The following is a 72,089-nucleotide window of genomic DNA, read 5'->3' on the forward strand; positions in this document are numbered from 1 at the left end:
TAATAAGGAGTGAACTGGTACAATTTTGATTAAGCCTTTGTAATTTTGAGATTTATTCGATGTTGAAAATTTAGGTTAGAGAGTTTCTTAAAGTGAAAAAGGGGTTTTTTAACATCTCTATAATTTTTTTAGAATTAAATGTATCAAAAAAAGTGCATATAGCCTAGTACACATAGCAGAAGAGAAACTTTTAAGGCAGACAAAGAAAGAGGGAGAGACCCGAGAGAGAATGAGAGAGAGAAAGAGTATACATATATCTAAATAAATTCTCCACATTTGCAGAGAATACAAATTGACAAAATTTACAAAAAACGGACAAGGATCGACATAAACCGTGGCAACAACGCGCACTGCTCCGAGCGTTTGTCACCCGCACAAACGCAGCGATGCCAGGACCGCAACAACGGCACAAATTACCGCAAGGCAATACCAATAAATCCGGAATGGATAGCTTTATAGTATGCATAGCTTTATAGTATAGCGCCAAAAAGTAGGCACGAAAAAAAACACGCCAAAAAAATTGGGACCAAAAAACGCCCCAAACAGTAAGCACCAAGGAAATATAACGCCAAGAAGTAGGCACCAAAAATATATTTCGTACAAGTTTGCACCAACAAACAAGCGCCAATTTCTCACTAGAAATTAGCAAATAGAAGGAAAAACTCAGGAAAAATAGCTTAAAGTGTATCTAAGATATATATAAGGTATAGCTCTCTCTCTCTCTCTCTCCTTTCCCTCTACGTTACATCTTTTTTCTCTCTCGCGAAACGAAAATGCCCAAAACGTTGCATGGCCTTGAAAGTTTATTCTCCATTCTCGCTCGTTCATCGACGCCTGAGAAGTTTCACTTCAAAAATTTTTTTGACTTTTCTTGAAAATTTTTAGAAAGAAATTTATTTTTGTCATTTGTGAAAGACAGCCTCACTAAATTTTTTTTTTAATTCTTGTCATTAATAGCTGAGACTATGCTCAATAGTCATTGAAAGTTTCATGGTGGGATTCCCATATCTTCTCGATAAAATAAGAAAAAAATATGTTTTTCAAAAGTACTAACAAAAAAAAATGTACCAAAAATGTTTAATAAAAATAAAAAACTAATTAAAAAAAACTAAATTTTTTGTTCAGAAATCATGGGAAAAACTAAAAAAGTATACCAAAAAGTATAGCAATGGAATCGTTGTAACCGCAGATTTGGAGTTGCATTCGATAAAGTATTGACTCTATAAACAGCACATTTTTAGACGCCTGCTCTTGATGTTTCATCTTGGTCGTAGTGGTACTGAAAAATGTATCGAATTTTCTCTTTTTCACCTCCATTTTGGTGGCAACACTCTAATGCACAAATGGCTGCATCAAACAAAAATACAATCGCCATATAAACCGATACAATCTATGTATATATCGTGAGCTATGTCTCACTCAAACAACTTCTTACAGAAGGCGCCCACACATACGAACATCGCATACGTACTTGGTTTATCAATATAATAAAACTGCTTTTTCCATAACATCGAAATGATTTTCTGTCATTGGCGAAAAGTTTACATTCGTTTGTTATTTATTATCATGAGCCCAAACTGTCTTGCTTCGTAAAGGACATCTTGAATATCAAAGAAGCTGAATTATTTCCTTTCACTAGAAACATTCACTACTGGAATACAAAGCGCTTAGTCTATTTTTAGTTCTATTGTTGTGTTGATTAACTTACGTAGGTATAAATATCTCGTTTTCTATGAGCTTCATTAGTATTTGCAAAGGGTAACCAAAGAAGAATGATAGAAAAAAATTAAATAAAATAAAATAGCAAGGGTTGAGATACGAATTTGGAGACTGCAATGATGTCATTATGTATGGTATAGGACCTCCTGCAAATTATCATCGCTGCTCCATATGCAGTACTGCATTCGCAATATTTTAAACATTGACGTAATAATAGTGGCATTAGCTGCTGGCAATAGTTTCTCGAATGTTCGCCTCGAGCTCATCTAAAGCGAATATCCCGTTGGGTCTAAATCAATCACTTCTTGCCTTGGCCCTAAAGAAAGTTTTTAAAAGCGGCCAAGTATTTTGACCGCGGCAGCCAATTGACAAAAACGCTTTGCGGGATGTTACAGTAGAAAAAGTTCTCCTTCAGCAAGTTCATTCCAGCCAATAATTGACAAAGGAGTTCAAATTTCAATAATATTGTATTTTTGTGGATTTATTTTTAATGATTTCTAAACTTTGGGAAAGCGCGAAACAAAGCATATCCGAAGCAATAACTGTGGCAAGTAATTAGAGCAATAAAGATGATCATTGTTGTGGGAAATATTCGGCAATACTCAAAGCAAAGTTTCTATAAAATTCGTAATGCCAATGTGAGAAAAATTATATAAATTTAATTTTATAAATTATCCTTTTTTGTATTTCCTTTGTTGAATTTCTTTAATTTTTTTTATTACCAGATTAATAAAAGACACTTTGCTTTACTATCACAAACTTTTGGTTTTGCCTCTCCTACTAACTTGTGAATTTTGTCGACAAAACAAATAAATTACAGCTATGCTTTTTAATTCTTCCTTGTAGTCAGCGATGAAGTAAATTTTCGTCACTGGTATAGGTATTACAAATCACTTTTCTAACGAACAAGAACACAGTATTATTAAGATGGGTTCTTGGTCATGAGGGCTATGAGGGAAATAAAATGGCTGATCGTCTAGCTATGGACATTTCAAGAGCCCAAAGGAAAATTCTGGAGGCGAATGCAAACACAAATAAAGCAAGAGGAAGACTAAGATCGAAGTGGATAGATTAAGTGAAAGAAGATCTAGAACAGCTTAATCGAAGGAACTGGAAGGAAGCGACATCGGACAGAGCAGCATGGAGGTGTACAGTTCAGCAGGCCAAAGCTCACTAGAAGCTATAGCTGCAAACGATGATAATGATGATGATCGTCTAGCTAAAATAGGGCCAAACATGCCTTTAATCGGTCTTGAGCCTTTCTGTGGACTTATAAAAGCCAGCATTAACGAATTTCTCAGAAAGTGTAAGCAGAAGAAATTCATTGAACACTGGCGGAATTATATCGATTAGCGACAAGCGAAACCACTCCTAACGCCGGACAGAGGGGTTTTCGAATAGCTGGTTTCGCTCTACAGAGTAGACTTAAGACTTTTAACTGGTTTCTTTACGATATCACTTAAACAAAATTGGTCTCTCTGAGGCCATCCTCTGTCGATTCTGTGAAATGGATACTGAAAATTCAGAACACTTTCTTTGTAAATGCATACCACTAGGCAGTAAAAGACTTCAAAAGGTTTGGTGCGATTGCCGAGCATCCAAATAAATTATGGGACAATAAATAACAGAAAATGCTAAAATTTTTAAAAAGCCTTAAAATATAGGGTACCTCAGTAGGTTTTACACAATAGATCTCTTTTGGTCGCCTTATACTAATAACAATAATATTTCATAAATAATAAACTTGTATTTGAGTTTTGAGTGTTCCACTTTTCGGATGGCGGCCTTGCATTTACGCATTCATTCGTTCTAATCCGCTATTTCGACTTATCAGCGAACTAAAAAATTTAGTTTTTAATCATTTTTCTTAGACATAAACACTCATAAGGCTCTAAAATGTCAACATCAATTTCCAATTCTGAGGGCTCACGCACAGTTTTAAGCTGCATGAAAAATTATCTATTTTGAGCTCTGGCCTTATTAGATTCTTTTTTGTCGGGACAGACTAGCAAATGCAGCTCTCAGACACAATTAAATCCATTGTACTGCACTCGGATTCCCTTTTTAATTTTCTTTAAATCTACTCAACCTCCGAAGAAATCTCAAATTTGAGTAGATCTTGTGGTGCCAAGGAGGTAAGGAGGTCCCTTTTTAACACAACAGTGCCAAACACCTCAAGCCTACTTCGAGCGAAGGCGGGGTAGACGCACATGCTGGGCAGAGTTCACTGTCTGAGATGTCCACCTTTTCCATGTGCTTTACGCATAGGAAGTGGTCCGTCATCAGTCCAACCAGCCTCCTACAGTCCTCTCTGCTTAGTGACAGAAGGAACTGCGACACTCGGTCGGACATGACAGGTAACATCAGTTTTGTTCATCTCCAGCCTCTCTCAGCCTGCCAAATCGCTTGTGGTTTAGAGTAACCCGTTTGTTACGAAGTAATCTTCAAAAAACCCCTCCATAAGCTGCAATTTGCTTACCAGAAAGGGAAATCCACCGTCACAGCACTGCACACACTCGTTGTCAATATAGAAAAGGCTCTAAATCAAAAAGAAATAGCCCTCTGTTCCTTTATGGACATAGAGGGAGTCTTCGACAACGCAAATTACAAATCCATGGAAACAGGACTCGACAAAAGAGGTGCAAACCCTGTATTAACACATTGGATAAGGCCAAGCTGAACTTAATGTAACAACAGTAAAGGGATGTCCGCAAGGAGGAGTTCTTTCTCCACTGCTAGTAGAGTTGGTGCAGCACCTAAACAATAAGGGATCTATAACCCTTGGTTTTGCAGATGACATATCTGTTATAATAAAAGGCAACCATGAAAGAACACTAACAGACTTAATGCAAAATGCCTTGAACGCAACATGGGAATGGTGTAAAAAGGAGGGGCTGTCGATCAACCCTAACAAAACCACAATTATCCCCTTCACAAGAAAAAGAAAGTTGGAGTTTCCTATATTGAAAATAAATGAAACAGTGATAGAACTAAAGGAAGAGGTTAAGTATCTAGGTTTAACCTTAGATAAAAAACTCACTTGGGAATCACATATAAATAATATAACAAAAAAAGCCACGAAGTCCTTGTGGACAACCAAACAATTACTAGGGAGATCCTGGGGCCTCAGTCCTAGTATGACCCTCTGGATATACACCCAAATGGTTAGACCAATCATACTGTATGGGGCACTAGTATGGTGGAGCAAATCTATCCAAAAAACAGCGATAATCAAACTGTGAAAAGTACAAAGGCTTGCTTGCCTATGCATCACAGGGACTATGAGAGCTACCCCAACAGCTGGCATGGAAGCACTCCTTAATCTCCCACCACTTCATATAGCAATCCAAGAGGAAGCAGCTACGCAAGCACTCATGCTACACATGAAAGAAAATTTCAAATTAGGCAACCTCACCGGTTACCTAAGTATCCTAAATAAAATCAAAAACACCATAAGCATGGCTCAAGTTTTAGACCACATTGACCCAACCCTCTGTTTCACAAAAAGATACACAGTTGCCTTTCCTGAGAGGATCGAGTGGAAAACAACCCCAAAATGGATGAATGACGATTCACAAAAATGGTACACTGATGGATCGAAAACACCTTATGGTGTAGGAGCAGGAGTAGTGGGGCCCAGAATCCACAAATCATTCACACTCACCGGGGACACTACCATCTTCCAAGCGGAATTATACGCAATAATGGAAGCAGCAAACATCATGCAACGTAGAAACCAGAAGAGAGTAAAGATTAGAATACTCTCGGACAGCCAATCAGTTCTAAAAGCTTTAGATAGCTATACCTACAACTCAAAAACTCTCTTAGAATGCCACAAGGCACTCAATAACGTGGCATCCAAAAACTCATTAATTTGGGACCAGGACATGAGGGATATGACGGCAACGAAAAGGCAGACTTTCAAGCCAAATGTAAATTTCATCGGATGCAGATGTAAATTTCATCGGGCCTAGTCCCTAAAACAAAAAGTAAAATACTGGGCCAAAACTCTATTAAATCAGCATTGGAACACCGTAGGGGGTCTTAGACACTCCAAAAAGTTCCTAAGTTTCAACGCTAAAAGAGCTAACATGGCCCTCACGTTAAACAAAAAGAGCATTCGAACTCTCGAAGGCGCCCTCACGGGTCACTTCACCTGCAACAAACACTTACATACATTAGGCATAACTAACACCAGCACCTGCAGATTTTGCTGCGAAGATGAGGAGTCTATAGAACATCTCATCATCGAATTTCCGGGGTTGACTCATAGAAGGAAAAGGTTTTTAAACAAGTTCATGCTTACAGATGAAGACCTTCAATCACTCCCTCAGAAGGAGCTGGTACAATTCACAAGCATACTTAACAGTCAATAGACAGCATAGGGTGCACAATAGATCAATATGGTCGCAGTGCTAAAGGCCGATACATTAACCCTTTACTACCATTAACCATTAACCCGTTTGCTAACCGTGGCTTTGATGGCTGCAGAAGGGAGTGCCAGAACGGGCCCCGGCCCAAAAAAGTTGGCCTCAGAGCCCAGAGCGCTTGAAACACTTACGCATGCATTCCAAGAGCAAAGTACAGTTTTGTCCCACTTGGATTCACTCTTTCATATATATTTATTAAATTCAAGAAAAACAGCCACATGGTCCTTTTTGCGCTAGTTTATATCGAAAGCAAAAGTATTGAAAGCATTTGCATATGTATTATAGTTCACAAATGTTGTTTGCATTAGTTTCCATTGTCCAATTCTTGTAGGGTAATGAAATGAAAGTTTTAATAGTTCGAAGCCACACGTGCGAATACAGTGGCTGATATATCGCGATGGGAAGATATTACAAAACTAATTACTCACCCCTTATATTTGCACATTATATATGTGTATATGCAATCAATAACATGGAAATGTGTCAATCACCAACGAACATTTTCCGAATGAAAAATAAATTAAGTGCAATTATGATGAAGGAGGAAAAGTCTGTACAATAAATGAGGGTCACTTCGCAGTTGCTTATTTTTTACTATTATTATTTTTTTGTTGTTGTTACGCGAGCAAAACAATAAGTGGTTTGTATTTGTTCGAACAATAAATTGCGAGTTTTCGTCGAAATGACAAATTTCAAGAGAATTAGTTGAAGTGGATGAAAGTGGAAGTAAATAATAAAACAATTCGTGTGGAAGTCAAGCTGCAATTGGTATTTCAAATAACATTCCAGTGCCTCAGATCGTCGTAAATAAAAAATACCTGCTTCTGTGGTTGATTAAATAAAATGAAATGGGGAATAAAGGAATGAGTCGAAAACAAACGCACAATATTATTGTTTATTTATAATTTAATTGCCCTACATACGAAAATATAAAATACAAAATTCCGTGAAGTACATTTCTTGAATTTCTTTAATATTTCTGGAATTTCTTTAAAATTTGAGCAAATTAATAGGTCTATTTATAAGTTCGTGCGGTTTTACAACAGATGGCGTAACTTGATTATTATTCCATCGATCCACATTTCCAAACATTCATTGGAGAGCTACTGTCGTAAGGCACAAACATCAGTATAAGTTTTTTATTTGAAGCGTAAACAACAATATTTTTACCACACTTGAAAATGTCGAATTTCGTGCCAAATAATGTGTTTTTGCGGGGAATTCTTCTTCATTATTTTAATATGAAGAAAAAAGCAGCCGAAAGTCATCGTATCTTGGTGGAAGTTTATGGTGAGCATGCTCTATCTGAGCGAACGTGCCAGAAGTGGTTTGCACGCTTTAAAAGTGGAGATTTTGGCTTGGAAGACGAAGAACGCGAGGGTGCGCCGCCAAAGTTCATGGATACCGAATTGGAGGAATTGCTCGATCAAGATCCGGCTCAAACGCAAGAAGAGGTTGCAAAAACTTTGGGAGTTGATCAATCAACCATTTCCAAACGTTTAAAAGCCATGGGAATGATCCGAAAGGTAGGCCATTGGGTGCCGTATGAATTGAAGCCAAGAGACGTTGAACGCCGTTTTATGGCATGCGAACAACTGCTTCAACGGCACAAAAGAAAGGGTTTTTTGCATCGAATTGTGACTGGCGATGAAAAGTGGGTCCATTACGACAATCCAAAACGTCGGGCAACGTATGGATACCCTGGCCATGCTTCAACATCGACGTCGGCGCAGAATATTCATGGCCTGAAGGTTATGCTGTGTATCTGGTGGGACCAGCTGGGTGTTGTGTATTATGAGCTACTGAAACCGAATGAAACGATTACGGGGGATGTCTACCGACGACAATTGATGCGTTTGAGCCGAGCACTGCGAGAAAAACGGCCGCAATACGCCGATAGACACGACAAAGTTATTTTGCAACATGACAATGCTCGGCCACATGTTGCACAAGTGGTCAAAACATACTTAGAAACGCTCAAATGGGATGTCCTACCCCACCCGCCGTATAGTCCAGACCTTGCGCCATCCGATTACTATCTCTTCCGATCGATGCAACATGGCCTGGCTGACCAGCACTTCCGTAATTACGATGAAGTCAAAAAATGGATCGATTCGTGGATTGCGGCAAAACCGACCGAATTTTTCACAAAGGGAATCCGTGAATTGCCAGAAAGATGGGAAAAAGTAGTAGTAAGCGATGGACAATATTTTGAATATTAAATTTGTAACCATTTTACGTCAATAAAGTTTCAAATTTCGGAAAAAAACCGCACGAACTTATTCATAGTCCTATTAGTTTAATTTGCTGCCGCAATAAAAAATACATTTTTAAATTCTTCACATTATACTTCCTTGAATCCGGCCAATTCCATCAGAAGTAAAACATATATAAATCCGCTGCTCTAAACAGTTGGTCAGTCAATTGTAAAAATTTAGCTCTAAAATTTTGCAGGCAGACCTTGGAAGTCTTTGCCATCCATTCGTAACAAAACTTCAACCACGTTTGTATGTATGCATGTTTGCGTATGTGGGTTTTAGAGCAAAGTTTATGTAATGGAAATTTTAATAAAATTAAACGCATTCGTATGTGAAAGTATACAGTGCACCGCTAAAAATTGGAAACAGTGAAGACTTACGAGTATATCCTCGCAATGAAAGGGAAAATATAAAGTAAAAACATCGTTGCCGGTGGTTTGAAATCTAACCTAACCGTTATGTAAATTTGTTTTGTATGACAGTCTATTTGTTCAGACTAATCTCTGGCAGAAGCGATTTTACTGAGACACTTTAACACCGACAGGTAGAAGACTCTTCAAAGCATTTTTAAGACTATTTTTATTAGCCGTTTGGTGGAGCGGATGTAGAGCTCTTTTAAGAAACCACGTGAATGGTCTGACTTATTGTATATCCAGCTGTATAGTACCTACTAGCAATTATTCAGAGTTAAATCAATTGCCAAGCAGCAACCATGGCGCTAGTGCGAACGAATGCCCGACTTTGCTTTCGGTTGCTTCAATTAAGCTTGTAATGGATACCAGGCCACAGTGGTTCTACAGGAAATTACAGCTGGCAAGGCAAAGTACCCTTCAGCTAACATCTCGGTCACCACGAGGGATACTTAAAATCAGCTTTCTGGATACCTAAAATCAGCTCACAGATGGCTCTCGTGACAACTCAGCGAAAGCTGTCCGAAAACATTGAATTGTAGCGTTTTTAACGCCTTTCGGATACAGATCGATCGAAGATGTTTGAATGGTCTTAAATCCATGGATAATAAAGCCATATCTCTCGTTAGTGGTGGAAGGCTTAACCAGATAGATTAAACTCTATTGGAAATCATGCGGCCAGACTCTACGCAATTTCGACTCTCTTTTTCGAAAGCTGTATGGAGGATGTGAAAGTGAATTCGTTACAGCATTTATTATTATTATTTCTTGCCGCACCGGCTGGGGGTGCAAAGAACGGATAGAAATAAATTCCACGGTTATCGATTTGCAGCTTTTGACTTTATCTGCGGCCAAGTCCATTTCAATATTCGTTTGCGTATTTTAATCTCAACCGACTTTTGTTCGCTTCGAGTAAGAAGTTCGTCATTAGAATGTCCAGTTATTCATACATCAGTACTGACTTCACATTCGAATTTAAAATCCTTTGCATTTATTCCGGCAACTAGCTACTAAGAATACCACAAGCTTTTAAGCATAGGGAAGGATGGTCTGGCTTTCGTTATTCTGTACTCACAGTTTTAGCACCACCGTCACGAGTGATTTGGTTACCAAAGTAGACTACTTTTTTTACATTTTCGATTAGTTGTACGTACATTGTGACTGCGCCCGGATGAGTGCCATTAATGCCCATATACTTCATCTTCCAATGTTAATACGTAACCCAACGTGATCTGCGTAGGTAGCCACATCGTCTAGTTTGAGTTGCATATGTCCTCGTTGTTGTGACAATAAAACAATGTCATCAGCATAATCGATATCATCTAGATTAGGTTCCAGAGGATGCCTCTACCAAGGGGAGCGTCAAAGGCATGGCTTAGCACATCATTGATTACGATTATAAACACGAGTGGCGACAGAATGCAGCCTTCTCTCACTCCTGCAACTGGTTCAATTGGGTTGAATAACGCACCACATTGGGTGCCACATTCGCGCTAACAATGGAACAAAAACACATTCGAATGCGACTTTCTCAGCAACTTTTAGAGCGTTTTCGAACGATTAAAGTGGTTTTTGTGCGCCTAATTCATCACTTTAGATGAAACTTGGGTCTAGCACTACGATCCTAAATAAAAATAAGATTCTAAAGACCTGCTGAAGGGAAACGCTTCGTGAAAAAATACCCAGTTTGCGAAAGAAAAAAACCCTTTTCATCAGGACAATGCAGCGTGCCACAAGAGCATTTTGACAATGGCTAAAATCCATTAATTACAGTTCGAATTGTTAGAGCATCTACCATATTCACCAGATTGGGCCCCTAATGATTTCCATCTGTTTCCAGACCTAAAAAATACATGCGTGGAAAGCACTTTTCATCAAATCATGAGGTCATAATAGCTGTGGAAGCGTACTTTGCTGCCTTTCCCGATGCTCACCTCAGGAATGGAACTCATAAATTGGAATCTCGTTGGAACAAGTGCATTGATGTTCAGGGAGACTATGCTGAATAATATATAAAGTCTATTTCAAACTATATAATTGAGTTTTTCTTATCGAACCGCAAAACTTATTGAACATTCAGTATTACATTAGACACTTTTCTTCGCAATTAGACCAATTTTTGACTTTCGTGCAAATGTGCCGTCTTTATGGGCAACTATTTCAACGTAACTAAGCTCCGTAATTTTCGAAATATGCCCACTCCTTTTTCTATAGGAGAGACATGTAAGCTAACTTTAAGTTAAAAGTTCTTCGGGTATACACAAATCAGTTTCGCCTAGACTTAGACTCCTCTACATTTACGATTTATTTTACTAATATCCTTTTTTTATAGTACTTACGACTACCTAAATAGGTTCCACAATCTGCACGTATACTCACATACATGTATTTGTGCATATACATATTTACACGTACATATGTATGTCTTTATATAAAATTATTTCTATAAGGTTTTATGCCACTTTTTTCCATATTTAGATAACTGCCATTCGCCGCTGGTGGTCAACCTATTTTTAGTTACACTCTTGAGTAAAGTTCTCGTATTATCATTCCCATTCCAGCTGATTTCGATGCGCTTGCACTTTTCTACAACTCAACGCTCAACTAAAACAAAAAACAAGTGCGCACAAACTTTAGCAGAAGCTTTACACATACCAATACAAGTATATTTTACCATACAGCTGCATGCAGTTAGATGGTCGCTGAAAATAGAATCCATGTTCCACAGAATTATAAATAATAAAATCAAATTTATGTGGCTCACATAAATTATTCTAACGAGCGCAATTCATAACCACAACAACTGGTTGGTGCTTTCACCGCATCCCTTACGACTATACAGTTGTGCTGCGCTCGCTGACTGTCTGTTCGCAATGTTGGTTGTTTGCCTGCCTCCCTGACTTTACTGGTTGACACTGGCATCTTTTCGCTCTCATCTTTATTGTCCTTGATCGACTTACAGGCAAGATTATGCCACAGCTTTAGTGCCTACTCAATTTTCCGGGATTCAATTTCTGTCCACTCCACTCTGACCTCGTCTACTCATTTGCCTGCCCACTCGTTTTTCACTCGCTAGTCAATGTTTATTATTCATATTCATGTAATTTATCCAGCTATTGCGTGTGTAATATTTTGTAACGCCAGCGTACAAAAAATCGAATTTTCTGAGTAGTACAGAGAATGGGGTGCAATTTTGCTAAAGTTTTTTGTGGGTAAAGAGTTAAACAAAATTTGGTTTGCATAGACGTATAGCTTTTTCACCTGTCACACTGCAATGACGCTTTAACTTTTTTAATTCATTGGCGTTTTTTTTAATTGATTTTAGTTCCCCACCAGGCGTTGCTATGGGCTATGAGTCTGAGTGGACAACAGCTGCAACCTAACCTAACCTAATTTATTCATTCATCAATGCCTTTGTGCCACAGCAGAATAGGTTCTTTACTATTTTCTATGAAATAAATTCAATCTAATGCTTTGGAATTGTTAAATATTTTATACACTTGGAAAGAAAAAAAGCATTTTCGCTTATTCGGTATTTTTTGTATGGAAATTTGTTCTTAATTGAAGACAATTACCGGAAAACACGAACGGATTTTATTAAGTTTCAATTCAATTTGGTTGTGCGAAGTGCACATTTTCTGCAAAGCTTATAAAAGTAAGCGCACATATCTTACCAAATGAAAAAAAAAAATTCCCAAAAATGTTTAACCAAAAAAAATATCGTTTTTCTCAAAACCTTAAACAAACAAATTAAATTGTTTTCCAAATATTAAAAAAAAGCAAAAACGCGGCCGCCGTAGCCGAGTGGGTTGGTGGGAATCTCAGAAAAACACCAAAATAAAGAAAAAATAAAATATCTTATAGCTGTCGCTCCTCGGCAGACAATGGCAAACCTCCGAGCGTATTTCTGCCACGAAAAAGCTCCCCATAAAAAATATCTGCCGTTCGGAGTCGGCTTAAAGCTGTAGGCCCCTCCATTTGTGGAACAACATCAAGACGCACATCACAAATAGGAGGAGGAGCTCGGTGTCATTTACAATCCAATTACCAACATAGCTTCTTCTTCTTCGTGAAGCTTAGCTAGTATATAAAATTAAATTATTTGCATCAAACACTCAATTATATGCTAGAATTCAATCGACGTATTTTTAATTGATTTTTCTTATTTCTTTTCAGTTCATCAGAAGTGAAGTAAAGAAGAACCACATATAACTTTTCACACCAAAAGTGTATGGGTGTAGAGGATATGTATCTGAAAACGGAGCAGCGCCTCAGCCATGCAAGAAACTTGGTCTTTTACCAGCGTCCAACTCACAAAGTAAACGACCAACCGTAAAAAGCAAAGAGCTCGCTGAGCTGTAGTAATGACTTGTCGAAAACGTCAAAGGACTCCCCGCAGAAAATTGTTTGTCGTACGAAAGACATTGAGCCAAATTGAAATTAACCGCTAGCCGTAGAACGTCAACCAGTCCAACGACAAAACTGTCAGTGAAAAGGAATGCGGCGAAATTGTCAAATAAAAATCGCCAAATTATTCTAAGTCAACAACAACAGTCAACAGTGGCAACACAAAAACAAAAAAAACAAAACAAAACAAAAAAACAAATAGCAGCCAAACAACTACAAAGTAATGCAAGAACGCCTGTAATAAAAAAATACCATTGTAGCGATACTTAGCAACAACATTAAGGAAGTCAACAAGCAATTTACATCAACGTCCGAAGCGCATAGACACACAGGCGACCTTCCTTGCCAACAACAAAAAAAGCCAACTTGTTATTCTTTGTCTGCTGCGCGCTTATCCGCTTAGAAGAGTTTTTTCTTCTCGCTCAACGCATTCCGTTAGACGGTATCTTGGTTTTTGTATTGATATTGTGTATTTTGGTGTAAAAGGTGCCATCAAGAAAACAGCAGTCGTGGATACCACCGGTGATTATCAGGAGTCAGTGCTAGTGCCGCCGCCTTGTCCACCCGCCACACCGCCCTACCAAAGGCTAACGAAAGCGCTGCAGTGCGATCCAAGATGCGGACACGAGGTAATTATTAAGCGCCATAAATGGGTGGGAATGAGCAGAAGAAATTGTTAACGGAAGTAGGATAAGTAAATTTGGGATAAATTTGAATTTGAAGTGCGCCAGTGGGTGAGGTTTTATGCTTTGTGAACCATCAGGTGTGGCAAAGCAATTTTCAATTTAAGGGGTAACACCACTGTAGAAATTTCAAAAAATTGAATTTTTTTTATAAGCTTAAAAAATTCTTTGAACCTTTTAAAATACAGAACAAAAAGTTTTATACGTTACCGAAGTTTATTTCATAAATATTTAGAGCTTTTTACCAAGCGTTAGTGACTGCTACCTAACGACTTCTCCAAATTTCCAAATTTTAAACGCGTTTTTCTCAAAACACGTTTTCTGAAATTGGCACGGAGCATAACTCAAACAATTTTTAATATTTTTAATCAGGTTTTTCACTACGTCTTAAGAGAAGAGCGTAGGGGATTTTCGATAGATTAATTTAAACGATTGTTATAATTATTTAAGTGCCGTTTTTTTAATCCAAAATAGAGTTTTTTCCTTCAAATGCTTGCTAATTCCACAAAAATAAATATTTTTTAAATCCCTTACGTGTTTCTCTAGCTATTTTTATTTAGATTAAGAGAAAAAATGTTTCTTTGTTCCAGATTAAAATTTGCACCCTCTGTGCTGCGTGCCGCGGAGCTCCTTCAAGAGAAACCACATTACAAAAATGTTTCCAATGCCACCATTTTGTAAAATTTTTCGATCAAACAAATCAACAAATTTGTATTTTAGTATATAAGTAATAACTTCCAAAATCAGAGTGATTGTTTTCCCTTTCCTTCTATACAAAAAAATTCTTTAAAAATCGTGTTTATTTTACGCGTGTACAGTGGTGTTACCCCTTAAGTCTGCATCAATCCTTGTAAATAATTTATTTCCTAAGTCAAGTGAAATTTAATTAGATTGGAATAAAAAGAGAGATGATAAACAGGCAAAGATTTGGGACGGCTACAAAGGGTAGAGCCATTAATCAGTTTTGTAGCTATTAGTCAGTTTTTTGTGGCTTAAATGTGAAATTAATGCTAGCAAAGCAATCAATTCATATTTTCCCAAATATTTCGCCTGGTCTATGGAAAGGTGGCTTAGGCATCAAAAAATCATTTTTAACTTTTTTGTCAATTCGGATGGAGTTTGAAATGCTCTTTCGCATGGTGAAAACCAGAAATTCATAATTTGTGGCAAAGTAAACTAAAAGGGAAGAATAGGAAGGAAAAGGAGAAGAATAGGAAGAAAGTGATGAAACGATTTACTTATCTGGAACACTTCATTGGGCACTCGAGCCTGGACAGACCTTTTCGACTTTGGCCGTGAATTTGACATATCTCTATTATAGCTAATGATTGGAGCTGCCAGGTAGCTTTCTCAAAATTTAATTTTCAATCGATTTATTAATATATAACCTTTTAAAAAGGATCCTCGAATAGGTTGAGAAAAAAAATTTTGAGAAGTTACATTTTCGTGTGGCACCTCGGGTCTGGCATTTATATGGGATTAAGTCGCAAATGCGCCACAATTATAATTAATTTTTAAGTATTGCAAGCATTTATTTTTAATTTCTTACCTTTTTCATTGAGCTACCTACAGAAGCAAAAATAGTCGCTGAAAATATATTGATTTGTGAAAAAAAAGGATTTTTTTGTTTTGTTCTTTACTTTGAAGAACAAAAGTTGATTACAATGAAATTTATGGTAAAATGTCGACATACTGGATTATTGCACACAATACAATAAAAAAAATAAAAATTTTACGGCGAAGTTTTTCGCCTCATTGTAGGCAAAGGCGACAATCTCTCTTCATTGTAAGTGTTTCGGCTCCGGTTGGTTGGTTGACGACAGGACAGGGTTGCCCTTATTCGACGGACCCATGTGTTTTTTTTTTTAAATAAAAAAAAAACTCAATTTTTTGATGTTGACGATAATAATCATTTTATTTGGTTCAAGTAGATTTGTTGACATTACTTTTTGAATATGATATCTCTCAAATGGCCGCCTTGAGCCTGTACGGCGTATTGTGCCCGTTTTGCAGCATTTTCCAGAGTTTTAGCTAACATTTCGGGTGGAATAGCAGCTATTTCCTCACGGATGTTGTTCTTGAGCTCTTCTATGGTCTTTGGCTTATTAATATAAACCTTTGATTTTAAATATACCCACAAGAAGAAGTCAGGTGGCGTTAAATCGGTCGAACGCGGTGGCCAGTCAAAATCACCATTTTTCGACATCAAACGACGATTAAAAGATTTCTTCAAAAAACAGATTGTGGTGCGAGCTCTGTGTGGTGGAGCGCCGTCTTGTTGAAACTAGAACTGCCTCAAACACTTTCAACGAATAATTGGCATCACAAAAGTGGTTATCATATCACGATAACGCTCCTGATTGACGGTAATAGCTTGACCATCTTCTCTCGCACTAACGCCGCACCAAACGGTCACTTTTTTGTCGTAAAGAAGTACCTCTTGAATTTCGTGAGGATTTTCAATGGCGTAAATATGGCAATTTTGCTTGTTTACCGTCCCATTCAATAAGAAATGAGCCTCATCGGGCGTGATGATTTTGTTCTTCTTCTTCTTCTTTTGACTTCTTTTGTTGAATGTAAATTTCAACAATTTGGGAGCGCTTGGGTGGCGTGTACTGTTCCATGGTAAAAATCTGCTTGGACTGACGCTTCCAACGCGGTATGTCATTAATTCATCTGACGTCTCTGTCAAAAGATACAGGGTTACCAGATGGGTCCGTCGAATATGGGCAACCCTGTATTCCCAGGGATAGTAACTGGTTTGTTGAAAAATTATTCCATAGCCAAATGAATAGTCAATTGAGAAATAATGGCTGGATTATTTGCAACGGACATGTTGTAAAAGAAATCAAAGGTCCATTCATTCTTAGGTCCCACTAGGTACACTCTAGTCAAAACGCGAAAGCTATCGACTGTTACACCACATAATCTTGCTTGCAAGATTTCAACCCGCTTCTTTATTCAAACAAGCCACTATATACTTGACGCTTGCTACCCGTGGCCAGAATGTTCTTCCTTTAGTGCATCCAACTAGAGAATTTTTCTGTGGCAAAGAGATCAAATAATTTTTTTCCCGGAATGGGATATCTGCTGTTATGAAAGTCATCATCAAATATAATAATAATAAAATAAATAATTGACGCGTACACTTCTGTTAGGTGTTTGGCCGAGTTCCTCCTCCTATTTGTGATGTGCGTCTTGGTGTTGTTCCACAAATGGAGGGACCTACAGTTTCCTGCCGACTCCGAACGGCAAATATTTTTATGAGGAGTTTTTTCATGGCAGAAATATACTCGGAGGTTTGCCATTGGCTGCCGAGAGGCGACCGCTATTAGAAAAATGTTTTTATTAATTTTCCTTTCACCGAGATTCGAACCAACGACCTCTCTGTGAATTCCGAATGGTAATCACGCACCAACCCATTCGGCTACGGCGGCCACCAAATCAAATATAATATTGTATATACTCTAAAAATAACCAAAATTCATCATAAATAGCATTTTTCGACATCGGATTGGGGTTTCCCGGAGAACCTGCGGTCTTGGGCTAGTGCGCAAACGTGCAAAGTTGCGAGATCCTTCTGGACATGGGTAGTTCGGGGGATCTCGAGACAACTTTTAAGGCTAGAAATACCGCAGATCTGGAATTTGATGGGCATCCTGACAGGTGTCTATGTGGTGAGACTTGGGATTGCTTCAGATTGATTTCTGCAGAAGATGTCTGCTCTCGTCGAGCAAAGATTAAGGCATCCCACAGAATGATTTCCAGCCTATTTCTTTCGGTTATCAATCCACTTTCCGCCAAGAAGAAAAATTTGCGAACTTAATGAATCATTTCGATCCCTATGACAACCTTTTACTTCTCATTCTGGCACATTTGATATATCGGACCCACCAGAACTAAAGTTATCCTTATGTGCACTCCACTCACGGCACATCGAAGAACGGATAAGGAAACCAGAAATTGCTCTGTGTGCCTGCAAACGTATGCTTGGAAAAAGATGTGGTATTCAATTTAAGTATATTTTATGGTTGTATAAAGCAGTTATGCGACCAATTTTATCATACGGATCGATAGTTTGGTGGAGAGCTCTTGGGAGGGATTACAAAATCAAACAGAATACAAATATCAGACTGTTCAATACCGGTCGGTGTAATTATACCGTGTTCTAGGGAGGCCCTTACTGCACTGACACATGTTTTTCCGGTAGACCTTCATATCAAGAAGATGGCAATGCACTCATGGATTTAGGTTAAATGAAGTAGGTCGCTGGAAATAAGAAACTTTTGGTCATGCCAGTCTTTTATTGCGACAAACTCAGTTCAAATCGGGGACGACTGATTACATCATCCCAACGGTGACATTCAACAGTAATTTTGCCACCTACTTTCCATCTCGGGAGGAATGGAGTAGGGGACTTTTATGATACTAAACTTCAACCCTACAGTCTATACAGATAGCTCTAAAATGGATTGTGGGGGTAGAGCAGGTATATATTTTCATACACTCATAGATTAAGATCTGGAAAATCTGTGCGTCTTCCTAATATTAGCAGTGTATTCCAGAGAAACTTGTAGCATACTAAACGCAGGCTTCTCTTTTAAAAGCAATATCGTTATCCTTACGGATAGCGAAAATGCAATCCAGGCACTGGATTAGACTACAACAACCTCTAAACTAGTGGAACAAAGCAGAAGTAGCCTTACCAACTTGCGTGAAAACCATAACTTTACTTTAAACTGAGATGCCTCGGAAATCCGAACATTGAAGTAAACGCAAAAGTGGATGAACTGGCAAGTAGTGGCTCTGCGGATAATCGATATTCACACCACTGGATGCAATCAATAATGCAATTTCCTCAAAATATCTACGAATTGCGAATTGTAAGGTCAACAGAACGTTATAGACCACCTAAAACCACAAGCAAACGTCAATATTGACAAATTTGAAACGAAGGGATGTCTGCAGACTCACGCAGTGATAACTGGCTTCCGGTCCATAGGAAAGCAGGCAACCAAAATGGGTATCCCTTGCAATATATACTGCCATAGTTGTGATCAACCTGATCAAAAGGAAACTATATTCCACTTCTTCTGCGAACTCCTTGCCCTATAGGAGGCAAGGATGCCTCCTTCAACCAACCAACCTACGAGCTAAATAGCATGTTTATAAAAATGTCATCGAAAGCGCTACTTGGCACTTTTTTGTACTTTAACCTGCCTCTCTCCCTGCCTGTAATAGATGCTTTCCATTTCAATTCAACCGGGCTATTCGGGTCATGTTCTTCGATTTCGATGTAACTTAAATATGTTGCTCTCTGGTCGAAATAATGAGACACGTATTTTTTTGTTCGCCCGAAAAAAATTTTTTTCAAGAGTTATCGGCAATTTTGTTTTTCGCCTCAAACTCGATTTTTTTTAATTATATAAGAAAAATTTTTTTTTAAATGTCCATAACTTAGTCAAAAATGAACCGATTTTAATAATTCTGGGTTCAAAATGATCGTAATTACTTACACAAGCGACTTTATGTAGAAACAATTGCAAAAAAGTAGTTGAAAATTTTTTAGAGCAACATATTTAAGTTACATCGAAATCGAAGAACATGACCCGAATAGCCCGGTTGAATTGAAATGGAAAGCATCAATAGTCTTTTCGAAATTCAGTTCATCATTCAGTGTTTAAGGGGTAACACCACTGTATACGCGTAAAATAAACACGATTTTTAAAGAATTTTTTTGTATAGAAGGAAAGGGAAAACAATCACTCTGATTTTGGACGTTATTACTTATATACTAAAATACAAAACTACAAAGTTTGATCGAAAAATTTTACAAAATGGCGGCATTGGAGACATTTTTGTACTGTGGTTTCTCTTGAAGGAGCTCCGCGACACGCAGCACAGAGGGTGCAAATTTTAATCTGGAACAAAGAAACATTTTCTTTTCTTAATCTAGATAAGAATAGCTAGAGAAACACGTAAGGGATTTAAAAAATATTTATTTTTGTGGAATTAGCAAGCATTTGAAGGAAAAAACTCTATTTTGGACTAAAAAAACGGCACTTAAATAATTATAACAATCGTTTAAATTAATCTATCGAAAATCCCCTACGCTCTTCTCTTAAGAAGGTTATTATACAGACGTAGTGAAAAACCTGATTAAAAATATTTAAAATTGTTTGAGTTATGCTCCGTGCCAATTTCAGAAAACGTGTTTTGAGAAAAACGCGTTTAAAGTTTGGAAATTTGGAGAAGTCGTTAGGTAGCAGTCACTAACGCTTGGTTAAAAGCTTAAAATATTTATGAAATAAACTTCGGTAACGTATAAAACTTTTTGTTCTGTATTTTAAAAGGTTCAAAGAATTTTTTAAGCTTATAAAAAAAAAAATCAATTTTTTGAAATTTCTACAGTGGTGTTACCCCTTAAATAGATAGGCAAAGTTTTTAAAGTTGGTTATAATATTCTACTGCATTCCCTACTCCTTTCAGAATCGTTAATTCTTTTGTATATCTAATAAACGGAAATGGCGGTCCTAAAATTTTAGTATAAGGAGTATTGGTGTTTTACCAATTTTAGGAATTTTTTTATTTTGTTTTTTAATATTTTTTTTCCTCCTTCACTTGTTGTTTAGCATTGCAAAAATAATCGCTTATACAGAGTTATCGTCGGTACATAGAAAGTTATCGTCAAGGGATATTTTATAAAATTTCCGAATATTTCCACAGAACCAATATCGTCCACCTATTCTATGTATTTATTTACATACAAGGGGACTAAAGAGATAATCTGGTAAACAACGATAATCTTGCATAAACTTATTATGAAACCACAACCACCGGTTTTTTATTTCCACACCCTTAATTCTTTCACAGCAGCGCATGCAGAAACATTTCTTGCCCGTTTGCGCAATTTCTATTGCCGCTATTACATTTTGTGGCGCCTATTCGCTTTTACCAGGGCAATAACCAAATGTGTTTACAAAGCACACACCTACATGGACCTGCGGAAAAAAGGTTTATGAACTTAATAGACGGAACTTGTGTACATAGGTAATGATCCGTAATGGCGACGGCCGCCACGAAAAGTGTTGCCGGCCTAATCGCTCACGCCCTTTGCTCGTGCATATGCAACATTGAACTTGGACTTGTAGCGTGCATACCTATGAACTTGTAGGGCTTGCTTAGTTAAAGGGTGCACTGTGTGGAAAAAATAGAAAATATTCAAGCAAATGCTTAGATTATTTATTTGTAGTACACCAAAAATCCAATTGCGGCAATCGGCGGCAAAAATAAAGCAGAAGACAAAAATATGTTATTTGAGCCAATTTGTAAAGAATTCGTGTGCATGCAAATCGACAGTGCACCTCTTATATTCTATTTATATTATTATGGTATATTGTATTTTCTTAAATGAAAACCCGAGCTGTTGTTTAGCATTAACCTAATTGCTCTTTAACTGCAAAAAATGTTTATTATATCCAAAATAGATAAACAGAAAACCCGAATAAGTCATTATTTCCACAAGCAGGTAATCAGCAAACTAAATTGATTGATCTCAATACCAAACAGCTTTCGATGTGTACTTACATGATTGAGCTTCCAAAAGCTAAATCGATCTGCTGAAAATTACACAAGGCCAAGAGGTCGTGAGCACATCGGTGTGGTTATATTGGTAATCTGCCAATTTGGTAGATGCTATGAATATTCATTGCAAAGGAACTCTAATTTACATACCACCAGAGTACAAACTAAAGCTCAAGTGTATAACCATGTACGTAGAAGCATAGACCGGTGCTCATCTGCTCATCGCTGGTTTCCCACTAGGAAATTGAAGCTTTAAGGAATAATTTTTTATGCATACTTGAACAAAAGCCCCGTGTAGGTAAAAAGGATTTTAGGTGGTTTTAATTTATTAGTACCCTATTCAGCTACCCAATGTGACAATGGAATATAAAATCATAGCAAACTTTTGATTCTTATTCTTCTTGATTGCCGCGACAAGCGATTTTCCCAAGTTTATCAAAGCTAGCCGTTACTTTCTCGTAATAACCGGCGCCAGTTGGATACACCAAGTGAAGCCAAGCCCTTCTCCACCTGATCTTTCCAACGCAAAGGAGGCCTTCCTCTTTCTCTGCTACCAGCAGCTGGTACGGCATCGATTACTTTAAGAGCCATAGCGTTTGTATCCATTCGGACATTATGTCTATGTCGTCGTAAAGCTTATACGTCGCAGTGTTCTATCACCTATGATACTCGCCGTCGCCAACGTGCAAAGGTACAAAAATCTCCCCAGAATCTTTCCCTCAAATACTGCAAAGGACGTCTCATCGGATGTTGCCGTCCAAGCTTCTGCGCCGCGCAATGAGATGATGAGAGACCTATAAATGATTTTGTTTTAATAAATAAAAATCAATTCTCGATGAAATAGTTGCTTCAGTAATATTTTTGTTCTAGCAAGCGAATCCATGTCAAGGGATTTAAATATTTTGGACATTGTCGTAAATTTTCCTAAAAATTAGTATATTTGTAGTTGTAAGTGGTCAACTTTAAAAATTGATAAAAAAAATTTGGAAACAAAACTTTATTATTTAGAGAATTATTTCTTGGATTCACAAATTTTGGTATAGAGTTTTTTGAAAAGGTTATTTTTCGGTTCCTTTTTAAATTTTCATATATTTTTTTTTTTAATTTTTCAGTACAAAATATATTTAAAAAAATTATTGGAGAAAAAATTTCATGTTTTTGGTTAATATTTTTGGGAAAGCCTTTTTTGTTATGTTTTGTATTTCTTTGTTCTTTCTTATTTTGGTCATTAGTAGCTGTCATTTTTTTTTTTTTTTTTTTTTTGTGGCCCCCTCAGATATTTTTCTTAATTTTTATTATTAATAGCTTAGAAAATATGCAGTAATCACTGCAAGTATAAATTGGATTCCCAAAACTTTTCGAGTTATATTCAAATACGTACAGGGAACCAGTGAAAAATCAATAAATGAACGAATTTTTAGAAGAATTGACGACAAAGTCTAAAGACAAAAGCTTAGATACTTTTGACATGGCATAAATTTAGTATTCAACCTCTTAAATGTGTGCCGTTACACCACCAAAAAGGTGGTAGGAGGTTAAAATCAAAATGTCAGAAACATCATCAAAGGTGCCGTCGCACCAGTGGTATGTGGGGCATGCTCCCACTAACACTATAACATTCCTCCTCGTCGGCTGATTTCCACCCTGGGACCGCTATAAACATTTCATCAAGGTGGAGACGCGTTTATGTCTATTGACACAACCAGGTACCTGCGTCCAGGTCCTTTTCTTGTGCACGTATGGAGATCTTACATCAGCGATGGTGTCCACTCCCCCCACTGTTTTCACACGTGGTTTTGGAGGAAATGGAACATCGGAAAATTTGCGATAGCGCAGTCTTTACGAACTATCGTCTTGTCTTCTGTCTGATATTATTGTGAGTGAATATCAACTGGAAACTTTCCGGCTACAACACATATTGCATCGTCTGATACCGTTCTATATGCACATGAAACCCGTAATGCACTCCGCCTGTGTGTGCGCACCACTTCACGCATGTGAATGTTCTTTGCTTCTGCCCATACCGGTGCCGCGTAGAGTATGATTGAGTACACGACTGTTGATAACAATTTCCTTCTTTCCCTTTGTGGACCACCTATATTCGGTAGTATTTTTGTGAGAGCGCCCATTACCGCCGCTGCTTTGTTATTAACTGCTGCTAGATGTTGCTTAAAGCTCAATCTCGTGTCGATCATTACACCTAGATATTTTATTGCCTCCATTGAGAGTATCTCGTGTCCACCAACTGAGAGTTTCATGGTCGGCTCTTTCTTCCGAGCACTTATCAGCACTGCCTCCATTTTTTGGGCTGCCAGCTTTAAACCTGCATTGCTGAGCCAACGCTGTACTCTCGTTGCCGCATCATTGCATTTTGCTTCCAGATGATCCAGTCGCTTGTCAACCACAACTAGCGCAATGTCGACCGCATAACCTACGATTGTTGTTTTTGCTGGAAGTTTTAATTTCAGAACCCCGTCAAACATAATATTCCAAAGAGTTGGCCCCAAACCGATCCTTGTGGAACTCCCCCTGTGACTTCAGCTTAGGTTAGCCTGGTTGGTAATAAGCCACGCATCGACCTTTTGGTCCCTAGCGATACCAGATGGAGACCGACCTCTATGAATACTGAAAGTAGACATCATGTAGGATGTCAGCGCTTTTGGCTAATCTAAGCAGAGTTGGGAGATCCGGTTTTGAGACATCCTCCAGACCTTCAATCAGTGGGGCTCCCAGGCATTTTGAGCGCGTTTTTAATAATGCCGGACAGACGCACAGAATGTGTTCTAAAGTTTCCTCAACATCCTCTCTGCATTTCCTGCATTTGCCTGTGTTAGCAATCCCTATCTTGTACGCATGTGCAGCCAATAGATTGTGACCTGTTAGCATACCTATAATAGTGCTGCAGTCCTTTCGCGAAGACGTAATTACGAATTGAGTCAGTTTTTTGTCATTAGTTCTACACATAACTTTTGCTGTTTTGCATGTGGTCTACCTAGCTTCCACTAGTTTTTTCATGTAGTCGTTCATTTCGTTGTATATGGTATTAAGCGGTTTTGGTATGTCGTTCTCTTGTTCAAATGGTAGTTTAACAATAGTTTTTGCTATCTCATCTACTATTTCGTATCCAATAGATATGCAGCCTACTGTTTGCCGCTAGGCTTTCTATGGCCTCCGCGCTTTGTTGAACATTTTTGGACTTAATAAAATATGAGCTTATTGCTTTTATTGCTGCTTGACTGTCTACGAATATATTAATTGTTGAGTTATTTCTTGCTCTTGTATAGGCTAGCTCTGCGGCTTTCCCCACAGCAAAAACTTCCACTTGGAAAATACTGCTGTGGTCTGGCAGCTTGATAGGCTGCCTTATCCCTAGTTTTAAGCAGTAAATGCCCGCTCCCACTCCGTTTAATGTTTTAGAGCCGTCTGTATAGATGTGAAAAGTTATATGGCCAGGCTTCATGCCTTTATGTCATCCCTCCTCTTCAATTGTAGTACGAAACCTTCTCTCCCAATTAAAGTACGGAGTCATGTAGTATGTGCAACCTGAACTCCATTTTCCTATTTAGCTGTGTCCGAAGGTTCTACAAGTGAATATTCCAGCAGCCACTAATCTCCTCGCGGATTTCGCTGCCAGGTTTTCCGCCATAAGATCAATAGGTGGCATGCTGAGTATCATTTCCAGCGCCGCCGTTGATGCTATTTTCATCGCTCCTGTTATGCACAGATCAGCGAGTCGCTGAATCCTTCCCACTGACAATAAGTATGTTAGTTTTCTTGTCGCAGTCCACCATACTAGGTCCCCAAACAGCAATATCGGTCTAACTACTGCCGTGTAGCACCAATGCATCAGAGAGAGTAACGCCCCGCATTCTTTTACATGTGTACTGCGCATTACTGGCCTTCTTCACCCAATTTACTGTCTAGTATTACTTCGAGCTACCTCGCATGATCTTTGAGAAGTATGATAGTTCGTTGTTGCCTAGCTTAGGCGGGACCTTGCACTTCCTGGTAACAACACAGAAAAATATAGAGTATTTTAAAATTTTCATAATAATCTTTTGTGGGATTGCTACTACTTATTAAATAGTTCAAGTGCCATTTTTGCTTTAGACAGGTGGTGGTGCCATGCAAAAATTTAAAATAGAGACTAAGTGGCAACGTTGTAATTTTTTTTGTATAATAGCTTTTGCAACTTTGTTTTAACTACAACGTATTGAACTTTTTATCAATTATGAATTTTTCAGCTAAGTTCTATTTTTCTACAAAATATTATATGGCAACGCCACTAAAAAAATTTTTTGTAAACTTGTCTTAAATATCTTTCGCCTGATACCGAAATCTTAGTATTTATTTCAAATGCAAATTTCCTAGTTTTTTTTTTTTTTTTGTAATAACAATGCTTTCGAAAATTTTTCGTTTTTTGCATTTAAGTAAATACTTTTCATTTGGTATTTATATAATAGTTTGAAAGTGAATATTATAACACATTTTTATCGTTAAAAACTAGGTGGCAACCCCCTTAAGAAAAATTGTTTTTTCAATAACGGGTTTTAAACACCTTTGTCTAGTAGTTATGTACATCTTGGTCTTAAAATCGAATGTGTGGCAAGCTCTTATTATTTCATTCAAAATTAAGTGGCAGCGCTATATAACAGCTTTGTTGAATAATTTCGTTTGCCATTCACATCTTAATACTTAAGTCGACTTCTAAGTAAATTTTTATTTTTCTATTAAATATTAGATGGCAACGATCCCCAAAAATCTGTTTTTTTCTTTAAAAACTTTTTCTCAATGCCTTTCGCTTAGTATCCAAATCTTAGTATTTATTTCAAATTCTAAGTTCTTCATTTTTTTCTTTACAATAACAATTAGGTGGCAATGCTTACGATTTTTTTTATTTAAGTGAATACCTTTCATTTGGTACCCATATAATAATTTTAAAGTGAATTTGTTAATAATTTTTTTTCGCTAAAAACTAGGTGGCAACGCCCTTCGACCTAAAAATGTTTTTTTTTACAAACTGCTTTTAAACACCTTTCGTCTGGTGAGTATCATGGTATTCATTTCTAATATGCAGTATGCACCTATTATTTCAATAAATATTAGGTGGCAACGCTATCAATTTAGTTTTTATAAAAGCTTTCTTAAATATCTTTAGTCTTTTATCAAAGTCATATTGTTTTAGGTAGATTTCTTCATTAATTTAAATTTTTCCATCAAGCCTCCATTGGACACCTTTTTCAAAACCTTCGGTTGGGCACCCGGGTCTGGTCTTTTTTCGCCCTGTCCGTTTTAAATGGTTATATCCATAAATGGGGGAAAAAAATTAGGAAGATATCTGCAAGCTCAAGTCGTTAGCTATAATACAAAATGTTAAATTCACTTCGAAGATCGAAAAAGTCAGTCTGGCCGGCTGCCCAATGGAGGGTTAAAGGTTAGATGGCAACGACTCCCGAAAGTGTCTTTTTTACACATTTTTTTTAAGCACATTTTATCTAATACTCATATTTTATTTAATACGAGTACATATTTCAAATATGTCCTAAGCTCTTGTCTTTCAAATAAAAATTGAGTGGCAATGGCTTAAAATTTTGCATTCAAGTTTTTGTAAATACTTTTTTTTGTATTCGTGTAATAGTTTTAAAGTAAATCTCGTAATAAATATCCATTTGTGCCTTAAAAATTAGGTGGCAACGCTAACAAAACACTTATTTTCTACGAAGATTTCTTGCTTATTTCTCTTTTTAATAAACTACTTTAAAAAATTCGTCTCATTGGCCTGAAGGTTGAAATATTCACCCAAAGCATGGCTTATACTTAGGTAATAACCAATAATAGAGACAAAAAAGTGTGTACGATGTCCTCCAGTATGCACAAGTCCAACTAAGCCACCTTCTAACGAATTAAAAAAAAAACTCTCCAACCATAAATAATAATACATTGCAACTTATTTTTCCTGCTGGCCGCTCCACACCAAGGCTGCCGGTGTGCGCGCACGCTTTACATCAAACACATGAATGCCCTTAACAGAGCTATAACAGCAATCAACTATTCCTGGCTTTTATACTTTAAGCCAAGGCTGTGTGCGGTGCTATAACAAAAATGTTCGGAAATTCTCCGAAACGCCAATAAAGCGGCAAGGCAAGTTGCTTGTTAATGAACGCAGAGCGCTGAAACGTAAGGACTACGAATTTTAGCTAAAGCACCTACAGCAATAAACAAACACATGCACAGGTATACGTTTATAGTAGAATACGTGCCCCTAGGAATAAAGAGAAGTAAAGATTATGTGAGTGCCATGGGAAATGGCTGTCTCAAATGTATTCATATTTTGATCATTGCGGCACTTAAAGCACTCACTCTGTGTGTATTCATTCAGGCATTCCGCTTTGCTATTTGAAAAGTTGTAGTTACTTTGAACTTACGAATTGATTGATATATGTACATATGTATATATTTCCTTATATTTTTAATTATATGTAAAACAGGCATATCAGTTATGAGTTGTTTTACCGAGCTTCGGCTGTGCATCTTGATGTTGTTCTACAAATGGAGGGACCTTCAGTTTTATGCCCATTCCAAATGGCAGATGTTTTTTATGAGAAGCTTTGCCAATGCGAAATCGTAGTCGGTGGTTTTCCATCACCTGCAATGCCCACCTACTAACGCAAATATTGTTGTATCGCCATTCGACGTACCTGGTCTCATACAGCCAACAACAGCAAATTGCATGAAAGACGAAATATTTCCAGATGACCACTTGCTTGTTTGACATAACACTCGTCTGGCACACCTGATGGTATTTCTGCTTGCAGGCACGACTTACCTTTACTGCAAGTGAAACTCAATACACGAAAAATGGCGACTAAAGCAATTAAGGCCACAGGCAACTAGTGACTACACACAGAACAAAGAAAAGCGACGTAATAGCTACAAGCAACGAATATTCCACAAAATATGGTTGAAAAGGGAATGTGGCAATAAGCAATAACAATCAAAGGAAAACAGTATGCTGAAGGTGGTAACACCTGCTTTATTGACAGCCTTCGGAAGGTAGATTGCAAGTACCAATGATTTCGAAATGCGAAATATAAATTCAGTGCACCCACAATACAACTACAATTTGTGCGCAAAAGTAGAAGTATTTAATGTAAATGTGCACTGTAATGAAAATTGGGGCAACCTCACAAAAACACCAGTCCAGTAGTGTTATTTTCAAACTGATTTTAAACTTAGTGAGGTTTTGTAAATTATGATCTTTCATTTATGTTTATATAGAAGCAAACAGGTCATAAAATCTTAAAACTAAAAAAATAATAAAATTTTCTTCTGACGCTCGGAAAATTTTAGCTGCAGCCGAACCCAATCCAAACTGAAGTTTTTCGATCCAACAAGACCGGCGGAGCCAATATCGAACTTCAGTCGATCACTAGTCTTTCGGCACATTATCTGCAAATGCGATTACTTAGCTGTCTACACCTCTTATAAAGGGTGGCCGGTGTTGATTTTGAATAAAATACAAGTTTTTAAAGAAATTATTGTCATTTTTCTTTATTATGATGATACTGGTATGGCTCAATTACGTATGAAACAAAATATCGGTCAAATAACGGTTCTATGCCGTTAATGTACTGAATTATCTCATCCTTTAGCTATTGAATTGTTGCTGGCTTATCGACGTACACCTTTTCGGTGTCGTTGACGTTTAGGTGTCGTTCACATTCAATATCGGCCCTTAGAATTTAACCACCCTCAACATTTAAAAGGGTGTCAAAAAGGCTTGAACAACCTTAAGTTTATCGGAAACTGAATCATTCAGAGAAAAAGTTCAAGCGAAATAATAAACAATATTCGAGACGTTGCCACGTGGCACAGTGGGGATTTTTTCTTTGACACATTTTGCTCAAAAATGGCAACAGAATCCAATCTTTCATCAAGCAAAAATGCTCGTAAATGATTTTGGTAGAGCTTTTTAAGGCTGAATTTCAATATATTTTAATATAATATAAAACACACACCCCTTGAATAGAGGTATCTTTATGAAAAATACAGAAAAACTAAAAAAAAACTCGAATGTAGTCAAATTCGATTTGGCATTTTTTATTGTAGTTCTAATCAATGTTAATATATTCCGGCAAGGACGCAAATTTCCAGCCACCTTTAAGAGGTAAAATCATCCCCTGGGTTAGGTTAGTCAAGTTGATTGCTTAAGACAAAACACTCGGTGGCCCTAAGGCCCATTGCGATACCTGTATTTGTTTTCCCTAACTAAGCTGCTTCAACCACTTAGATCCTTTCAAGAAGGTAACTAATCCCTCCAGTGTAACATTTTGCAATTTACCCAGGTCTTCAAAGAAATAATCGCCAATATATTTGGCATGGCTTGTTTGAAGTGCAGAACATTCACAGAGGAGGTGTTGTACCGACTCAATTTCTTCCTCATCTTCACAGCTCCTGCAAAAGACAATGTGAGGTACACCCATTCTACTGGCTAGAATGCCAATAGTGTAGTTACCCGTTATAACACCTGCGTATCTGTACTGGTAGTTGATCTGTTGAATCCAAGCAGATATTTTGAACTTTTAAGATTCGGTTTTGGCCAGAGCGCTTCGGAGGCCCTACAGTTAGTAGTCATAGTTCACCTTCTATTGGTTTCTGCGAATACGCTCAGGTCAATGACAGTGTAGAACTCGTTTAATTAACATCAAACAAATCATACCCTAACTACCTATGAGCTTGAAAGCTAATTTTTTTTAAGGAACCCCTAGAATATTCACAGGAAAAATTTCAAAAAGTTGTAATATACTCTTATGCTTTTGGGGTAGCAAAGTCTGTTAGTGGGTACAAATTCGTTTTCAATTGGTTTTTGTTTTTGTGGGGTCAAATTGAAGGTCAGTTCAAGGTCAAACACAAAATATTCACCGAAAATATAAAAAAAAGGTGATGCATATGTTTTGGAGGTTGCTGAACTAGAATTCACTGTCCGTTTGTTCCTTCGACGCCAATCCTAGCTTTATATCCGTCAGGTTTTTTCTAAGGTAATCAATAGCCTTGACAGCGGGGAAAACACTCCTGAATTAGAGTGAAACTCTTCCAAACACGTATCCTAAAGCAAGCTGAAAATTCCCGTACATGCATGGGGAATATTTATGCTACTACAACAACAACGGCAACATTCGAGATCGCAACGTTGAACTAGTATGAACTTGCATATATGTGAATTGCGTATTTTTTATAATTAATACATATTTGTACATATGTGCATATAAGCCCAAATGCAGGAAACATGAGCTCACTACTCGTGTTAACTCTTTGACACTCTGAAGCTCCCAGCAGTTGAAGATTAATGGCAATAAGATGAACGTGCGCCATTCTATCGATTTAACATGTGCCATTTGGGGTGACAGTGGTGCGTATGAGTGACATTGACATTGGCATAGATTTGCATTGTTGCATGTGTGTTAGGGATGTACATTTTCGGGATTTCCCTGACCCTGAGGTTTTCAGGATATTATTTTGTATTCTCGTGCGCTCCCGGGAGGATTTTAAGAAGATTTTAAAGTTTATTATTATACAACAAAGCTTTAGTAACTCCTATATTTTTTAAGACAGTATGTAAATCTTATTTATAAACACCAAACAAATATATAGTGGTAGAAATTTAAATCTGCAGTATTTTATAATAAAGTTTTTCTACCTCAAGCACAAATAGATTTCGTACAACAGCAGCTGCTTATATAAAAAGTAACTTAAGTCACAAGTCGATATTGATATCAACCTTTGGGCACGCATTTTTTTGATTTTTGTTGCCCATATTTTTTATTTCCGTTTATTTCCGTCAGTTGAGCAAAATCGAATACCAGATTGGAACAAAACACCAGGTTTTGTTACATTCAATATGGAAAGGCTGTAAATATACACAGCTGCTGTGCGTGTCGGTAATTTTTGGCTGTTATTTTTACGCTTTACATGCTTTTTTATAAAAAAATGGTTTCCAACTCTTAAAACTCTAGCACCGTTGCACGTAAAGGTTTTCGTTTTGTTAAAAGGGGGACTTGTGGATTGAAAATTTAACTAATTACATCTGATATTAAAAACCTATGCTCAATAATCTTGTGAATAATCCTTAAAATGGACTAGTCCCGATATTTTCGGATTCGAAAATGTTTCAAAGTCCCGGGATCGATATCCACTAAGCCATGCACATATGTGGATTTCGCTCAGTAAATGTAGATGATAATCAGTAGTTACAAACCTAAATACTATTGAAACATCAACTTACACATACACATTCACATACACACACATGCAATATATTTCCATAACAACCACTCATAAATTCTCACTTAAGCTTGAATTTCAGGCAATCTGCTGCAGCTAAAATTCAATTAGTTCAGCAAAGTTGCAGCAAAGTTACTAATTATCAAATTTTGTAGATGTGTTGATAAATGAATTAACTTAATAACTGGTAATTGGAGTTATAATGAAATTGTCCAAGCATTTGCTGGTTAAATGAGCCAACAAAGTGATTAACATGTGAGACATATGAATGTGTGTATGTACCGGTATATGTGTAAGTATATGTAAGTATTTATGTGTTTAGTTAGTCGTGCGTGAACACGATCTTACAGCGGCTATAAAAGATGACATGAAAGAATAATATAAACTCATCAGTTCCCCTGTAAAAGGTGAAAACGACAGGTTCACAACGACTAAGGAAGAACAAATTGAAATATGGAAAAGAAACTTTGAGAGAACTTTGAACATAGCGCAAGGTATCTCAGAGACAATTGAACCCAAACCAGTGAATAAACAAAACTATGTCAACAGAAGAGAAAATACTGTCTGCATTAACAACCATGAAAAATTAAGAAGCAGCAGGAAATGGGTGACTACCTGCTGAATGCTTTAACGCCGACTCGAGGAAGACGAAGAGAGAGAAAATATTTAACAAAATTATTTTAGAGAGGATATCAAGCACCTCAATTGCCGGTATGCAAGCAGTCCTCTGACCTCGACAATCTTGTGTCGACCAAATTTACACTGTGCGAAAAAGCTTTCGATGCTCTCAAGGGATGCTTAAGGAATGCCTACGAAAATCGCGAGCATTCTTATGTTAATTATGATGGAATAAAATTCCGAGTGTTACTTGTCGGCGAGCTAAGCGATAGCTTTGATTTCCATAGTGGAGTTCGCCAAAGATGTGCTTTAGCTTTTCATCACCGTTCCAGATGCAATACTCGAAGTGCTAGATGAGAACGCAATCGACTTGAATTGCAAGCTCAATCAAAAACTAGGGCATTCCAGCGATATTGTACTTCTAGCTAACAAGCATTCAGATATGCCGACCGCCATCAGCAAACTGAGTGCATAATCAAGAAAAGTCGGCTGGAACATTAATAGAGCGATGACAAAGACAATTAGAGTAAATGCTAGCAATGAAACCAGCCTGTGCATAGAGGGTAATGTTAATGTTCTAGAAGAGATAGAGAACTTTGAATATCTAGGAAGCAATGACGGCTTTGACGAAAGAACTGCAATTGATATTGAACAACGCCTCAGAAAGGCCAAAAATGTATTTGCGCAACTGGGTAAAGATGGGTGGAGGTCAAACTCAGTATTCTTAACCACAAAGTTCCAGGTTTTTAATGCTTGTGTTAAATCGATGTCGTTAATAGATGCCTCATGCATATCCTACGAATATGGTGGCCCACAAGAATCTCTAATGAAAACCGAATGGGAGCACATTCAGCATATGCCGGATGGAGATAGAAATCAAAGAAAATGCAAGAGAAAGTATGGTTGGCTGGGCCATACGTAAAGAGCACTGATGTGGTGCCACATCACGCAGAGCTGGAATGGAATTCACAAGGACAACTAAGAAAAGGACGGCCTAAGATACTTTCCCATAAATGATATTCTGTCTCCGAATGATTGCATTCTTCATTTCAGAAATGCACTCGGAAATGTCTTAATTATTAATTGCTAAAAAATGAACTTCTGTATGAATTACTGGCTGCATTGCCAATTTTTGACCAGCTGCATTGCCTGCAATACTTAAATTTTGATAGGAAATAACAAAACCTGCATATTTCTTAAACCTGCCTTCTGATATGTCTTGCTGCCTTCTCAGCGTGTGTGGCACTATTCCTTTGCCTTTAGACAAAGTACACATTTAGGCGTTAGAATTGCTTATGCACACAGCTTGACAAGCACTGTTGTTATTTAGTGCATATAAAACAATCAAATTGCGTTTGCGGTTAATAAATAAGTAGCCGCCACACTGGAAACTATGATGGCACTCAAAGTGCTCTAAATTATCAAATAGATTGGCGTGCAGCAATTAAGATACAATACCCTCATAAGCTATTATCAATTAATAAAACAATTCAGTAAACTGATTCTATCTACTGAGTAATTAGATACAATAGGTGGCTTATTAGTGACTCCTAGCTTATTAGTAACCACCAATGAATGCTGCTGGTCTGAGCTTTTTTGCTGACATTTTTAGCCCCAATTATTGTTGCAGGGAATTGTTTAACATTTTAAAGTTTAATTTTAAGTTAAAGATTAAAAAAAATAAAAAAATATTAGAAAATTAAAATTCTTTTATTGAAAACTATAGCAGGCTTATCTACACTCAATGATTACAGTATAGCGAGTAAAGACTAATGCCTACATTCCGATATTAGTATAGCGGAAATCTACAAGGGACGCAAAATTAATCATTTTTCAATTTTGTTTTTGAATAACTTTTTTACTAAATAAACAAAATGATTTTAAGTCATAGAAATCTTCGTTTTGCTGCATTGCTTATCTGTTTGTATACTGCTGCTGATAGAGTGATTAATTTTGCGCCACCTTACACGAACAAGTCCATACAGGCATTATTCTGCACTTAATATTTTACAGAGCGTATTGAACAGAGAGTAGTAGTTGAGCCGCTGAATTTATTTTTTTCTATTACAGAGAGTATGTAGAACTTAAGCATAAACATATTAACAACAACAACATATTAAACATTCTGAGCATCTGTAAAAGAGCATTAGGGGGCAGCAGCAACTGCATTTTGAATGCACTCAATATTAGCCACCCTAACTGCTAGGCATGCACATAACCACGCATAGTGAAAGCAGCTATGATTTTTTGTTCTGGTCTGAGTTGCATTGCAAAACGCATTAGTTCGCTATTGCTTTTTGTCAGACATTCGTGTATGTGTAATTTGCCTTCTGATTTGAGTCCAGCATCGCAGAATAATAGTGGCCGCTTTTTGGTTTTGCAATAATTAGCCAATGATTTGAACAATCTTGAGCGATTGGCAGAAGATGCTAATTTAATTATAACAGCAGACGCAGTGGAGTTGCTCTGCTTATGCAGTCGAAAGGCGGGGGGAATTTTTGGCGCTGGCATATTGAGAGTATGACACAGGCTACCGAAAATATTAGCAATATTCTCACCATCCATGTGCGGCAAGCCGTTGATGATGAGATCGGTGGAGACGGCTTGATTTTGGCACTCATCCAGCTGAGTCTCAAGTAGCGCGATTTCACCCTGTAGTTGACCATTCAGTTGAATTTGTGCCTCAGCTTTCCCCACACGTTATTCCATTATTTTTATGGCAGATTTGCCATCTCAACCGCTATTTCGCCAAACCGTTGCATTACTCGCTCTTCAGAAGTTTTCACTCGTTCGGTGATACTCCTTTTCTGCAACTCGAGTTGTTCCTCTATCCGCTCAAGCCAGATAGGAGGTGGCGAGCTCCCTATTTTCTCCGCCTTAGTTGGAATGCTCGCGCTGCTTTACGGAGTGGATACCGTTTGGCGTGTAATTTTTCCTCTTGCCGTCATATTTGCTTGTTATAATTCGCAAATCTTTCTACTATAGTTTGTTTTAACGCATACAGAATTATTTTCACGGCCACAGAATTTGAATACTCAATAAGTGTTCGAAGATACACGTATTCGCTAAAAACAAGTAAATAGGAAATAACTGCAGCGCCCAAAAAAACACGTCTACCCAGCTCGCATGTATAAAAAAAGTGATATCTAAATTCTCGAAATTTTTCTGAATTACTTTAAACTAAATCTTTCCTTATTGATTCTGACTTTGTAGAAGCTAAAAATGAAAACAACGTGCATTGCTTTTGCTGTTTTTGCTCTACTTTTACAATTTTACTTTTTTATGCTATAACACAGTGCAACAAAATTAAAAAATTTGAGTCCCTGGAGTCTCATAGAATTATTTTGATTTTTTGTCAAATAAGAATCAGTAATTTTTTTAATTGTAGGCCACAGTTTTGTTTTTATAGGAAATTGTGGGATATTATAGTAGAAACCACGTCTGAAATTCTCCAAAACTAGTTTAAAAATTTTTAATTAAATTTTGAATTCTTGCTTATGCCTTTACTTTCAATATATACTGTAGAAATCTGCTAAATAGTTTTTGTTATATAAGCAAAACTGTAAAAATGTGGTTATTTCTATAAATAAATTAATATTAATATATATTTTTTACGATTTTTTTCACTTTGTTGCATAGTGTTATTTATCAATATTTTTTTAATTAAATACACCAATTTTTCTGATTGTAATTTATAATAAAACTATAAAAAAACCGAAAAAATTCGGAAAACTGCTCTGGCGCAAAATTAATCATCCAATTTCGTTTTTGAATAACTTTTTTACTAAATAAAAAAAAATGATTTTGAATAATGGAAACTTTTATGTTGACCCATTGTTTGTCAGTTTTTATACCACAGCTGCCCATTTCACAAATGTCAAATATGATTGGCGTACGATGCCATTTGCAGAAATTATAAATGTTGTTGTTGTTGTAGCAGCATATTTACCATGTTTACATACGGGGAATGCTGCTAGAGTGACAGTCCTTGGCCGGATATAAATGCGGGTCGTTTCGGTAACGTAGAACCGACTGTCGTGGAAACGAAATTATAAATCTTTCAATAGGGTGTTTCATTTTGGGCTACATTGTCTATACTCAAAGGTTTTGCGCTCAGCGAAAATTTTATTCGTAAATTGTTGAAGGTATTGGATATTTAGCAATTCATTTAATCACTAAAATTACTTTTCCCTTTCTGCAAAACTTTCGTTAAAATATTTTAATCTGCTTATTTTCAGGTAACCATCGGCCGTCGCATCGGTCTTTACAGATTTTGTGGCGATATTGGACGTGGAAATTTTTCCAAAGTCAAATTAGCTGTTCACCAATTAACGCGCGGTAAGTGTTTACCTTAATATTGTGAAGAATAATACCGTGCAAGTGATAGCAATAAATAAAAAATAAAGAATTGGCGCGTATGGTTTTTTATGAGCAATGATTTTTTATGAGCAGCTTTTTCATGGCAGAAATACACTCGGAGGTTTGCTATTGTCTGCCGCGGGAAGAATCTTGTCCTCCCCACCTACTTTCTATTGTGGCATGACATTATTCCAGCTATCAAAAAGAAAATGCTTTACAGCTGAAGAAGCCTTAGAAATATCCCAGCTAGACACGAGCCAAGTAACCTACTTTTATGGCATAGAGAAAATTCGTGGCAGAATAAATACTCGTAAACTCCTAACTTTCCCGTATAGCTACAATTTATGAGGTATGGAATTTATTGGTTCCTATATCAGTTTTGAATATCACACCCGGCCCAATGCTTCCCTCTTGGGCCGATTTTAATGGTGTATATTTTCAGAAACACAACAAGTGTACGCTTTGTGCCGAAACAGGCAAAAAATGGTAAAACATTTTGAACAATAAATAGAGTCATCTCTACAGGCATCTCATCAATGCAATCTCTCAGAGAAATAATTAAAGTTCCATTCCATATTTCAATCCACACTGTAATCTTCAACAGAGTGCATGCTATAGTACTCTACCTATATCTCCATAGGAAATAACTGTACTTACTCACTTCAATGCCTTTTACTCTTAACAACAGAACACAACTCTCTGCTGGAATACAATTCAAACTATTGCTTCATACCAGGAATGATATCATACAAGATTGCCCCTTCTCCTGTGTCATAAAGTTCATACTGCAACTAAACAAGCAAAAAGTAGTGGAAGAATGAGCAAAAGTGAGTAGAAAGCAAAACGAATATAGAATAAATCGTAAACACATACATCTGCACGTGTACACAAGTGCACAAAAAGACTTGTTTTTTTTTTGCCTGTATTGACGGCACTCAATTGTCAAATTCACCAAAAATGAAGTAGCGGTTTCCTGAGGCGCCACCTTCTGTATTCTCTGCATCGTGACTTCACGCAGCTGGCGCTGTTATATACATGAAAACCTATTTGTACACACATTTATACACAGCAATCCACAGAATCGTATTTGTATTGAAGTTTCCATTAACTTCAATGGCATTCATGTGAAAGAAAAAGCCACTGCAATCAATTGTTGTTCGAGAGTCTGTAAAAAATATCCTCTTTACTAACTTTTGACTTTGTTCACAATACTTTTCGCTCTCTTATTTTCGATCACTTTCATTACCATTTCCTTTTCACAGACAAAGTGGCCATCAAAGTAGTTGACCGTGGTGGTTTGGATGCGAAGGCGCTGCGTATGCTCTCCAGTGAAATAGCGACACTCGAATGTGTGCATCATCCCAATATATTAAGGTAAGGGGCGGGTAAAAGAGGGGAAATTCAGGGAATATAAATGGCCTATGAAGAGTGGAACACAAGTGAATGTATTTACAAACATCCACACACGCACGCATGCAAACATGCATATATTCTGTGTAATAAGTTCCGGCATCAATGAACAAAGAGTGAAAGTCATCCTTTCGAATGAATGAACAGTGAGTAATTTTAATGCTTGAAGCAGATTTGAAGTTATGTAGCAGGGAAAGCTTTTCCGGACGGATTATTCGATGTAATTAATTAATAATAACTGAAAATATTCATTTCGCCTACTCAATACTGGTACTTATTTTGCATAATGTGTGTGTGTTGGAGTATTTCGATACATCCATGTGTTTAAAGCAAAAAAGGAGTACAGGGTGACCTAAATACACATGTGTTTTGGAGAAATAAGAAAAATGGCGAAAACGAAATCAAATAAATTAAACAAAAATGCATAAATTAAAATTAAAAAATAAAAACAAAAATGTGCAAAAAATTAATAAAAGTAAAAAAACGTCAAATAAACATAAAATAAAAATAAAAATAAAATAAAGAAATAAACCAGAGAAATAAACCAAAATCAAATAAAATAAGACGCAAAACCACAAAAAATCCTAAAATAATAATAATATATAATAAAGTAAAATAAATTGGAATTAGCATATATACATATATTTTCTTTATTTGATATAATTAAATGAAAACAAAACTAAATAAGATAAAATTAAATAACACAAAATAAAATAAAATGAAAGTAAAAATACATAAAGTAAAAGCCGGAATAATGTAAAATAAAATTCAAATAAAATAAGATACCTACAGTATATTCAACAAAGAAATTATATACATATATTAAATTAAATTAAGGTAAATTAAATAAATGAAATAAATAAAATTAAAGAAAATACAAATAGCAAAGCAAATTTAAACAAAAAAAAAATTAAATAAAGTAAATCCAAATAAAATAACACAAAAACATAAAATAAAAATAATAAAGCAAAATAAAATTACACAAAAAAAAAATGAAAAACTAAAATAAAATTACAAAAAAAAAAAAAAAACATTTAAAGTAAAGTATAATGAAACTTAACAAATAAATAAAGCACTACTACTTAACGTAATAGCATAAAACAAAATAAAACAATTAAGACATTTTCATTTAAATTACATTAAAAAAAATAAACTCAGAGAAAATCAAAGATTACCAAAATTAAATCAAATACAAGACAAAAACTAAAATAAAATTAAATAAAATAATTTACCTAAAATATATTCAAAGAAAAAAAAATTAAATTAAATTCACTAAATAATATTAAATGAATTAAATAAAATAAATTGAAATAAACTAAAATAAAAATGTCAACAAAATAAAATGAAATAATCCAAATTAAAAAATTAACAAAATGAAATTAAATAAAAAATTTAATTAAATGAGGGAAACAAGTGAGATTAAAAAACAGAAAATAGTAATAAAAAGTAAAGTAAAAATCATTAAGCAAAAAAACATAAAAATAAATAATATAAAAGACGATTTTGTATAAAATAAAAAAGTTAAAAACCTAAGATAAAATAAAATAAAACTAAAAAAAATTAAAAAACTAATCTACAACTAAATAAGATACGGAAAGTAAATAATTACAATATAAAACAAAACAAAATAACTCAAAAAAATTTTGTAATTTGTAAAATAAAATAAAAACTAAACTAATATAATATAAAAAAATAAATAAACAATTAAACAAAATAATATATTGATAAAATAAAATACTGAAAGAAATACACATAAAAAAGTGCGTGTAGCATAGGACACAAAACAGAAGTGAAACTTTCAAGGCAGATAAAGAAAGAGGGAGAGACCCGAGGGATAGTGAGAGATAGAGAGAGAAAGACTATATATCTATTGTAAATAAATTCACAACATTTGCAGAGAATACAAATAGACAAAATTTACAAAAAACGGAGAAGGGTCGACCGGTGTAGGTAAACGCCGGACACAAACCGTGGCAATAACGGGCACTACTCCAAGCGTTTGTCACCCGCACAAACGCAGCGATTCTAGCACCGCAGCAACGGCACAAATTACCGTAAGGCAATACCAATAAATTCGACGCCGGAATGAATATCACTTTATAGTACGCAAAAGCACTTTCCAGGAAACGGAAATAAGCGCCGAAAAGTAGACACCCAAAAAAAACGCCAAAAAAATTGGGACCAAATAACGCCCCAAACCGTAGGTACTAAGGAAATATAACGCCAAAAAGTAGGCACCAAAAATATATTTCCTGCAAGTTTGCGCCAACAAACAAGCGCCAAAAAGTAGGTAGTGTTATTTCTCACTAGAAATTAGCAACCGCAAATAAAAACTCAGGAAAAATAGCCTAAAGTGTGTCTAAGATATATATAAGGTATAGCTCTCTCTCTTCCTTTCCTCTACGTTATATATTTTTTCTATCTCGCGGTACGAAAATGCCCAAAACGTTGCATGGCCTTGAAATTTTACTCTCTATTCTCGCTCGTCCATCGACGCCTAAGAAGTTTCACTTCAAAAATTTTTTAAATTGAATTAAATAATTAAATAAAGTAAATTACTAAATATAATAATTTCCACCATACAAAATATGGGATATAACTGAAATAGGGAATATTCCCTACAGCTAAGAGCTTTCGGTGCTAAAATAAACTACGGTTTAAAAAGAGACTTTTATATGGATCACCCATTACAAATGCTTTTCATTGCATATGTGCAACGCAAAATATGCATGTGTGTGTGATTGTTTGTATACTCACATTTGTATACCATTTTCAATCCATTGCAAGCCACAGCATCAAGTACTTAAGCTAAAAAACAAAAACAAAAGAAAAAAATGGAAAATACCAAAGTAACAGCAAAGTGGCACCAAGCATAAAAGCTTGACTCTGACTTTGCCACTTTGCTGTTTCCGCCGTTTTTTGCCAATTTGATACCATATCACTTTGCTCTCAACCACTGCTGTTACATTCTTGTTGTTCATTTTTTTTTTTTTAACTTTTATTTTTACTTTACTTGTTTTCCTTTTTATGCGTCGGAGCAGACTCTTCGAAGTGGTGGAGACACTGGGACGTGTTTATCTGGTCACCGAATGGATACGCGGCGGCGAACTTTACAATCACATCACCCAGGGTGGTCCGCTGCGGGAGATACACGCCGCACCCTTGTACAAGCAGCTGTTGCTGGCCGTAAAACACATGGTAAGCAGTTGGCAATTACATTGCACTTTATGCGCAGGCTGGTTGAGCACAGACAACAGCCGCCCAGCCGGCGGCGACGACGAAAAAGGACACTCTCCGAATGCATGGCAAAGTGGCAGTGTTGTCGACTGCCGTTGTCCATTAAATTGCGATTTGTGTGTTCTGACACTGCACTTATTGTCCTGCCTACTGGCGCTTCTTTACTCACTTACACACACATGCATACCTATGAAGTACATGTTTTACTTTGTTTCCTTTTTTTCACTCCCTCTCTGTAACAGCATAACTTGGGCTTTGTACATCGCGATATTAAGGCTGAAAATGTGCTACTGCTGTCAGAGGATCGCTTGAAGCTGGCTGATTTCGGTTTTAGCACACAACTTATTAATGGTAAGTGGCAATGGTTCAACTACATGCATTTGTGTGTGCGTATGGAGACGCTTGTGTGCAAAGTTGTATAAAATATGGCGGAATGTTTAGGAGCAAATGAAGCCTTGCTAAGGGTTAAAATTTTTGAAATATTTTATAAAGTTTCGCGGTTGCGAATATTTCATTTAAAATGCAAAAATATTCAGTGGGAGGTATTAAAAAATATTGTAAATTAATTATTTTGTGCATGCACCCAAGGGCATTTTGGCAATCATTAAACGGTAGTACTTTAAGGAATTCAATAATCCAAAACCTCTTTACTTCTTTAGGTAGACCAATTTTAGGGTACACATCAATGGTGTGCAGCCTTAAGTATCAAATGGTGGACTAGCATCTGTGTGAAAGCAATTCCTGTTATTCGCTCTGTTGTCTATACAAAAACGGTTTGAGGCTTCTAAACTCGCTCATTTCGTACGCCGTTTATGCTTGACCCACTTGCTAAGTGGGTTGGTTAAGAGTCCCCCTCTACTTGTTTACTTTGCAATTAGTCGCATCAGTAAGGGGGTGATGAGTCATTTGATGTTACATTTCATTGCAAATTTCATAATAGTAGAAAGTAGTAGACGTGCTTTGTATTGCAAAGTTTTGACTATTAATTTTTCCATTTTCCATAAAAATATAGATTGTTTTGCAGAAAATTTAAACAAAAATTCATCACATTTTTAACAAACTTGCAAACTCTTTAAGCAGAATTTAAAAAAACAAAAAAAAATTTTATAGCCCATTAAAATTTGGTATAAGACAATGCAAATTTGAAGTAACTCAAAAATCGCGTTGATTTAAAAAAAGTTTTTTTTTGTTGGTGTGAATTTTCTGCATATAAAAAATATCTCGAGCATGCGTTATATGGACGAAAATGCATAACACATTTACTTAGGTGGTCCAGAGCTCGAAAATTTAGGATTTTTTTTTTTTACAATAAAAAAATGAAAAACATTATTAAAATTTTTTAGGCTTTTTATTTAACTTCTTTTTTTTAATTTTAATAATTTTAAAAATTACGCTGCAGTTGACTCTCTCCAAAAATTGTACCTGGACGGTGTGGTCCATTTTGGCTCTTCTATTTATCTGAAACACAAAAACCAAAAAAACATTATTAATCAGTATGACTATGTCTCGTACTATAATAAAAAAAAATTGACAAAGAATTGATTTAAAAAAAAAAAAACGAAATAATTGAAATAATATTATGATTCTAGTACGGGCGATAGCCATTGATGTTTTGAACAACAAATTAAAATTTCAGACGATTCGGTGAAATAGTTTTTTTTGACAACATCAGGCCGAAAAAAGTCGTTTCGAAATAAATGAGTTTAAAGTTTGAGGTACAGGAGCGCGCGAACCGCTCCCTACCCAGTTGATGGGCTGTAGAAGCTATAATATTGATAATTTTCGCATGAAAATTTTGCAGTATATTCTTAAAATACTATACTTTCGAAATATTGAAAAAGCGAAAAATCGATTTTTTGAAATTTCTAGACCAGGCCAGGTCTCCATAACTGCAAAACTGGATAATCAGAATTTTTCTGAAGATTCTAGCAAAAAACTTTCAGATTTGAGATCAAAATTTTTAGAATTTCATTTTTTAATTTTTAATTACAAAGTTTGAATCTTTCATTTAGATGGTTTTTGCTGTGTTATGAAATAAATTAAAAAAAAATTAAAAAGAAAAAAATTGGTTACAATATATAAATAGCCAAAACCTTAAGCTGATATTATTGCGAACGGAAGTGTATATACGAGGGGTGCGTTTTATATGTCGGGATTTGGCAACCCTGATGCTGCAATCTGGCAACTGACAGCTGTATCGCAAAGTTTGATATTTTTTGGCTTTTACGTACTCAGAACGTTTTCAAATACCAGCGCTATTTGTGTTGTTTACAGTAACTTAAAAGGTTCATCTCGGTCCAAAAATGGAATTAAATCGTGAACATTTTCGTGCGATTATTTTTTACAACTTTCGACGTGGATTAACTCAGCAACATTGCATGGATGAACTTAATTCATTTTTTGGCGATGAAGCTCCATCAAGGACCAGTGTTTATTGATGGTTTGGTGAATTCAATCGTGGTCGTAGTTCACTCTAAGACGAATTTCGTGAAGGTCGTCCAAAATCAGTTGTTGTTCCGAAAACCATTGATGCTGGGCGCGAACTGATATTGCAAGATCGTCATGTGACCTATCGTGAGATTGAGACAATCTTAGGCGTTAGTGAGACCATCATACATTCAATATTGCATAAACATTTGACTGTCAAAGAAATTTGTTCGCGTTGGATCCCACACAATTTGTCAATCACTCAAAAAAAGGCTCGTGTCGATTGGTCGAAGGAAATGCCCAAAAAATACGATCTCGGGGCTTCGAAACACGTCTATGATATCGTGACAGGTGATGAATCATGGATTTACGCGTATGACCCCGAAAGTAAACACCAGTCGACTGTATGGGTGTTTCAAGATGAGCCAAATCCAACAAAAGTTGTTCGCGCACGAAGCACTTCCAAGCAAATGGTCGCCTGTTTTTTCGGAAAAACTGGACATGTCCCAACCGTACCACTAGAACAACGCAGAATAGTAAATTCTGAGTGGTACACAACCATTTGTTTGCCATTTGTCTTCCAAGAAATTAGGAAAACCAATCGCCAAAGCCGGATCACTCTTCACCAGGACAATGCGAGCTCTCACACACCGGCTCAAACAACTGCATTTTTGAGCACCCAAAACATCAAATTAATGGGTCATCCGCCGAATAGTCCTGACTTGGCACCGAATGACTTCTTTTTATTCCCGTACGTAAAAAACAAACTGAGAGGTCAACGTTTTTCGATGCCTGAAGAAGCGGTTGCGGCATTCAGAATGCATGTTTTAGAGGTACCTCATTCAGAGTGGCAAAAGTGCTTCGACAATTAGTTCAAATGCATGTAAAAGTGTATAGATCTTCATGGAGAATATTTTGAAAAACAATAAAGTGATTTTCGATTATTAAATTTTGTTTTTGTTCTCTAATCCCGACATATAAAAGGCACCCCTCGTAGTACTGAAAAACCTTTCAGCAGTAACCGTGCTATTAACCCGGATACCAATTTTGTTGGAAATTTTAGAAATTTGATAAAAATTTAAAGGTGTACTCGTTTCAATTGGTCTAAAAAAATGCGAAAAATTCAATAGGGTATTCGTCGGCGGCCGCCGTAGCCGAATGGGTTGGTGCGTGGCTACCATTCGGAATTCGCAACTTCTAGGTTCGAATCTCCGTGCATGAAACAGTAAAATGATGGTGAAATGCGGTGAAAAAGCTTTTTCTAGTTGCGGTCGCCTCTCGGCAGACAGTGGTAAACCTCGGAGTGTGTTTTTGCCAGAAAAAGCTCCTCATAAAAAAATATGTCTGCCATTCGAAGTCGAGTGTAAGCGCCAATTACATATATATAAAGAGCTGAGCAGACCATAATGATCGTAGTATAGACGTATCCTACTGCACTATATCCTAGTAAGAGTTCTGTTATTAATTATTGCTTGCTTCTTTGCAGAGTACACAAATTTTATACCAGAATTGTTAAGTTTTACTTTATTGTAGTCGTCAAGTTAAAACGTATTTTATTTATAATAACGATGCACTGTGATTTGTGATCATAAACGTACAATTTAAACAAAAGTGGGCCAGGAATCATCAATATGGTAATACATCTCTCTTAGCATCGACGAAAAATTTCAGCACTAGGCTTAAAAAAAATTGCAAAACCGTGCGGTGATATGCCCACTTTTAGGTAAATGCGAGTATCTCGATGACGACTTTATTGAATTCGTCAAAATTTGGATGAAAGCCATGCCCACCTTTTATACTTATATATTAAAGCTAAATTTATTTATTTAAATATGCGTTTGTTCGAATCCAAAAATTAACAGCTAGCTCACATTAAATTTTACTAAAATGTGCGCGGGTATATGAAGTTGAGTCCAAACCAAATTTATCAAAGTTAGACTTAATTGTATTTAATAAAAGTTACTTAATATTGGAAACGCTCATTTTTTTATTTATCTCTGTTTTTAGGTGCCAATCAGAAGCTGGACACATTCTGTGGTTCCCCGCCTTATGCAGCGCCCGAACTCTTTTCGGATGATCATTACATCGGCGCGCCAGTAGATATTTGGGCGCTCGGCATATTGCTTTACTTTATGGTTGTCGGCAATATGCCATTTCGAGCGCCCACAATACCTGGATTGAAGGCGGCTATTTTGAAAGGTGACTACCTGCTGCCTGGACAATTGAGTTTGCCCTGCATAAGACTTATACGTAAGTAGTTGGGAAATTAAATACTATATTTACTAATATCTACAAGTGTATATACAGTCTATGTCAGAAAAATGGAACCGCGATTATTCATGAAGTATAAAAGATATATATTTAAAAAATTTTGACATGAAAGTATGTACAAAAGTCGCAATTACTCAATAGGCCGTGTACTCTCCATCGTTGTCGAATATAGCCTGGCATCTCCTTTATGCTTTGAACCAGCTTTTCTGCTTAGCTCGTCGACAAGGAGGACCAGATTTTGCGAACTTGACACACGAGTTGCTTTAAATCATGGACTCGCCTTCCGGCAAGATGTGTTTTTACAATTCCCAACACATTTTCAATGAGGTTGGCATATGTGGACTGGGAAGGCCAGTCCGCTACTGTGACGCCTTTTTCTTCTCTTGTTATTTCTCAATGTGTTTTTGTGAGAGCAGTGGTTTTGATGATGTGGGGCGGTAGGATATGTTCGCCTCCTTCAGTCGACGTTCAATGGTGTTGATACTCACATCTATTCCCTTTTTAACAAGAACTGATCGAGCTTCGCGTAGTCGCAAAGAAGGGTCCCGCTTAAAAAGTTGGTCGATCACTTTATCTTGCTTTTTTGGCGTCACTCGCTTCAAGCAGCGCTCGAAAAAGTTATCAACATTTTTGTACACCTTATACCACTGAATCCACATCGCAACAAACTTTTTTGATTTTTTAATTACTTTTGCAGCCGCGGCGTAAGATAATTTCGTGTGCATAAAAATATCGGCTCAAAACGCTTCGCGTACTTCTCACTCATTTTCGTTTTTTGCGTTTACGGGAAAGTTTCGAACGACACTAATCTGAGTTAGCACTGGCGTCAAAAAACCAGTTATTTTCTTGTGGCACAGACTGTAAATATCTGCGATTTGAAGATATATTAGCAATTATATAAATCGCGTGAGAGCCAAAAAAAATTAATACAGACTAGCTTTATTTATATGACTATTTTTTAGCTTTTTACTTTTCAAACCCGTCGCTCGCGCATTTTATTTAATTATATTTTTTCATTTTAGTTTTGATTTATTATATCTATTTTTTCACACTATATTTCTACTTCTCAGTACGTGGGGTATAGATTCAAGATATATATTTTTTAATTTTTCTACCATTTTTTATTCTTTCAGAACGCATTCTCATCCACATACCCGCACGTCGCCCGACCATCGATGACATGCTCAACAGTCAATTCGTTTGCTATCCGAAGCTCAGCGCCGAACTCATGCAATACGAGATCAATTTGCGTACGAAGCCCGTCAAACGTTCCGGTTTCTGGGTGCGCTCCAAATCACGACGCATGCGCAAATCGTATTCACTGCGCGAACGTTACATGGAGGTGACCAACAAGCCGCCCATCAACATGAATACCCGCAAAAGTGATGGGGTATTCGTAGATAATTTTTTACATCCAATCGAAATCAATCGTGATCTGCCCAACGAGCTCACCAAAGAGCCATCGAAGCCCAACACGCCGAAGCGTTCGTTCTTCTGTGGAACGCTGAAAAAGAAAGTCAGCCCCATGGAGTTGGAGAAGGAGCGGCAACTGGCCAATGGCCATGGTTGCGAGAATCGCCAATGGAATTTGGATGTGGCTATCGATTGTCCGCTTTTCAAAAACTACGATGTGGAGACGGGAGATTTTGTTATGCTGCCAACAGATACCGATGATTTGACATTGGTGAAACCGCTCGAGTACGAAGCACGTCAATTGCTCGACGAACTGGGCATCAACTCGGAAATGCTACGTGAAGCGCTACAAAATGGGCCACGTAGTGATATAATTGGCGCATATCGGATTATTGTGAATCGCTTGCAAAAACAGTCATGGCTGGCGCGAAAACATGTCGAGCTGGCGCTACAAGAGATGCCAAAGATAGAGAAGAAAATGGAACGCTCCTGTTGTATACTCTAAGGCGTACAACGTGGAAGCGTCCCGGCAATTCTCGCCCTTTCACTATACAAACACGCAATTCTTGCTACTCTTAACTAAACAACTTCCATGAACTCTCTGTCTCTCTCTCCATGTCTGACTTTCTGTATCTAACTCTCTACATAGTTACTACAACATATATACACACACACATACATGCATGTAACTCTGCCTATCTAAGTAGTTGTATTTATTAATGAATTGTGACAAGTGACAAATGACAAGTGACTACGTGTATTTTTGTAGGTGTAGTTACATTACAATTCTATAAAGTATCGTAGATGTGTAAGTAGTGGTTTTGATCTCTGATATTGAAGAAGCAGAAGACTACTCAAGAATTGCATTAAGCAAGAAAATGCACGAAAATGCAAGAAAGTGAAGATGTGTAATACCTTAGTCGAATTTCATAGTTGTAGTTGTAATGTAATAAATAATGAAATGATAGTCAAATTGATAAATATTTGTTAGCTGAATAAACTGTTCGCCCCATATAAACTCCAAAAGGCGAATGTTCACCCAGAGTTATGTACTCGAAAAACTAAAACAAAATAAGAAAAAACACACACACACAAATATATTTATTACAATTAGACACAAGCGAATGTGTTTAAATTTTGTTATATTTTGTAATTTTCTAATTTCTAATATTTTAGTATTAATTGACTACAAAAAAAGAAACAAAAAAAGCTGTACTATTTTAGTTATGAACTGTGACAAGTGTATCTTATAAAAAGTAAAATCCAAAAAAACAAAAAAATCGTTTAACATTGTTGGTCCATTTATACTCACAAATTCGCGCCGACGAGAAGAAATATATTAAATAACAATTTGAAAAAAAAAAAACGAAAAAGGCAGCATGAATTTTGCATATTTGAATTGTCTCCCATGGAGTCATTTACATATAAACAAACAGATAACATATGTACATGAAAGCCCTTTGTGTATTATTTGAATAAGTTTCGATTTGGTTTACTACGATGACGAATGCAATTAAATAAGTCCAATAAATAAATAGTGAAAATATTATGAATATTAGTTACGAAAACGAGTTTTATTTTCTTCGGGCAGGAAATCGTTGTGGAATATGCGGATCTGCGAGGAGCTTACTTATTTAGTAAAAATATTCTTTTGAGCCTTTTTGAAACCTAAATGTGAAACTTACTTACTTACATGACACAACAAATGCATGTCGCTTTTGGCCGAATCAAAAAATTGCGCCAGCAAGCAGCGAACCGCGAGTGCCACCAAGTTATGCCTCACTTGAACTTCCCAACGTAGATTAAGTACTCCTCGTCGTTTCGCCAGTGGGTTCCATCTCGTTTCGTCGTCCGCCAGTGGGTTCCATCTCGAAGGACTGTTGTGCCGGAGTACTTTCGTTCATTTTCAAGACATGGCCAAGCCAGCGCAGCCGCTATATTTTAATACGCGTCAGCATGTCCACATCTCGGTACAGATCATACAACTCACTATTCCATCGGCTACGGAACTCTTTCTCGCATACGCGAAGAAGACCAAAGATTTATCGCAGAGTTTTTCCCTCGAAACGCGTCCAGTGCTCTCGCATCAGTTGTCGTTATCGTCCAAGCTTCTGCGCCGTAGAACAAAAACGAGGTTGATTAGGGTTTTGTACAGTGTTGTTTTTGTTTTTCGAGAGAGGAATCTACTTCTCAATTGCTAATGAACTCAAAGTAATACCTGTTGACCAGAGTTGTCCGTCGTTTAAGCTCTAGGCTGACATCGTTCTGGCAGTTAACACTGCTTCCTAGAAAAAAAATTGCTCCACCACTTCAAATTAGCGGTTGCCAACAGTGACGGGTTGTCCAAGGCGCGAGAGCTCTTTGTATGTTGACAGCAAGTACTTCGATTTACTCTCGTTCAGGGCAAGACCCACTTTTTCTGCTTATTCCTCCAGACTGAAGTATGCTGAACCTACGGTGCGCTGGTTCAGGCTGACATTCTCAATATCGTCAGCAGACGCCAATAGCATAGCACTTTTGCAGTAGATAGTGCCAGAGAGGAGGATGGTTCCATGTGCAGAAATTCACGCAAGTGAGGAAAGTCATTGATTGCCAGTCACTTGGGAGTGGTCAGGACAATTCTTCTGCATACGGTTCAAGCAGCTCACAACTTCCGGGCTTTGCCTAAGTATCCTGTGAGTAGCTTCTGAGCATCCACTCAGAGAGAGCTGATGTGAGAAGGTGAAGCAACCTTGGATAACTGGTTGGGTGTAGGGTTTGAGACCCACCACAGACAAAAATTCCAAAATGAAATATCGAAAACTTAAATGAGAAGGCCGAATTAAAAAAAAACAAAGCACCAAAAGCAGCACGCGCAATGGAAATAAGAGTGTATTTCCCATACTATCCGAGAAGTAAATGCAAAAGTAAAATTTGACAAATCCACCATCAGATATTTCTCAATTACTTATGAGACGACCACAAGCGCTTGCTTACATACTTCAATAGTGTAATAAAAAAAATGTTTTGCAGAAAAGATATGCAGAAACAACCACAATTTCTTCATTTACTGTTCATTTATGCTGATAACCATTAACAGCATCTCATTAGATGCAAATATGGCTGTGTGCGAGCTGTAATAATAGCCGCAGTGTTAATTTTTATGAGATAGCATCAGGTTCTGTCTCATAATTGCTGCACCAATGCTAACGTGACGCATTCGATCAGCAAAATGTTGACAATCTGATAGTCATCACCAGCTAATCAAACGCAGTCAAGACACATTAAACAGTTAGCAGCAGTAGAGCAAAACTGCTTCTATGCCCTTGAATATCATAATCTAAAAAACAATTTACATTCAGAGCAACTTAGCTTAAAATTTGCCTGTTGAAAGGTCAAATAAAAAAAAAATTTAAATTGCAACCCTATCACTTCTACCGGTTTAATGTGCTCTGAGCACAGTAGAAAAGCTTGTGCTGCGTAGTAGAATTGGAAGAAGAAAGGTAAGTTTTTATTTATTTATGCTTTCAAGTTGAATGCTACTTAATTATTATTTTAGCGCAAAGCTAAGTTCAATTGAAACGAAGTTATTGATCCACATTTCCATAATTTCAATTAACACGTTCGGCGCGAAATAACTTAGGTTAGGGTCAGCATGATGTCATCAAAAAGCAGGGCCGCAATATTGCTGTAATTACTGAGTACGGCGTATACACCCTGTGTCTTAAGTTCTATTAAGGGATCCAGAGTAAATTTACAGCCGTTTTTCTTAACATTTTCGTTCTTTGGATTGTGACACTCTTGCGGTAAAGAAGCGATATGTGTTAAGAGAAAAGAACCAGCTTAAGGGGTTAGGGGTAGTCAGAGTTTTCAAAAAATTGGATTTTTTTTGCATTTTCTTGCATAAAAATATTGTGTAAAAATTTGAAGTGAATCCGACATCGAGTTATTCAACAATTAACAAAGAGCCCTCGGGCGCTCCGGAGCTCAATAGCAAAACCTTAAATTCGTTTTTCTCAGAACTATGTTTTTTGAACTCTTAATCACTGTAATTTAAAAACCGCTTGGTAGATTTCAATAAAATGTATACTGCTTTTGAAAAACATAACAAACTCGTGCCTGGACGATAGATTTTTTTCAAAAATTTCGATTTTTTTTAACAATTAACAATGGCTTCAGCTCTCTTTCACACGAACACGCGGACTATCTCGCAAACTGTTAGCGACGAGTTCACTATGTATTTTTATTTGTTCAGAGGTTAGTGAGTAACTTTAAATTTAAAACCTACTTCCACCACCGGGCACACTGTACTTCCTTAACGCACTCAATTACCTTTAAAGAGCGAATTGCCGAACAATTTGCACTGCTCATTCGTAATTCATTTTGGCAACTTTCATTCTTGTTCTTTGCTTCTTATTATTATTACTTGTTATGAGTATCGGCGATGATAAAAAAGTAAGTTAAATTTAGGGATTTTACTTTATTTTATAACGAAGATTGTATTAATTTATTCCTTACTTTGTTTTCCTACATTAAGAACAAGTGCCAGCAAATGGGAACAGGCCGCCGAAAAGGCGCTTATAGCGAAAGGCTTGAGAAGAAAAATAAGTCTCGTAGTTTCAATAGCTGCAATTGCTGCTCAAGGAGGTGGAACAGTTCCTTAGAAGACTATTTGGCGCCTTCTTCATTTTTAAGGTATTCAGCAACCTTTTCGATGCAATACTTTTTTTTAACAATTTTTTTGCTTCCTAATTAGATTACATTCGTTAAAGTCAAATATCTCCGTAAGTTTTTTCCGATTATCTTGAAATTTGGCAAAGTATTAAAGAGTTATTATGCTTTAGAAGAAAGTAAAAACCAAAATTCAGTGTTTTGAAAATACGCCAAAAAAAATCGTTCAAAGTTACCTTTGTTAGAAATTTACCTAACTAGATGACTTCGGTTAGAGTCATATATCTTAGTAAGTCTCCCTATGATTTCCTTAAAATTTCGACATAACATGAAAGAAATGTTTTACTTAGAAAATGTAAAAACAAAAATCGATTTTTTGATCAATAAAACTCATTCAAAGATTCCTTTGCTTCAAGCTTCCCTTTGCTTAAATTCAAATATCTCCGTAGGTGTAAAGGGCGCAACGAATTCAGAAAAGAAAACCCAGCAATTTATTTATTAATGGGTCTCAAATAAAACATTATTTTCTCATATTCGACACATACAGCACATAAGAAAACGAATGCACATTTTTGTTCTACAATTCCTTTACAAAATTTGTTGTTGTAGAATACAATATATTTTTATAAAAAAGTGATTAATATTAAAAACCAAAACAAAAATAGTACAAATTAATAAAATGTTGTGGTACTATAGTTTTTTTGTCCGCTGTATCTACTAAGTTAAGGGCTTACAAACGTCCGGCAGCGCCAAAAATGCGATAAAAGAAAAACTGTTTTTAGACGGGATAACAATAGAAATAAATAAAAAAAATGTGAACATTGTTTATTAGTACTTAAACTTTATAAAAAAATGCATTTTAACTTTTCTTTAGAAAAATTATATTAGTACATAAAAAATCACGTGAACCGAAGTGTAATAAAAAAAAGTTGTTCCACGGTCTGCATCACTTCTCCTTGAAATGTTGACGGATCTGTAAAAAGTAAAAAAAATGCTTGTAAAATAAAGTTGTGGTTATATTTATGATTTCGAAAAATTTCGCAATTTACGGCATTTTAAAAAAAGTATACGTTTTACGTCCAAAATGTCACTCTTTAATTATGTTTATACAATTTCTTAATTAAAATATCAAAAATCAAATCACTTTGGAATATTAAAAAAAAAAACCCATCAAAAAATATTAAAAACTGTATGTATAATCGGTTATTAAATAGTATTAATCGAACAGTCTTTCGCATATTTTTATACAAATGTGAGTTATGGCAACACAAAATCTGGAAAGTGCTCCATCAAAAGGAATGACAGCAGCAGCACTTAAGATTGCATTGTTGCATTTGTAAAGAAGTGTACTTGTGTGTGTGTGCACACAGACACTTATGCAATGCACGTGTTTACATAAGTGGAGAGCAATGAATTCAAAGCTTACCCACACCAGCTGCTGTGCCAGTGAGCACAGAAACATTTGCTAATAGTAGCAATCAAAAGATAAGCCCATCAAAGAAAAAAAAACGAAAAATTGTCAGCAAGCCGAGACAAAACACTCACAAGTCTATGGCTGGGAGGCAGGCTGTCGCAGGCAATGAAATCAAATGAAAATGACTACACGTTTACGGAAATCTGCTAAACATCATTAATTTTGAATTTGACTTCCTGTGGCCTCGTTGGCTTCGCTGCACATCGGGTCAGGTCGGTCACCTGTGCACCCAAGCTAAGCTCAGCGCGTACGGGGCATGTGTGCGATTGAATAAAGGATGCCAGTCACAGAGTGGCACTTGCGTACACTTCGACAAACGAGTACAAATGTATGTGTGTATGTATTTGTAAGTGCTTATACGGATTGCCCAGTCTCTCCATTTTCCGCTCTTTGAGCTCGTAATTTCTGCTGTTACCTGTCAACACAAACGCACAAAATGGCTGTAGGCAAATGTCAGTCACAAGGAAAATGCGAACAAACTACATCGCTGTATAGGTACGAGTATTGAACATACAAATTTATGTGTGGACATACTTATGTTTTAGAAAAATAGTGAAAAACCGTGTAGGAAAATAAACTATTCCAAAATTAAGTGCGCTGGTAATGTGGTAAGGTAACGATTAATTTTACAATAACTTCAATGAGTTTGTTATGAAGTGCACTGGTGGCCAAGCACGCATCACTCCAGCGCTATTCCCCATACATGTAAGGGGAGTGTTTATGCTGCTACAACAACAACAACAACAATAATAATAATAATTTTTGCCAATGAACTGGCTTAGTGTTTGGAATTGCAGCTAAAAATAAGGAAATTTTGGAAAATTTCTCCAACATATTCAGTATGCGGGATCTCCCAGTGCAATGCCTCCGAAACTTAGTTTTAGTTTACATAATAATTTTATTCTTATGTAGGCTTTTAATAAAATTCATTATGAAATAAAATACATTAGGGATCATTAGGAGGTGTGAAAAATGTTAGAAAACCTAAATAAAATCAAATTATTGAATTCCATGGTATCTGAATGTTTACTTAATTTTCCATAGTCGAAAGTTTTGTAAGAACTATCCAAGTTTCTTTATCCACTATTTAAGTGCTTTCAAAGAACAAAAACAATTCGCTCAAAGAATTTTTCATATTTTCAACTTACCGAAAGCCTAGATACTTTGTGAGGATTACACTTCGACCTAAAGCCTAGCATCAACTGATCTGAAATGTATGCTCAAAAGTACACAAAAAATTCTGAACAATCAAAAACTGCACTTGCAACTTCCTGCTCTACTATTTTTCTTCTTTTCTAAGGCCAAACGCATTCATTCCCTGACTTGCTTTCTATACCCAATATGTAAAAGATTGAATTTCAATAAGCACGTAAGTTCCATTTGGGAGTGTTGGGATGCATCATTATCTTTTTAATTTTTTTAGGATTTCGACCTACCTATCTAGGATTTCAAAAACACAAAACTAAAAACACTTTGCTAACAAAAAATTAAAAAAAAAAATTGTTTAAAATATTAGTAAAAACTTTTTTATTTTGAAAACAATTTTAATTTTTTTGGGGAAGATTTATTATTTTTTTAACTAATTTTTTGTTCAAAACTTTAGTTAAATTTTTTTTTTTTTCATTTTTGAAAAACATCAGATTTATTCTTAAATTTTTTGTTCAAAATTATATGTAATTTTTAATTTTTGGTCATTTTGAAATGTTTTTTTTTTTTGAGAAGCTACTGTGTTTTCCAAACTTTTGTTACACATTTTTTTCTTTGTCTTTTCGAAAAAAATCAGATTTTTTGTTCAAAATCATTGGTAAATCTTTTATTTGTCATTTTGAAAAAAAAAAATTATTTTTTGGAGAAAAAATTTTTGAATCAAAATAATATAGTTTTCTGTTCAACCCTTTTGTTAAAAAATATGTTTCTCATTTTTGAAAAACATCAGATTTCTTCTTATATTTTTTGTTCAAAATTATTGGTAAATTTCTTTGTCATTTTGAAAAAGATGTCGTTTTTGTTTGAGAAAATATTTTTTTTGAAACACACTAGTTTTTTGTTCAAAACTTTTGTTAACAATTTTTTTTTCTCATTTTTGAAAAGTGATTTTAGGTTTTCCTATATTTTTTGTTCAAAATTATTAGTAATTTTTTTTTTTGTTATTTAAACAAAATGTTACTGTTTTTTTAGAAAATATGTTCTTTTTGAAACAAACTTTTTTTTCGTAAAAGTTTTGTTAAAAACTGTTTTTTGTCATTTTTGAAAAACATAGGATTTTTTCTTATATTTTTTGTTCAAATTTTTTTTGTCATTTTGAATACTTTTTGTCATTTTGAAAAAAAAAGGTATTTTTGCAAATTCATTTCAAAATGAAAATTATTTTTGTTATTTGTTATTTAAAAAAAAATGTTACTGTGTTTTTAGAAAATATGTTTTTTTTGAAACAAACTTTTTTTCGCAAAACTTTTGTTAAAAACTGTTTTTTGTCATTTTTGAAAAACATAAGATTTTTTTTCTTCTATTTTTTGTTCAAATTTTTTTTGTCATTTTGAATACTTTTTGTCATTTTGACAAAAAATTTATTTTTTTGAAAAAGATTTTTTTTTGAAAAATATTAACTTAGATATAAGATTTGTATACGATTTTTTCTTATATTTTTTGTTCAAAATTATTGGTAAATTTATTTTGCCATTTTGAAAAAAATTTCGTTTTTTAGAGAAAGTATTTTTTTTTTTAAACAAACCAGTTTCTTGTTCAAAACTTTTGTTAAACTTTTTTTTTGTAGTTTTTGAAAAACATCACATTTTTCTTATATTTTTTGTTCAAATTTTTTTTTGTTATATTGAACACTTTTTCTCATTTTGAAAAAAAAGCCTATTTTTTAGAGATTTTTTTTTTGAAAAATATTAACTTTTCTTTCTAAGCTTTTGTTAAAAATAATTTTTTGTCATTTTTGAAAATCATCAGATTTTTTCTTATATCTTTTGTTCAAAATTATTGGTAATTTTTTTGTCAGTTTGAAAAAATATTATTAATTATTTTTGCGAAAATATATATATGTATATATTTTGAAACGAAATACTTATTTGTTCAAAACTTTTGTTAACATTTTTTTTTTTTTTGACATTTTTGAAAGCTATGGGAGCACAAGCTATGGGAGCACAACAAAATTTTATATGAAATCAAAGGCACACATATCAGAGTTGTTGATCGCAGCTTTTAGCTTTATACTATTCCCATAAACAAAAACAATAAATATAAATAAAAGTCTGCAACTAACTTGTTTGGTCCTACAGGGTTATTGCGGCATTTGAGGATAAACATAGAATTTTGCCATTTTCATTGCTTTCCTTAGTTCGGGATTACCTGCACAAACTTGAGCCAGAGTCGCGTTGGTCATCATCGTCGAAAATTCATGTGTGTTTTGTTGTTATGTGTGGTTTGTGTCCATGGCTATGTGGAACAGAACATAAAACAAACATCGGTGTATCTATGTGTACGTATGTGTACTCACTCTCCATTGGTATGCAGACTTAAATTACAGTAACCGTAAATACCACAGTGGATTGATGACCGAATTTATTCGCATCGCCATCTGCAAAATGTTAACATAGCAATGTTTATAAATAGCACAACTTTTCATCAAAGATTTTCCTGACTTCGCTTACAACTTGATTTCAATTCTTACTTTCTGGCTTTTTCTATGCGCTCATGTAAGCCTACTTACTTTCTCTCCTTAATGCTTAGCTTAATCTGAATACATAAATACTGCTGAAGTTCAATTGTGCCAAACTGCCATGTTAAGTTAGTTCCTCTTGCTCTCCTTAATTTAAGGTCAAGTATTCGTAAATGTCCAAGGATGATAGATTTATTAGGTTTGGCCAATAACAATGGTGGAAAACAAAGTTGTGAGAGGAAGATTCACAATCAGGGGTGATTCGCCAGCCGAATTCTGCACGATCATTTCACATCTACTCATACACTCGTCCAATCAGTCGTGCTTCAGATGACAAAGTAATGTTATTGGTTGATTTTTTCGTATATCACTAACACAATCATAGTTTTCTTCGTAAACAAACCGCTTCGTGGCCACAGTTACGTCAGCCCCTCAGCTGATTCTGTCAAATTCGCTGAAAGCCCCCTCAATTCTCTTCACCATAGTAATTACCAAATTTTTTTCTCTATGGTGTAGCCAGTACGATAAGTAAATTTATAAAGTTGTAATGCCCTCGAAATAAAAAACATGTCTACATTTGAGCAAACCTTCAAAGTATTCCAGCTATTTTGTTGAATTTAACCCAACTTAAGTACGATTTTCTTACCTCGAGCCAAGTGCCATTTTGCGAATCCAAATTTATGCAAAAATATTTTTTTCAGGATATCTGATAAGGAGCGATTATTATTATATTATCGTAACTTTTTCTGTAAATATCTTTATTTGTAGGATTGAGAACGATAAGAAGTAAACTGATCAAATTTATGATTTAGAAATGTTGAAAATTATTGTAATATATATAAAAATTTTCGGTCACTTTTTTAAAATAAATATAAATTTATAAAAAAATTATTTTTTGAAATTTTGGTAAATATTTTCGACAAAAAAATTTATTGTTCAAAATTATTGGTAAAAAATTTTGGTCATTTTGAAACAAAAATTAATTTATTGTTCAAAACTTTTTTTTCATCATTTTTGACAATTTTTGAGAACTTCTTTAAATTAATTTTTTGTTCAAAACTTTTGGTACACACTTTTTTGTCATTTTTGAAACACATCAGATTTTTTTCCTATATATTTTTTCTTATAATTTTTTTTTTAATTTTTTTTATTTTTTTTTCTAACATTTAAATTTTTTTTTTGAAAAACATCATTTTTTTTTTTATAATATAGTTTGGACTATACTCAGTAAGCCTTGCTAGTTTCATAATGGGGGTGCGGTCATTTTTTTTCAAACAGGAGCAGCCAAATAGGCGCGCTTAGATCGATTTGCTAACGGGCGTAATATACGAGCATAGATTCAAATGTATGCTACCGCTTCGCTAGAGCGCTAGGTAGGGTAGGCAGGTGAGATGGCAAGAGTATCCCAAGTACACTACAAGTAGCACTTGCGTGCCGTTTTGATACCATAATGTGCGAAAAAAATTGAGGGAAGAGAAAACCCTCTACAGCCATCCAGTGCTGTTGATGTAATGGAGGGGAGAAAAGGGATCTAGGTTGGAGAATTTCTTCAAGCCATCCCCAAAGGGCCAGCTAAGGAATCTCATGCGCCTAGCCGCCAGAGCCAGACATTTGCAGAGAAAGTGTTCAACAGTCTATTTCTCTGCAGGATCCCCACAGCTTCTGCAATAGGGGTTGTACGGCATTCCAAGCTTCTCCGCATGAATACCGGTCACTCAGTGGCCAGTGAACACGGCATTGAGTTTGGAAATTGAATGTCGGGGGTTTTCCGTCACCTGAAGCGTTCTGTTTATATCGTATTGAGGCCATAGTGTTTTCGAAATAGTACACGATGAGACAGACCTTCATCTGTCTTGCGCTTTTTTTAGAAAGAATTGTGTATTTGGGGAACCCCTTTAAAAACGGTCAAGGGGACACCGATGCCTGAGAAGGGGAAAACTGAAACCGGTTCTGTCGACCACTTCCTGGCAAGCTCATCGGCCATTTCATTTCCGTCTATATTCTGTGCCCAGGAATCCAGATAAGGGAAATGTTACCTGTATGTTCGAGATGTTTGAGTTCCTCCTTACAGGAGTTTAAGCGCCAATCAAGAAGAGAATAAACTTAGAAGTTAATCTTCTTCTTAATTGGCGCTATAACGGCTCATGCGATTTTGGCCGAGTTTAACAAAGCGCGCCAGTCGTTTCTTTCTCGTGTTAACCGGCGCCAAGTTAATAGAGTCCCCTTAATTAACTTAGTATTAAATATCCAAAACAAATTTTTAACAAAGAAATTCTTGTTAAGGGTATATTTTATCCAAAAACAAAACAAAAAAAATGTATAAAGTTCTTAAAGCGAAAAATTTTCGTCCTTTTTCCCCTTTTTCCTTTTCTTTAAATTTAAATTTGAACTTACGAAATTTTTTTAATTTTTAAAAAGAGCGTAATTTTTTTTTAAATTTTTAATAACATTTTTATCTAATGTGTGCTAAAACAAATTTTTAATTTTTTAAAATAAATGAAAGTTTTTAATTGTTAATGAAAAAAAATTTAATTATATTTATATTTTACTTCGAAAACTCCATAACAAAATTTTCAGCATTGCATAAATCTTGAAATTATTAATTTATTTCAAAGCTTAAAAACAAAAAAACAGCAACAATTTTTAACAAAAAAATCTTATTAAAACGTATATTTTATCCTAAAAAAATGTTGCTATGGAGATCGAAAATATTTTACTTCAAAGACTCCAAACCAAAATTTTCAGCTTTGCTTCAATCCCAAAATTATTAATTTTTTTCGAAATTTTTAAACCTGCAAATAAAGACATTTTCACAAACACACTACGACAAAATGCACGGATCACTTGACGTGAAATCGCCTTATACTTATATAAGTATTTCGATTTCAGAGAAGTCTGCTTATGTAACTGACCATGGGATCAAAAAAGTGCATCTGTCTTAAATTTTACTTAAATGTGAAATACTATAAATAAAATTTAAGGGACGATTCTGGTTTAGAGACGTGAAAATTCAAGGTGTTGAAAATGAAGAAAAACAATCGGTATCAAAAATCGTTTTTATTCATTAGATCAATTCTTTATTTACAAAAAAAAGAGGTTGTCTGTAAAGTCGGTTTACTGACGATAGTTTAACGAGACAACGTCATAAGAAAATACTGATGTAAGGGTTGCAATTTTCAAAACAAAATTTTAATTTTATTTGTTTGATAGATATTTTGTATGGATATGAAACGTGAAAAATGACGAAACATTTATCAAATTCATGAAAGATATCTTCAATTTCGATTGTGTATCAGACGTTAATAAGTCAACAACACTAAGAGGCACCATCATCGATTTGCCTTTTTCAAGACACTTTACACTCGAAACACTCCCTTTCATTTCCTACTTTTTCTATCATCGTCCTATTCTCAACAGAGAAATGGTTCATTACCATGCACACAGGAAGAAGGCATATGCAAATACAAGTATGTGAATTTATATACAAATGCGCATATGCATACATATATAATACATACATATATATGCTCACTCAAGTAGGACAGAGCCAGATGTCGAACGTTGCCGAACGCGGGGGCCGATTGTGTTCTTTGTCGTTCGTTCCGCGCTCTCGCTTGCAGTTCAAGCACATTAGCTTACATTTGCTTGCATACGGAATAGATTCGTATATTTGATATGTCCATATGATTTGTATGCATCTTTACATATAGATTTATTCTTTTTGAAAATTGCGCGAAATTGTATATGTATATGCATGTTTATGTACATATATCAGTATACAACATATCTTATAAGGTATGTGGTACATATTACCATACATTTTTGCCTTCATATATAATAAAAAAATTAATAATAATAACATTAAGACAACAGGTATTATTAACAAACTTGGTTTTATTTTAAATTCTTCAAGTAAATCAAATTATGCAAATACAAATACGTGAATTTATATATGTACATATGCGCATATACATACATATATACGCTCACTTAAGTAGGAGAGAGCAAGATGTCGAACGTTGCCGTTCGTTTGCTTTGTTTGCTTTGTCGTTCGTTCCGCGCTTTCGCTTGCAGTTCATTCAAGGTAACGACACATTTTTTCGTGCGTGCAGCCGGCTAAATCGAATTATAAGACGTTATCACGTCAAAACAAAATTTTTTTCAATGACAATAATAAAAATATTGCTTCCCCTGACGCAACACATGCCACTGGCGTAACTGATTGGGCTGCTCAGGTACGTCTGAAAAACAAAAGTTCGGTCGATTATTCATCAGGAGATAGGTATGTAGCAGATTTACAAAAAAAATAAATTTTTCTAGATATTTTATCTGTTTATTGGAAAAACAAAAAAAAAGGATTTTTTTCACGTTCTCGATCTTAAAAAAATTTAAAAAAAGATTATAAAATTATAATTCTATATTACTACCCGCGACGGACACAAGTCTGCTCTCAGAACTTTTTGAGAAATTACTAACACCAACTCGGAAAAAATAGTTTCGAGAAAAACACGGTTAACGCGCTTATACATATCTGGGCCTCATACTCCAAACCGGTCTCGTTTTAATTTTTTTTTTTTGACGTCTAAACTACAACGCATTTCAATATAAAAATTTGCAAATATATTTTTGAAAGTATAAACTAACATATATTAACATGAAAAAAACGGTTTTTTTCAAAATTCTAGACGAGAAAGGTGCCTTAAATAATAATAACTTAATATAACAATTTGAATATAATAATTTTTTCTTCTAACCGTGAATAAGCTAATTTCCCTTTAGTCAATATCAAAATCATCCAATTTATTTCAGCTGACCAAGGTATCAAAAAACTGTCCTTTCTGAACTTTGAAGAAATAACGCGCGAAAAAACTTAGATTTGAAGCAAAATTTACTTTTTTTTGGCCGTGAATGGGTAAATTTACTTCTTTCGTAACACTCTTATTCATCATGTTAATCTTACTGTCTTTTGTACAAGAAATAAGGGTTTGTTGTTGTTATTAACTTTCCCCAGAAAATGTAACGATTTGACCTGCTGTCAAGGGTAACCTATACGTACATGCACATATACATATCCATACGTAGGTGCATCCACCCATGAATGTTTGTGTGCGTATTTCTTTGCCTATTTGCCCGCCAATTTGTCGACTTCTATTGTGCCCAAGCGGGCCCGCATTATATTGATATTGATGGATGAGTTGAATATACAAACGTACATACTTTACCTGCTATGATACTCGTTTGTGTGTGTAAATGCGCACAAGCAGCTGAAATTCCAATTTGAAAAACTGTGTAGAACACCTAGTGATGGCTTCACAGCGCATCTTTCGTTAGGAGGTCATTCGGCAGGCGCCTATTTTCCACTAATGACTTTGGTTTTTGTCTATTATAAGAGGGATTTCATGTTTATTAATGATGTTATTTGCTTATTTATACATCACAGCGATGTATCAATGTCAACGACAACTGCTGCTAGTATTGTGCCTGATTTGGTCATCATCATTGATTGCCGCGCCAGCTTTTTGATGTAACAAAGCCAGCAATATTGATGTGAAATATATATGTAGGAAAAAAAATTATTAGAGTGCAAGGAAAATTACTGACTAAATAGCTAAAAAGCTGAAATAGCAAGAAAGTAATAAATCTGAGACAGCCAGATTGAACTTTATTAAGAGCAATTCTAGAGGCAGGTAAGCAAAATGATTAAAGCTATGCAGAAACATACTTATTATTGTTTGATGGAAATTTGTGCAAGCTAAATTAGCTTTTTTAAATTTTATATATTTACCTTTACTATGACACTTATTGAAATTATTGGCATTTTTTGGAAATAGAAGCAAAACTGCTTTGAACAGAAATGCCAAGTATTTGCGCGTAGTGCAAGTCTTACAGCAATACACTTTGACAAGACTATTTGCAATATAGTCTCAGGTAACCAAATCCAAGCTGCATTCAGTGACTCACTCAATTTTGGCATCTCTTCTGTGAAAGGAGAACAGACACTTTCTGTATGAACCTGCAGAGCGAGTGGACTGCTCTCTCAGTTACTCCAAACAGAAATTCTCAATTGCACGTTCTATAACCGGCATAAAACAGTTAGTCAAATGTGTATAACGGCAATCAAAATTTGAGCGAAGTATTGCAGAACGAAGACAACAGATCTGCCAAAAATAATAAGAACAAAAAGTTGCTGAACTACAACAACTATCTCGATACATTAACTGCACAAACAACATGTTGAGAGAGGAGGCCCTCATATAACAGAAAATGCCGTATTTGTAGCCTTAGGAATAGCAAAGAAACTTTTCAACATCTCCTATGCGAATGTCTGGGGTAAGCATTTAAGGAAAAATTAAATATTCAGAGAGTAGATATGAGGTATGACAATGAACAGACCCATGGAGATTCCGATTAGCTTTCATTTGTGACGATGATAGTCCCTGCTACAAGGTGGTGCAAAATTAATCACCCTTTCGGAAGACTCATACCTTTTGAAAATGGTGTCATATATAATACATATATTTACTCCTTTTACAATACTTAGCATAGCGCAATAGTGTCATACGTCAGTCATATTACACACTTGTGAACGCGCCAGCCGCAGTATACAAACAGACAAGCGGAAGGATCAAAATGAAGATTTCCATCATTCAAATTTTTTTTTTTCTGATTCAATAAGAATGTTATAAGAAAAAATTAAAAATTGGGTGATTAATTTTGTGTCATCTTGTATTGAAGCTCCGCCCGTTAATGGAATCAGTTAATTCCCGATTTGTATATTGTTTTTTACAAGTCCGATATTCGTTTTGTTTTCTGATTTTGTTTATTAAGTAATGATGCCATAAGCAAATGGAACAAATAACAAGCTTTTTGCTTTAAATACTTACAACAGAAAAACTATTCAAAGTCATCCAGCTACGTCTGTTCAAAACTGTGAAAAATTAACCAAAAATTAAAAAAAAATTCTCAAAAGTAATGAAAATGAGAACTATGAAAAACATTTTTTTTTTATTTTTTTTTTCAAAAAAATCAAAACCGAAACTATAAAAAATTGAAAAAAAAAATTAAAAAAAACTTTTTTAGTTATAGTTAAGAAATTTTTTGTTTCAATTTAAATTTTTATAATTTAGTTTATTATTCTATAATTTAATTTAATTTTTTTAATTATTATTATTACTCTTTGTTACAGTTTACTTAAGACAATTTTTTTCTAAAAAATAATGAAAATCATAACTTTAAAAACGAAAACATTTTAATTTTTTCTCAAAAATAATGAAAATTAGAACTAAGAAAAATTTAGAAAAAATTTAAAAAAATCTTGTATAGCTTTTATTAAAAAAATTTTTGTTTTAATTAAAATTTTTATAATTTAGCTTATATTGTATTATTTTATTTAATTTTTTTTTTTTATTATTGTTATTATTATATTTGATTACAGTTTACCAAGAAAAAGGCTGCAGTAACACATTTTTTCATTTTGTTACTAAAACAAGTCCGCAAATAAGTTTTCAAAAGGTGTTTAAATACTAGATTTTACTGAACATTTTAAACTTACTTCCGTGTCCATTTTTCTCTCGTAAACTATGGGAATAACTTTTTTATTTAGAACTACTACATTTTTCTTAAACCTGCAATACTAAAATATCTGTTTATATACATATATACTTGACACGTATACCCTTTTCTTGGGTGTTTGGCTGAGCTTCTCCTGTTTAAAATCCAATAAAAATTTACCATAGCCTTTTTATGCTTCCTTTTGGGGAAACGATAAAAAAATGTTTTATTGCTTTAATTAATAAATTACTTAAATAAAGCTTATATAAAAATATCAAAACAGTTTAAACTTAAAGAAAAAATTATATATGAGATTTATAAAAAATTAGTTGGTATCCCTATTCAAAAATGTCTTAGAAACGTTATAAAAATATTTTACATTTTTTAGCTCAAAAATTATGAATAAGTTTTATACAATAAATAGCTTGTAACTCTATCCAAAAATATTCTGAAAACATTATAAAAATGTTTTAGTAGTTTTTATTGAAACAATTATTAATTAAAAAAAATTTTATAAGAAATTTTAATAAAATACTTGGTAACCCTATTCACAATATCATGAAGACATTATAAAAATTGCTTAGTAATTTTAATTTAAAAAAATGATATAAAGTTTCAATAAAATTGTTGGTAACCCTGAATATAAGAGAAGGAACTCGTCCAAAACCCCAAAAAGGGTGGAAGCGCCGATTAAATATATATGTATATATATACCCTTACCAAAAATATCTTGGAAATAATTTAAAAATATTTTAAACTTTTTGATTAAAAATTAGGTAGCGCAGTTTTTTGCAAAATAGTTGGTAACCCTATTCAACAGCATGAAAACATTATAAAAATGTTTTAGAAATTGTATTTAAACTATTAGATAAAAAGTTGTAGTAAATTATTGGTAACCCTGGTCACAAACATCCTGGAAAAAATAATTATAAACATATTTTAAACTTATTAATTAAAAATTTTAATATAAAGTTTTTAATAAAATAATTGGTAACACCATTAAAATATTTTAAGAATATTTTAAAAATATTACAGTTTAAACTTTTAATTATAGGTTACACTATTCAAAATATCATGAAAACATTATACACATATTTGAGTAATTTTAATTATAAAAATTGGATAAAAAGTTTTTAATAAAATTATTGGTTACCCTGATCAAAAACGTTCTGGAAATATTGTAAAAACTATTTAAACTTTTTAGTCTTAAAATTAGATATAAATTTTTTAATAACTTGCTTGGTAACCCCAACCAAAAATATCCCAAAAACATTCTAACAAACTTCTTTTCATTTAATACTCCATAATTATACTCTATATAATTTTTATCTTACCCTGGTGGAGAATGCTCCTTATACCACAGTATGCTTTTTAATCTGTACCAAAAATACTATTAGACATATTTTTAGTACATATTTTATTTCTGATAATTCCATGACCACCTTATGCAGTAATCAATCAATCAGACACCTCATTGAGCAAAATTGGCTATAAATAAAAAGTGCAGCCATTAACTCAGAAACACCTCATTCTTACGTTTCTTAATTAAAGACAATGAATAGCCACGAGAATTGGATATTTCCCGAAAATCGAAACTAATTGAAAGCTTATTTATATTTATTTATATATTCTTCCAATGAAGCATTTGGGCGCACAAATCTCGTTTAGCATTAAGTACTCATATGAGTGGGCGCGTGTGTTGTGAGCTCACATATTTATTTATTGACAAAAATATACAAATATAGAAAATATGTGAAAGAGTTTGTTATCATATTTCACTTATCCTCAAGCCTTTACGAAGTGGATCGCAACCGTGCTTTGCAAATAATTTCATCTTGTTGTGGTAACATAACCCTTGGCTTATTACTGCACTTACTAATAAATACCCATGCAAATGTATGTAGTATTAGAGCATAATAAAAAAAGTGGAAAAGCGCAAAACGCATTCACATAATAATGGCTACTTATATATGTATAATTATATAATGTGTATATGTATACGTATATAAAATGAGCAGTCGCCCTTTCAAATACTCACATGAGTATATACGCTGATGCGTTTCTCCTCAGTTACGTATACGCCCTGTTGTACATTCGCCGGAAAGTAGCCTTGAGTGACATGAATGATTTTTCTTTGCGCTTATGATAAGCTAACAGTTTGTAATGCTAATACCGTTAGGATGCGTAAGGGCTATGTTTTAATAGGAAAATAATTGTATGGCGTGCGTTTCATTTGTACAATTTGAGATTAAAACTGGACATGCATATTCACGCATATGTAAATGCAAAATACTTCGCCGAACAGCTACAGTGGAACGCTCTTTCAGCACTCTTAGAAGATCAAAGACTTGGTTCAGAATTACTGTGATGAAATCACGCTTAAATATAATTTGTAAAGATAACATATATTCTCAATTTTTTCTTAAACATTTTTTTTTAATATTTTTACATATTTTTATGTGCTCCCAGAAAAGCGGGTGCTGAAAATGAAGCAAAATTAAAGATCTACAAAAACTTTCGCAGCCCTGCCTTTGCACTTAGCTGAATGCACTCTTGCAGATAAATTTGCACTAATTTGAATGTCTCTTTCATGAAAGTGTGAACAAGTTGAATAGTTAACCAGCTCAGGCATTTTTGAAACATACATTTCAATTTGAAACATTTTGAAATTTCATTCCAATTTTTAATACATAATTGGCGCGTACACCCTTTGCTTACACTGAGCTCGTTCTCCTAAATTGCAATGGGTGTCTTGATATTTTTACACAAATAGAGGGACCTACCGTTTCTAATAAAATAGTTGGTACCCCTATTCAAAACGGTTAAAGTTTTTAATTAAAAAATTTGATATAAATTGCCTTCGAACGGCAGACGATTTTTCTATGAAAAGCTTTTAATGGCAGAGATATACTAGAAGGTTTACTATTGTCTATCGAGGAACAGCCGGTACTAGAAAGAACCGCTTCTAAAATTTTGGTCCACAGCGAAATTTTATAGCACGTTTTATGGCAAAGAAAACACTCTAATCTGTGGAGCCTTTTTCGATTTAATGCAAGAATAAATCATTTATATGATTTTTTATCCCTTTTTCACGTTACGTCTCATTGGTAAATCCTAAAAATTTATGTTGTATATAACCTTCCAGAAGAGATTAGTTTCAAATTTCAAAGAATCCAGTGAAATTCAGAGCTTTGTGCACAGTTATTAACGTGCATACATATAAAATATAGAGAAAAACCGTTATAATAATAGTTTCTCAAAATATAGACAGATAATTAAAAAGTGTTTACTCCACCCAGATTGCATTTGTAGTACTCCCCTTGAAAAAATGTGTCTTGAGACAAAATTGTTTTTATCATTGAGTATGGGAATAAGTTTCCGCCCTCGTAAAAGAGGTGTCACTGCTGAAACTATTTCTTTGTTCGCTCTAGTAGTATACTGGTGATTTGAAGGTGTATATGTGAGGACTCGATCGCAGTAGTTGATATTCATTTGAAGCGTGAAGATCCCTTTTTATCTGATGTCAAAAATTTCTACGTTCGTCCCGAAAAAACAGCATTTGCGGGAAGTCATGCTTCATTATTACCTTTCAAAGAAAAGTGCAGCTGAAGCGTGTCATATATTGATCAATATTTACGGTAATCACGCTCCATCAAATACAATTTGCAAAGAGTGGCTTCGACGCGTCCAAAGTGGCAATTTCGACGTGAGTGATACAGATCGCGAAGGGGAAGGAAAAAGTCGAAGATACTCAACTACAGCAATTATTGGATAGAGCTGCATGTCGAACCCTTGATGATATGTCTAAAGAGTTGGAACGTTTGCACGCAATGGGAATGGTCCAGAAAGCAGGGAACTGGGTGCCAAATCAATTGAATGAGAGGGATATCAAGAGACGTTTGGTGCCGTGTGAGATGCTCCTTGAACGGCAGAAAAGAAATGGTTTTCTGCATCGCATCGTCACTGACGAAGAAAAATGGATATATTATGATAACCCTAAGAGTAAGGTGTATTCTGCAAGGAGCCTCCATCAAACTTAAATTTAGGCTTCCGGACCACTGTAGTGTTTTCCAAGCGGAGGTATCCGCAATTAAGGAAGCGGTGGACTGGTTGCTTACCTCGGTAATTACCGTTAAGGAAGTAAATCCGATAGCCAAGCAGCAATTAGGGCCTTGGGCTCGTAGTTTGTGCGTTCGAGATTTGTCGGGGAGTTTCTGGCTTCTCTGTCGATTGCATCCGAATACTTTGACATCAGGCCCATTTGGGTTCCCGGTCACAGCGGCATAGAGGGAAACTGCTAGATTGACAAACTGGCTAGACAGGGAACTTTGGAGCTGGTTTCGTCGCGAAATGAGAGAATTGGGGTTCGCTTAAGAACCTGTGGTCTGCTCCTGCAAAGATGGGTCTCGAGTCAACTCAGCGAGCGCTGGCCTAGTGTGCAAACGTGCAAGGTCGCGAGATCCTTCTGGCCACGGGTAGATCGGGGACGCTTGAGGGAACTCCTAAGGCTAACAAAGCCCCAGCTCCCGAATTTGGTGGGTATCCTTACCGGATATTGTCCGTTAGGTGTTCATGCAGTGAGACTTGGGATTGCCTCAATTCCGTTCTGCAGAAGGTGTCTGGAGGACGAGGTGGAATCATCTCAACACCTTCTTCTCAGCTGCCCTGCTCTCGTCTTGCAAAGATTTAGACATCTGGGCTCTCATTTTTTCGCTACGCCTGCGGATATAGCGGGTCTTAATATCATAAATTTGGTGAAGTTCATCAGTAGCTTGTTGCGGCTAACTACGAATGCAAATCAGCCACCGTCAGCGTCGTCGTAAAATGCATGGTCATCATCGTCTCTAATTCCAAGGCTCCTTCCCTTCTCCTTTCTCCTCTCCCAAGTATGGCATCATAACGGACGAACTTTCAATATTTGTCCAAGTGTGCCCTAAGCTAGGGCAGCCTTTTAACCTAACCTAACTTAACCCTAAGCGTCGAAAATGTTTGCGTCTGCCAGTTGAACCAGGCCCAACGACAATGAAAAAAAATATTCATGCTTCAAAGGTTATGTTGTGCATCTGGTGGGATCAAAGGGTGTCATCTATTATGAACTCCTTAAAGCACCTGAAAGCATCACTGGCGATCATTACCGGCTGCGTTTGAAACGAGCTGTCAAAGAAAAGCGGTTAGAATGGAACATGAACGGTAGACATGACAAACTGACTTTACTGCATGACAAAGCCAGGCCACACTTTGCTAAATTGATCCAGAGCTATTTAGAGGGACTGAATTGGGAAATCTTGCCCCACCCGCCGTGTTCTCCATACATTGCACCTACGGATTGTTATCCGTTCCGATCAATGCAGTCAGCCCTTATTGGAGAGCGGTTCACTTCTTACAATACCATCGCAAACTGGATCAATGAATGGATCAAGTCAAAAGAAGTCGAATTTTTCGTCAGAAGAATCCGTATGCTGCCTGAAAGATGGAGTAAGGTTGTAGCCCCAAATGGCGCATGCTTCACATAATACCAGGTATTATTTAATTGTTTAAATAATTCGTAACTTTGGCTAAGAAAGGATGGGAACTTATTCCCATACCCAATATCAAAAACCAGAATTTGGTTGCCTTTTGAGGCGGTTTTTTAACTTCTAAATGCAAAAACTGTATAAATTACTGAGCACCTACTATTTTTCTCAAATAAATGCAATTCACATGCAAGGGCATTTTCTTAATGTTACAGTTATGGCGTGTGGCATATACTTTTAAACAAATTTCACTGCCACTAAATTGTATAATTTAAACATTTCCATGCACATAAAGCCAGATGAGCGCGCAAAGTGTCGGCAGGTTTCGAGAGAAAAATTATATGAATGCGAATGATATGCAAAGCAGAAATACTTTGAATAGTAGATGCAAATGAAAAATACACAACTTAGAAATATTAGTTTAAGAAAGTAAATTAAATTTTCATACCCAATGTGTATGTATACCTCTCATGTACTAAATTTGGCTCAAGTGGTAGTAAAAAAAGAAACAAATGTATATATCAGCGTGGAGTTTCACTAAAAATAATTATTCCTCCTTTCAAAATCTTTCTACCATTGAGCATTGGGTGCAAGGCACTGAGCTGCATACACGCAATGATGTTGAGCTTTCCCACCGCACGGTATGCCCCTCCTCTACTTCCTTCAAGACCTACACACCTTAGTTAATAAGACGCTGCCCGTTTACTGCACTGCAAGTCAACTGCTGTGTTGACCCTGCACAGCAACAAGTCAACATCTAAGTTTTAACCAGCGTCAATCAGTTGGTTTTTCATTTAAAAATTCCACACTCCTCCCAAAGCATTTCGTTACTTGACGGACTGTAATTAAATTGCAGTGAAGCGAGCAAAAAAGATGTTAGCAGTTGACAACAACAAACTAACAGGATTCCTATGGAAATTAGAAGACGGAGCAGAAAATTACTGCATTTTATTATAATTTGCATAAATTACTTTATGACCGCTATTAACGGAGCTAGCGTAGAAAATGCCCATAACTGAAGGGAAACAAGGGACAAGAAGAATGTAAAACAAAACAAATAATAGAAAATTTTGTCTTCCCTTCGACAATTCTGATGTGAAAATTATGCATTCACAGCCAATGCCACGGAAAGATTTGCATTTACATTTATGGATTCATTTCCACCTACAAACGCACCCACATCTTTTCAAACATGCATCCTTATACATATTTACGTTTATAACACAATGACTTTTTCACGTGTAGCACTTTTGATTTCACATTTCCATTTGTTACTTAAATTTGCATTTGAGTTTAAGGTTCCGTTCTGACGTAATTCTGCACCTTCTCAACTCTGACCCTGCTCCAATTCATTTCGTGTTAATCATACGGCCTGGTGTTCCAGTTAGGGTTCCAACTTACATAAGTTTCATATGTATTAGGTAAATTATTCATAAATTTCATATGTATAAGTAATAAATATATGGGCATAATACAAGGCCGCCGTAGTCGAATGAGTTGGTGCGTGACTACCATTCGGAAGTGCTCAGGTTCTAGTCCCCGGGCAGGAAACCCCATTTTAATGAAAAAGTTTTTTCTAATGCGGTTCTTCTCAGCAGACAGTGCGAAACCTCCGTGTGTATTTTTATCTACTCCATCTACAATTCGGTTGCGATATTTTTAAATTGAAACTTTTGGCTCCAACAAGCCGGCGGATGACGCTACTTACCATACAGCCCGTGAACCAATGG

The 72,089-nt window shown here is 35.5% G+C and overlaps 1 protein-coding gene across 1 annotated transcript; it reads left to right on the forward strand.

Moving 5' to 3' along the window:
* The first annotated feature begins 13,485 nt into the window (after positions 1-13,485).
* On the forward strand, positions 13,486-48,873 carry LOC128864945 (MAP/microtubule affinity-regulating kinase 4). The gene is made up of 7 exons (XM_054104731.1): positions 13,486-13,853; positions 36,629-36,728; positions 38,012-38,123; positions 41,201-41,357; positions 41,639-41,747; positions 45,831-46,073; positions 47,228-48,873. Exons 3-7 carry the CDS (start codon positions 38,068-38,070, stop codon positions 48,010-48,012), a joined length of 1,350 nt encoding a protein of 449 aa, XP_053960706.1. The 5' UTR covers positions 13,486-13,853; positions 36,629-36,728; positions 38,012-38,067; the 3' UTR covers positions 48,013-48,873.
* Positions 48,874-72,089: the final 23,216 nt, after the last annotated feature.

The sequence above is a fragment of the Anastrepha ludens genome, chromosome 5 (genome assembly GCF_028408465.1).
Source record: "Anastrepha ludens isolate Willacy chromosome 5, idAnaLude1.1, whole genome shotgun sequence".
In the NCBI taxonomy this organism is placed as follows: Eukaryota; Metazoa; Arthropoda; class Insecta; order Diptera; family Tephritidae; genus Anastrepha; species Anastrepha ludens.

What these genes read in the sequence shown, in the direction of transcription:
- LOC128864945 (XM_054104731.1), top strand. Translation starts at nt 38,068, where the DNA reads ATGCTCTCCAGTGAAATAGCGACACTCGAATGTGTGCATCATCCCAAT. An exon ending in TAGCACACAACTTATTAATG is followed by an intron (nt 41,748 to 45,830) that starts GTAAGTGGCAAT and finishes CTCTGTTTTTAG; the next exon opens with GTGCCAATCAGAAGCTGGAC. An exon ending in GCCCTGCATAAGACTTATAC is followed by an intron (nt 46,074 to 47,227) that starts GTAAGTAGTTGG and finishes TTATTCTTTCAG; the next exon opens with AACGCATTCTCATCCACATA.